The sequence below is a fragment of the Athene cunicularia genome (genome assembly GCF_003259725.1).
Source record: "Athene cunicularia isolate RWA chromosome 5 unlocalized genomic scaffold, athCun1 chr5_part3, whole genome shotgun sequence".
Taxonomy (NCBI): Eukaryota; Metazoa; Chordata; class Aves; order Strigiformes; family Strigidae; genus Athene; species Athene cunicularia.
In genome coordinates, this window is record NW_020799103.1 from 9,717,819 (window position 1) to 9,788,765 (window position 70,947).

The 70,947-nt window shown below is 43.4% G+C and overlaps 7 protein-coding genes across 7 annotated transcripts; 1 reads left to right on the forward strand and 6 right to left on the reverse strand.

The window, feature by feature from the left end:
• Positions 1-3,738: 3,738 nt before the first annotated feature.
• LOC113481292 (olfactory receptor 5AS1-like) lies at positions 3,739-4,677 on the reverse strand. The gene has a single exon (XM_026850812.1). The coding sequence runs from the start codon at positions 4,675-4,677 to the stop codon at positions 3,739-3,741; it is 939 nt and encodes a 312-aa protein (XP_026706613.1).
• Positions 4,678-11,706: 7,029 nt separating this feature from the next.
• Positions 11,707-21,663, forward strand: LOC113481288 (olfactory receptor 2D2-like). The gene is made up of 3 exons (XM_026850807.1): positions 11,707-11,757; positions 12,877-13,483; positions 20,718-21,663. Exons 2-3 carry the CDS (start codon positions 12,897-12,899, stop codon positions 21,661-21,663), a joined length of 1,533 nt encoding a protein of 510 aa, XP_026706608.1. The 5' UTR covers positions 11,707-11,757; positions 12,877-12,896.
• A 4,158-nt stretch (positions 21,664-25,821) lies between these two features.
• LOC113481254 (olfactory receptor 1052-like) lies at positions 25,822-26,769 on the reverse strand. The gene has a single exon (XM_026850703.1). It carries the CDS (start codon positions 26,755-26,757, stop codon positions 25,822-25,824), a length of 936 nt encoding a protein of 311 aa, XP_026706504.1. The 5' UTR covers positions 26,758-26,769.
• Positions 26,770-39,215: 12,446 nt separating this feature from the next.
• Positions 39,216-40,581, reverse strand: LOC113481255 (olfactory receptor 5V1-like). Its single transcript, XM_026850704.1, has 2 exons — positions 39,649-40,581; positions 39,216-39,224 (listed from the first exon to the last, which is right to left on the reverse strand). Exons 1-2 carry the CDS (start codon positions 40,579-40,581, stop codon positions 39,216-39,218), a joined length of 942 nt encoding a protein of 313 aa, XP_026706505.1.
• Positions 40,582-53,035: 12,454 nt separating this feature from the next.
• Positions 53,036-53,983, reverse strand: LOC113481310 (olfactory receptor 1509-like). Its single transcript, XM_026850835.1, has one exon. It carries the CDS (start codon positions 53,981-53,983, stop codon positions 53,036-53,038), a length of 948 nt encoding a protein of 315 aa, XP_026706636.1.
• A 5,150-nt stretch (positions 53,984-59,133) lies between these two features.
• LOC113481256 (olfactory receptor 4S2-like) lies at positions 59,134-60,108 on the reverse strand. Its single transcript, XM_026850705.1, has one exon. The coding sequence runs from the start codon at positions 60,103-60,105 to the stop codon at positions 59,134-59,136; it is 972 nt and encodes a 323-aa protein (XP_026706506.1). The 5' UTR covers positions 60,106-60,108.
• Positions 60,109-63,928: 3,820 nt separating this feature from the next.
• On the reverse strand, positions 63,929-64,879 carry LOC113481257 (olfactory receptor 4S2-like). Its single transcript, XM_026850706.1, has one exon. The coding sequence runs from the start codon at positions 64,862-64,864 to the stop codon at positions 63,929-63,931; it is 936 nt and encodes a 311-aa protein (XP_026706507.1). The 5' UTR covers positions 64,865-64,879.
• Between the last annotated feature and the right edge of the window lie 6,068 nt (positions 64,880-70,947).

Sequence of the window (70,947 nt, forward strand, 5' to 3'; positions counted from 1 at the left end):
TCAAACCTCATGATTATTTAACCCCCACCCTTATCACACACCTCTTTGATCAATCAGTTCAGATCTGTAGACAAAGAAAAGGCTGTCTCACTGCCCTGTTAAAAAACAATTTTGGATTTAAGATACCCAACAAGCCAGAATATACTTTGCCAGCAGTTATGACTGGTCTAAACAGTAGACAAGTGGTATTTGCTGATCCTGCTGTTGAGCCATAGGATCATCAGGCCAGCACATGAGTCCCTATAAAACATCTCCACCATTCCTCTAGCTTCTTTATTTGCCTAGAAGCTCACTTGCTAAGAAAAAGCCTGTGTTTACTCTCTGCTTTCTTCATCTTTTCATATACTTTGGAATCGCTAGGGTCTACCTCCCTCCCCATAAATGTGAACGTTTCAAGTTGAACGGGGGAGGACCATGTTTGTCAGCGTAGTATAGGAAAGAACATCCACTTCCAGTGTTTTCTACTGAAAACCCTTCTCCTTTGCATTGTCAGCTTAGACCTGCTTGGAAGGCCTTATGTCATCACAGACCTCTTCAGGTGGGAAGCATTCAACACCTTCTTGCTCTACTGCAGAGGCTAGAAAAGCAGCTTGCTCCAGAAGTGGCTCGGTACAGGAGTACTTCCTGAACTACTTCAACCTAATCTGGCCCACAGTCACATCACAGTAACACAACCACACAGAGGCCTATGATAACAAAGCAGAAAAGCTAGGAACACGGCTGGAAATTGAAGAGACTGGAAAGGAAGAGGGAAAGCGACTGAGAATCTGCCTGTTTCTACAGCCACATCCAGCATAAGAAACACCAGTGCATAGTGAGACTGAGAAACGGGAAGAGAAACAGACACCACCATTATGTTAGATCAACTGGAAACTTTCTCTTCTTGTACTACACCCTTCAGAAGTCCCTTCTTCCAGAAACAGTTGGTAGGAGACAGTTCTATTCCTTTCGCCATGTCACCGCCAACCATAATCTGACAGACCTCTTTTTCAGTTTCTGCTTTCCTCTTAGGTAGGAGTATCAGGATTGAGCATCAGCACCTATGAAAACAACCAAACCCTAAGGACTAGGAGTCGGACAGAATCTCTTCTTGACCAGCACATGAGTTTTATTCATTTTCTTTCTTGAGAACGAGATAGGATTTCATTTTCAGGTACCATGTTTTATCTGATGTCTGCAGTAGCCCAACTAAGAAAGGCACTATTCATTGTCCAGGAGAAAATTTTATTTTCACCTCCAAAAACTAGTGGATTGTCCTTGTGTTATATCACAAGTCAGAGGATGTGCGAAAGGTTACAGCACTTTAATTTCAGAGTTCAGCTGTCCTGCGAAGAATGCTGCCTTTCACAACACTTTCTAGGAAGATTTCAGAAACTTTGTAAACACGCCTGTCTCACAGCACCAGGATTACAGTCTAAAACTAACACACTAATAAAGCTGGTCACAACTCCCAACATGCCTCCTCCTCTCATTTCAACCCCTTCGTCCCAGAACACAGAAGATGAATAGAATTTGGGGAAGTACAATAGAAACCGCAGGGCCGGCCCGCTGCTGCCGCGGAGATCGGGCCGTGGTGTCGCGGTGTGGTTACGTCACCACAGCGACGGCCAGCACGGCATGCTGGGAAATGTAGGCCGTGGCGGCGGCGGCCGTGGCGGGGGGAGCCCTCCGAGGGGAATGAGGTTTGCGGCTGTGCTGGTGTCCGACAAACCTCTGCCCGAGGGGAGGAAGGAGAGGCCGGGGGACCCCAGGCAGCCGCCAGCTGTGCTGGTGGTGTTTGTCCTTTTCACTGTGTGAGCTACTAAAAACTCCAGACTCAACAGTCCAGTTCTGCCTCTGGTTGTACTCTGGCTCCCTACAGACCATCTCGCAGCTCTTCCCACAGCTTTGTTTTTTCAGCGGCCTGAGCCACGGTTACACAGTTGAACCATCTTACACTTGGACCTTGGACTCCTGGCGTGGAGCTGAAAGCTGGACAAAAGATGAAAGGAGGAAGGTTACAGAGAGACAATTACAATCTATAGGAGGAAGGTAGAGGAGCACACTTGGCATATCTTCTTCATGGAAACTGCACCAAATACAGCATCTTGCAACTTCACAGAAGTTGTTAAATTACATCATCAGTTTTAGAAGTAAACAGCTGTTGCTGACATTTATACCTAACAGGCGCACACACATAATTTTCTTCCTCTAGTTCACTAATCTGAGAAATTACCATTTTCACTGTTTACAAAAAGCCATGGTTATGTATTTTTCAGTGGGGACATGTGAAAGATGAAGAAAACCAGGGCCAAGTCAAGCTGGTCTTCAGGACCACACTGTATTGGGAACCACGGAAACATTTGGATTGGGAGGGGTCTCAGGGAGTCATCCAGCATCCCAACCCTTTTCAGTTGAGCTGCTCCAACCATGGTCCAGAACCTATCTAGTTATTCTGGCTTGGGGACAGGAGGTCATGGTGTTTGTCTTTGCTGAACTTCAGGAGGTTCCGCATTTTGTTCCCTGAGCGATGCCACCCATACTTGGCTGCCACTTGGACTTCAAGCCATTGACAACGGCACTTTTACCTTGAAGGTCCTATCCCTCATCATTACCTTGCCTGCCTGGCAGGGGGGCAGCTGCCATTCTGCGTCTCCTTCACCATCCTCTGCAGGAACAGGTTCCCAAGGGCCAAGGGGGAACACAGGAGCATTTCTCGGGCTCACAAAGGATGGGGTTAGGAAACCTGTAGTTTAGCTGCAGATTAGAGTGACAAGGAATGGGCAAGGGCAAATAGAAAGGCTTCTACAGACACCAGCAAGTGGAAAACCTACAATAAAAGAGTCCCAAGCTAAAATGACAGGAGCCAAAGCAGAAGCCCACTCCTGTACCACTATATTAAGCAGCATATAATTAATATTTGTTTATATTGAATCCAAACAGCAGTGTACTACAAAAGTGTATCTCAGCATTGGTGTATGTGTTTTGTAACACTGTGACACTGCTGATACCGTAACCATCAGCAAGCATTTCGTAATACAATCAAGCAGAAATAAAAAAACCTAATTATGCCATGAGAAGGGAAACAAGGGCTTGTGGTATAGAGGCAGAAACAGATACTGGAAAAACTTACACAAGTAGTAAAATCTTCAAGGTAAGAACTCAGGATAAGAACAAGCATGAAGGATGTCTGGTGGGAGCAGAACAGGCAGGAAGGATATTTGGTGAAACCTGAACAAGTTCAGTCCTGAAAATATGATAAACTATATCATGAGCAGATGAGACTCCTTTCTCCATAGAGTGTATGGCAGAGCTGGCTGCCGAATAAGGGAAATCTTTTCCACTGTACAAAAGGTTTCAGTTTTCCAAATTTAATACGTACAATCACACCCATATGTAGAAGTTGTCTAAATTGGTCTTTTCATTAAAACATCTCAGTTGAGAGTTGTCTCAGTAATTGTAAGCTGCAAAAATATAACTTTCTTCTGCATTTGGGATAGACTCCCTCTATAAACAGTGAGGAGAAAGAGATCCTTTTGGGATTGGATCCATCTGATCTGGGCTTCTGTTTTATGAAAAGGTGAATCACCTTCTAAGTTGACTATTTTTATCCCGTGATTACCAGATGAAGCCAGGAAGTTAGTTCAGATGCAGACATTACTAACAAGTCACCTACATTTAGTCAGTTGGTTCCCATCTCTTGTATTTTTATTGTGTATTGCACCAGAAGCACACTATACCTTCTCACTTCTAAGAAAATCACTGAGAAAATACTCTTCTCTCTACTGTTTTCCTTAGGGCATCCTTCACTTCTTTGTTCCTCAGGCTATAGATCAGGGGGTTCAGCATGGGAAAGACAACAGTATAAAATGCAGAGATCACTTTGTCTGTGTCCAGTGAGTAGCTGGAGCTGGGCCGTAAATATGTGAAGAGGAGAGAGCCATAGAATAACCCGACAGCCATCAGATGGGAGGTGCAGGTGTAGAAGGCTTTGTGCCTGCTGTCTGCAGCGTGGATCTGGAGGATGGTGCTGAGGATGTGGGCGTAGGAGGCAGTGATGACCAGGAAGGTGCTGGTTTGTATAAAGCCACACAGGGTGAAGAGAAGGACCTCGCTGGTGTGTGTGTTGGAGCAGGAGAGCTCCAGCAGCGGGGGGATATCACAGAAGAAATGGTTGATCACATTGGAGCTGCAGAATGACAATGTGAATGTGAAGGACGTGTGCACCAGTGAGGTCAGAGCCCCGCTGAGATAAGCCCCAGCTACCATGGAGGTGCAGACCCTGTGGGACATGGCGACGGTGTAGAGAAGAGGGTGACATATGGCCACATAGCGGTCATAGGCCATCGCAGCCAAAATGAGGCACTCGGCATCAGCGAAGGCGGCGAAGAGAAACATCTGTGTTGCACAGCCTACTGAAGAAATGGTCTTCCGTTGTGCTAACAGATTCACCAGCATCTTGGGAGCAATGGCAGATGAACAGCTAAGGTCTAAGAAAGATAAACTGCTTATGAAATAGTACATGGGGGTACGAAGGCAGGCGTTGAGCTGGATGAGGACAATAAGGCCAGCATTCCCCACCAAAGTGGTGGCGTAGATGAGTAGGAAGAGCCCAAACAACGGTTTCTCCACCTCTGGACGGTCGGTAAAACCCAAGAGAATGAACTCGGTCAGTGTGGTGCAGTTTTCTTCAGGCATTTCATTACCTTGTGTTTGGCTTCATACACAGAAGTTTTGTCAGGGGATCAGTCAGTCCTAGTGCGTAAGCAATGCAGAAACATGTTACATCCTTCCCAACTGGAACTGTAAGCATCTCACCCAATCTCAGAGGGGGAAACCAGTGCCTTAGAAGATGCCTATTGGAAGGAAAGCTTAGGAGGACATTCGAAGAGAGCTTTACAAGCCCCCTTTATATGTGGAATTCCTTCCTCTATATTCCTTTCTTATATATGAAATTGAACTTCAGGTGGGATTTTATTTAAGAGCTAGACCATAGTGCAGGTATAAAATAAACTTGGTATATCTCTTGAAGAAAAACATATTATTTGAGTATAACAGCTGCTGCACATTTACCTGTGTGACCAGCAGAGTAAGGAATTCAGGCACAGTTAATAATGACCTTTCTGAGGCAGCAGTTGAGTTGAACACTGAAAAAAATGGATTGAAATGCTGGAACATAAGCAGATATTTAATTTCTTTTTTTAGCCAAAAAAAGATAAAATTAGTTTGGAACTAACAAAAATCACCGAGTCCAAAATGAAATGTTGCATCTCATTCTGGGATTTCTTACGAATATTTTGTGGGTTTATTTTCCTGTGGCTGATTAATTCTTAAGCAACTGATGAAAAGGAAGACAGGAATATTGTTTTTAAATATTCAAAGACAATTTTTTTACATTTTCCAAGCAATTTTCCCCACTTTTTTTTTTTCCAAAACTATTAATGGAATTTGAATTAGACTCGGTTCTCTAGAAAATTAATTCTGGGTATTTTACCTTTCCAGAAAAAGTGCTTAATGTAACTTAACTTTGCAAAAGTTAAGATACCTTTCTGCTGATGCCAGTATAAAGCCTAGGCAGGGCAGGTACATCTTGCTCACCTTTACCTTTACAGGAAATATAAGGATTACAAAAGGACATATAATAAAAGAACTGCAGACACAGGTCAGTTAAATAATCCTGTAGATATCAATGTTATGTGGACAAAGACATGGACAAACCAGAAATGCCTATGTTCCTGAAAAAAAAAAAAAAAAAAAAAAAAAAAAGGCTTATTCATTCAGGATAGGATACTAGATGGTTACAGTAGAGTCGGGGGGTTCAGAAAGGAGGTTTTAGTTCCCAACTCTAGTTACAACGAATCTCACCTGAATTTGGCTTTCTAAAGGTTGGTCTGGGTGCATCACCTTCAGCTCCATCTATAATCGTTACAGAGCGTAGGTGGGACGCATCCTATCCGGCTATGTTTGTGTCTTTTGATGAGAAATGAAGCCTGGATGACCCATATAAATACACTGCCAAAATTTGAGATGGTTACACTCAAGTGAGATGAAACCCATTTTAGGCAGCTGTGCTTGATCTTATTTTTCAAGATCCTTCATTCCTGGTGAAGGCTTGGTGCATCCTAAAATCTGGATCGTTTTCTGGATGCAACTGTTTACTCCAGAAAATATCTGGGGTGAGTCAGGTCATGACATAGGTCGCCCAGTTAGATTCCTAGCATAAGGTGACAAGTACCACAAAAATTCAATAGTGTTTTATTTTTAGCTGAGTCCAGTTAAACAGAGACCATGTAAAATCACCATTTATTTTGACATTATCACAGGTAATTTGAGATATTTCTGGTGAAACTAAAAAAGAACCTTTTTGCCCTGAAAAATATTCCTTGGTTACGCACATGTGGCTGTTTCTTCCTATTTTCAGCTGTTGATCATGCTCAGAAATTAAGGCATGGAAATTCTAGCAGCTGCTAACAATTCAGTGGTCTCTGATGAAGACCTACAGAGAGATTTCAGTTTCCAAAATTAAAATTAGGTGCAAAAATTTAAAAAAGAAAACAACAAAAACCCCAAACCAAAACCACCTCCCTTTTAAAATATTTTTTCATAATTATTTTTTCTTTTGTGGTATCATGATGCAGCAGTTCTTTTCCTTTAGCGCATCTGATATTCAGTCAGTCAACAGGGCAGCTGACTTCGAACAATTTCTACACAGCTCCCCGAATGGAAGGAAATTTTATGCATTAGAAGACTTACCTGCTAGGGAAATATTTCCTTTTTTTCCTGGATGCAGGAAATGCTTCTTTTGGGGAATGTCATAGATTTTGTATCTTCCTTTTGGACACATGAGACCATGGTGTTCTCAAGGGAAGAGCAGAACAAACAATTAAAATGCTACTGGTGTTGTCCCAGTGTAGAAATGTTTCAATGACATAATGTGCTCTAAAGATACTGTAAGCACTCTTGGAAGTGTCTGGGTAGCCAGGGATCAAGTTAGGAAAGCCAGAGCCCTGACAGAGTTAAATCTGACCAGGGACATCAAGGGCAACAAAAAAAAAAAACAGGTATGTCAGTGATAAAAGGAAGACTAGGGAAAATGTGGGCCCTCTCCAGAAGAAAAGGGGAGACTTGGTTACCCAGGACATGGAGAAAATGAGGTACTCAGTGACCTTTTTGCTTCAGTCTTCATCGACAAGGGCTCCAGCCACACCATCCAAGACACAGAATGGAAAGGCAGGGACTGGGAGAATGAAGAACCACCCACTGTAGAAGATCAGGTTTAAGACAATCAAAGGAACCTGAAGGGGCACAAGTCCATGAGACCTGATGAGATGTCATCCATGGGTCCTAAGGGAACTGGCAAATGAAGTGGCTAAGCCATTATCCATCATATGGGAGAAGTCATGGCAGTCTGGTGAAGTTCCCACTGGCTGGAAAAGGGAAAACATAACTCCCATTTTTAAAAAGGGAAAAAAGGAAGACCCAGGGAACCACAGGCCAGTCAGTCTCACCTCTGTGCCCGGTAAGATCATGGAGCAGATTCTCCTGGAAACTCCACTAGGGCACATGGAAAATATGGTGGTGATTGGTGACAGCCAACATGGCTTCACTAAGGGCAAATCCTGCCTGATGAGTTTGGTGGCCTTCTACGACAGGGTTACAGCACTGATGGATAAGGGAAGAGCAGCTGATATCATCTGCCTGGACTTGTGAAAAACAGTTGACACTGTCCTGCGTGACATCCTTGTTTCTAAATTGGAGAGACATGGATTTGATGGATGGACCACTCGGTGGATAAGGAGGACATGGATCTGCTTGAGTGGGTCCAGAGGGGGCCACAAAGATGATCAGGGGTCTGGAGCCTCTCCCCTGTGAGGACAGGCTGAGAGAGTTGGGGGGGTTCAGCTGGAGAAGAGAAGGCTCTGGGGAGACCTTAGAGCGGCCTCCCAGGACTGAAAGGGGCTACAGGAAAGGGGGGAGGGACTCTTGATCAGGGGTGTAGGGGTAGGTCAAGGGATAGTGATTTTAAACTGAAAGAGGGGATTTAGACTAGGTCTAAGGAAGAAATTCTTCCCTGTGAGGGTGGTGAGGCCCTGGCACAGGTTGCCCAGAGAAGCTGTGGCTGCCCCCTCCCTGGGAGGGTTCAAGGCCAGGTTGGACGGGGCTTTGGGCAACCTGGGCTGGTGGAAGGTGTCCCTGCCCATGGCAGGGGGTTGGAACTAGATCTTTAAAGTCCCTTCCAACCCAAACCATTCTGTGATTATATGATATGCTTAGACTGGAAACCCATAAATGAGCAAAAAAGTGCTGAAATGAGAATGAACATTTTGGCAAAATGGAGTCCCAACCTGTGATCTGGAGTCATGGATACAAGGCCACTGTGACCTTGAAGCAATCACTTTTAGAAAAAATATCAAATGCACCTTGCAATAATTTAGAAGGTGGAATTCTGCCAGTCATCAGAACTTTTGGTAACAAGATTATATCAAATTAAAAAGTGCTGGTTCTCATTAGCTAAAGTCCCTATATCATACAGAAATAATACACCCAGATGAAGATTTAGAGCAGTTTAACTTCTTAATAAAAGTAGTGAAGTAACAAGTAGTTAATATTTTTCATTAATATCAATTTAGTTGGAAAAAAAAATAGCTAATCCTTATTCTTTCATGAGAGAGTTGTGATATTAATTAACCATGAATAAAGTAAGAATATCAAGCAGCTATCTAGGTGGACAGATACAATTAAAAAAAAATCTTTCAATTCAACTGCTCTTCACTAGCAGATACTTAACTTGTTTGACAAATGCACAGCTGATGCATTTTTCTGTTGGGAAACGTGTAACTTTCAACATTTTATTCTCCAACTAAAAAGCTTTATTTGCATTGCTTGTCTTTTTCCTTCCTTATATCTAGTTCATGTGTGTAATGGAGGGCATATGTATGTTCATAGGCTTAAGGTCTTAGTTTCATTTAATCTGAACCTGAGACACTTCTCCCAGTAGTGTCCAATAACATCTAAATGGGATGAAGACAACTCTGTATGGCATGCAGTTTGTGTTGGTCATACCACCAGACCTCAGGGGCTCCAGAGGTCAGAAGAACCCTAAAACCACATGAAAACTCACCTTAACTAGTGTTAGGCACCTAAAAGTTATTAATCTAAGTAAGTTAGTTGGGTTCTTTTAGCTATCGCTGGCAAGAAATAGGCACTTCCAAAGGATGACTCATCCCATCGTAAAATAAGTTTCTAAGGAAAATGGCTTATATTGCTTTCTGCAGGTCTCTCTCCCCCTTCCTACACTGACTATAAAATAAGCCCAGACAGCTAGGTTAGGCTTGCATAGCTCAGTTTTATGCCTCTGAAATGATACAAAATGGATCCTACCCTTCCTACCCCATACACTGTCCCTCTGCACTTAGGCAGAACACAGTTTGAGGCTCTGGGGTGTGACTTCACAGATGACACCCCTGAGGCAAGACCCTAGATATTGACCAAAACAGTCACAGGGGAGGGAAGCAGAACACCATGGCAGAACTGATTTTTATTTCTCCCATTTCAACAAAATGTCTGTGAAGAGATGGGAAAGCTCCCCAGAGGTTTCCAGTAGCTGGTGATGGATGTATTTGGACCTTCCAAAACTCTGAGCAAGGGCTAAATCATGACATGTGGCAGGGATGCAATGGATGCTCTGGTCTGGGGGGGAGTGATGTGGGTGGGGAAATCCCCTCCAGAGGAATATGGGAAAATTAGCATGTTTGGGTTGTTACTCATCTCCACTATTTAATTTGATATTCTTACTATGGGGTTCATCTCTCAATTATAAGTTACTTGTCTAAGCCTAACTTCTAGACTACTAGGGAAATAATCACTCAAATCCTAAAGTGTCCAGAGCTCAAACATCTATATATAGGCTGAATTCAGGAGAGGATTGTGTATCTCTCTTCTGATCCAATTGTGCTTTCAGAGACCAGTCATGTGTCTAGTATTAATCAACTATCTCAGATGATTACAGACTGTAAATCAGAAAAAAATACATCTTAATGGTCCAATAAGGAAGACTGACAGTGATATAAACTATCTTTAGATTGAATAAGGAGAATGTGGACAGATTTAATCTTGCACATGTTGGTATTGTTTTATGAGGGCAGGCAAAAACTTGAAGTAACAATTACCCTCCCTTCAAGTCGGGTACCTCTAGTTCTCGTATAAAGGCTGATCATTGCACAAGACCAACAATCCTCCGCAGCCTGTTGCTCCATATGTCCCCATGACTTAGAGGATCTGTAGCCAGAGAGAAAAATGTTGTCTATGTGAAAACAACACAAAAAGAAAGCTCCAGCTTCTTGTCAAAATAAGCATTAACATTACCTAGAGAAGAATATAAACCCTCTGCTTATGTTCTGGAGGGTTTTTTTCACTGTTGGGTTTGTGTGTTTTTTTTGTTTTGGTTTGGGGTTTTTTGTTTTGTTTTGGTTTTTGGGGTTTGTTGGTTTTTTTTTTTCCTAATGAGCTCTGTATTCATGAATCAAAGACCTCAGCAGGCTGCAACCATTGCATCACTCAGTGGGATCCCTCCGGGACACAGCACTTAAGAGAAGTAGGTTGTGAAAACTGCTTGTGAAGACCTCACCATTCCCCTGCTGACTGTGAGTTCCACCTCATCTGCAGTCGATGCCAGGCAGAGGGGCAGAATGTGCCAACAGCTTGATCCATAGTTAGAGCTTCTCTAAATGCCATTGTGTCCAGCTTTCTAGTAGCATTTGCTCCTGAAGAAAAGAAAGCAACCTTTTTAACATTAGTTTCCAAGGTAGGAAAAAAAATCCATAGCCTGAAATATTATAAAATTTGACAGACTGTTATTTGTGTCACTGTTTTATTCTCTATCCTTGCTCTGTACTTTAAATTTTGCACACAGAATGCACATAATTGCAGTCTATGCTCATATACACAACAGAAAAATATTAATGAATTTTGATATAAGGAACGCTAAAAATAATGTCTAAAAATAATGTGGTCATAGAGAGGAAAATTGTTTTGACCTGATCTGGGTTCTTTTTCTTATTTTGGAAAACAGGAGAATAATGTGAATGTCCATGTGGCTTCTTTTCCTAATATGTGGAGGCTTTTGGACTCCTGCTCCTGAAGTTTGTACTTAGAGTGAGAAATGACATTCAGGTCAGTACTTCACAAGAGAGGTCTCTGCCCTCATCCGGGGCAGATCTGTGATAGCTGCAGTTCAGTCATTCTCTGCGGTTACAGCAGATGCAGGGTTGGTTTAAGACTTAAACATGTCCGAGTCTTAATCTCAAACCACCAAAATCCTCAGAACTTCTAATATTGGCTTGATGAGTGGTGAAATGTGGGGTAACTTCAAAAGAAGAATCATTTAACATTAAGCATCAACTTGTCATACAGCCTGTAGTGTTGGTCACTGCAGATAGCACAGCTGGCTTGTCTAGAATTTCCTACAGCACAGAGGATTAGCAACCAAGCTGTTGGGCTCTGCAAGTTGCTGCTAAACAACTGAACCACTGTAACTGTCTGAAAGTGCACTCTTAATTACTCTCGATGCAATGCAAATAGCAACAGCTTAAAAGGTATTTCAGTCATTCAATTGTTTCAGTAAGAAGCTCCACCTTGCAAGCTCAGACATTCATTTAATGCACCTGCAATTAACAGTTCTCATTTTCTACAGGACCCTAAAGAGAAACGTCAAAACAGCACCACAGTCTGAAAACGAGAGCATTTTCTTGAAGTCAAGATTTTAAGAGAAGTGAAAAGGTAATTATGAGGTCACAGTGTTCTTTGCTTTGTTTCACCCACAGACATGCTGTTATTTAACATGCCTATAAAGTACGGTGGTCTGATTTGTCTGACTAAATATTATCCTCTACAGAGATAGACTTCTACAGCTTATCTGATCACTGTGTGCTCTTTATAAGCAGTGATGAGAAACCAGTACCTCTAAGAGGCAATTCATTTCACCCCAAAGTAAGTAAAAATTTTAAATAGCTTACATGAATTTTGCCTTAAAGTCCCTACTTCTTTTCTGTGATGGTAAATAGAGCCTCAGACAGCTACCTCAGATGTAGCTCTCCACCTTAGTAGATAAAGTTGGGCAAATGGATTCTGTCTTCAGTGTTAGCTACTATGTTTCCTTCAATTTATATGCAACTCCTTTCTTAAAGTTGGACAAAACAGGTGTGATTTTGTCAGGACTCACAGACTTTCCTTCTGCCATTAGCACAAACGGGTTCAGGGACGCAGGGCAGGGTCCATGACTACAACACTCCTGTCTTCTCCTTTGATTGGTTATGTTTGGAATTAGCAAATAAACTCTAACAAAATCATCATCTGCTTCTTAACAAACTGCTTTTCTACATGGGTGATTTTAATTGTTTTGTTTTTTTTTTTAAATTTGGGGGTATCTTCCTATGAGGACTTCTCAGAATTGTACTGGCCAACGTAAATGTTATCCTTAGAAGCTGAGAGCAATTTATTACTCCATTATTTAAGAACAACAGAACAGATAACCAGAATCATCCTGTTGTTCCTCCACCATAGACACTAATAAGCATTTGAGAAAATTTAACAATAGAACTGAGCCGGAAATATGAAAAAGGATCAGAATGAATAACGAGTTTCTCCTCTTTCCTGGAACAATCTCAGTAATAGAACAAAAGACTGTAGTTACAGAAGTGTTAAATGGATAACAGTAAGCTTCTCAAGAGAGCTGAGTGAAGCATCCTGTTCTTGCATACTGACAACTGGGTGTCCATTAAAATAAAGCAGCATCCAATTTTCTCCTATTACATGCCTGCCTGACGTTCGCAGTGTCATTATGACTTATTCTTCTAACCAGAGTTGTAACTTAATGTTCTTTGATTTCTCTCCTTAAAGATTCAGGTTCATTTAAGGGAATGTTCAGAAGAAACGAGACAACTGTTGATGAGTTCATTCTCTTGGGAATCACAGATATTTGGGAACTGCAGGTCATTCTCTTTGTGCTGTTCCTTCTGATCTGCATCACCTCATTGGTGGGGAATCTTGGCATGATTGCATTAATCAGGCTTGACTCCCGACTCCACACCCCCATGTACTTCTTCCTCTGCCACCTCTCTCTGGTAGACCTAGGTAACTCCTCAGCAGTTGCTCCCAAAATGCTAGTGAGCTTCTTTGAAGAAAGGAAAGCCATCTCTCTGCCAGGGTGTGCAGCCCAGATGTACTTCTGTGGAGTCTGCATAATCACCGAGTGTTACCTGCTGGCTGCAATGGCCTACGACCGGTACGTGGCCATCTGTAACCCTCTGTTCTACATGGCCACCATGTCTCAAAAGTTTTGTGTCCAACTGGCCGTGGGATCCTATGTAGTAGCTACTGTGAATGAAACAGTGCTTGTCAGCTCCGTGTTCAGTTTACACTTCTGTGGCCCTAATGTCATCAATCACTTCTTCTGTGACATTCCTCCACTCCTGAAACTTTCCTGCTCCAGTACTACTGTCAACGAACATGTGCTTTTTACCATTGCTACTTTTATTACACTCAGCACTTTAGTATTCATTGTTGTCTCTTATGGTTATATCCTTACCACTGTCCTGAGGATCTGCTCCTCAGAAAGCAGGCATAAAGCTTTCTCCACCTGTGCTTCACATTTGACATCAGTATCACTTTTTTATGGGACTATGATCTTCATGTATCTCCGCCCCAGTTCTAGCTACACCCTGGACCAGGACAAAGTGGTGTCTGTTGTCTACACCCTGGTGATCCCCATGCTGAACCCCCTGATCTACAGCCTGAGGAACACAGAGGTGAAGGATAGTCTCAAGAGAATCCTAGAAAAAGTACTTGTTTCCTTTAGAAATCAAACGGGTAAAGAGGTGTCATAAACTAAACAAAATAAACTTGGACATTCTTGAGCTCCAGTCTCCATTTGGCTGCTGACCATTTAAACTAAAAGCCAGAAGAAGACAGTAATCATGAGGACCCAAGAGCTTGTGCATGTCATTGCTACAAGATACAGTGAGCCACTGCCTTCTTTCTCCTCTGTCAGGGTGTAGCTATACTGTCTGATTTTATCCTTAAACCCACTAATTATACTCAAAGCCTCACGTGCACTCCTTTCCCACATACCATACCCTACTTTGAAGACTTGCTATTCTTTGTGTCACTCCATAAGGAGCTGTGTTCTCCTCTCACATTATTTAGTTCTTCTGGCAGATCTCCAAGAGGGAGTGATGGGGCAAAGAGGAGATCCAGGTCCTCATGGATGTTTGCTAAAAATAAATCTGGGCTAATGTGTTTGAAACCAGGAGCATTTCCAATTGGCAGTGTAGTCTGAGTTTGCAGAAGCCAGGTTTAACATTACTAACGAGCAGTGCTGTTTTAAGATCAAATAAATGCATGCTACATATGCACATTCCTCAGCAATCACACAGCTCAATGCAATCAATTCTATGTGACACCTTTATAGGACCCTATGCTGATACAGCAAACCCATCTATTTTTAAAAGACAAACAAGAAAAAGTCCAGCTGGGGATTTAAATAGAAAATGTAATCTAAGATGATGGATCACCACTCACAATTACTTATTCATTAGCAGAACCAATGCTAGAGCACACCACATCAACTGAACCCCTTATAAGGGTCAGAGAAAAGGAGAGCTTTTGCCTCAAAATACTTGTGGGGAAGCTCCTCCTATGTGCCACACAGGAAAAATTACTTTGGGAGATGCAAATTTCACCTCTTTGATAGTGAAGTGCTCAGAGCCAAGTAAATATGAATTTCTGTTAGATACACAAAATTAGGGACATGATTCTTAGCCCTGCAGAAACAGAGTGGTTCAGACACACCTGTGACACAACATTCATCACAAGAGAGATGGAGGATGACTAGTTTCTAGCTTGACATCAAATTCACTGAACGGACCATGAAAAACTACTGGGTATGACATGAGAAACCACTGGACATAAGAAATAACAGTGAGGAACTGTCAAATTAACAGCACCATGAGAGATAGACAAATTTCATCAGTGGTCAGAAGGGCACCAGAGGTGCTAGAGGTGGGCAGACCTCAGAGGTGGTTGAAGAGCAAGCATTGGGCACCCTTTGTGCTGCCAACCCTCACAAGGCCAGCAGTACCTAGGAACCATACCAGAAACACCACGGATCTAGTTTACCTGGGTATCAGGAACAGCAAAATCAGATGTGAATGTAGCAAAACCAGAAACAACGTGGAGAAGTGATCAGGGTGGTTTTTTTTATTTGAGAGGAGACGGTGGGGGAGAAACTGAGGTATCATGGCTGATGAGGGAAGAGCAAGAAGGGGACAACAAGAGAAGGGAGGTGGTAAAAGGAGTTGGTGGTCTCTAAGCAGGCTGCTGGTCAGTTTGTCTGGCTTGACCACTGCAGCTGGGCCCAACCTCTTATTAAATTGTATTCACGATGATGAGCTATGTATTTATGACTAATTCTGCCAACAACTGGGTTTTAAAACTCGGAAATTCTTTTGGGGAAGAGATGCAGAGATGCCAGGTATAGGCGATGCAATTATTTCACCATAGTCAGCTGGGACATCAAACATAAAAAAATCTTTCAATATGGCCACGCAGACAGTAGGAAATACACACACCTAGTAGAACGAGAGTTCCTGGTCACTGCCACTGTATGTGGTAGTTAGGGAACAGAAGGAAAACGGCTTTAAGAAGAGATGGAGCAGAACATCAGAGCGTAGCCCTAAATATAAAGGAAAGGGATTTAATATTGAAGATACTCAGGAGTATTTTATACCTGGGTTAGACAGGCTGAGCTGTGTTCTCTTTCAGAGTCCAAGGAAGTTTAGAAGCAGAGGCGTGTTCCTGCAACATATCCACGTGGCTACTGTCAGGGAACTGCACGGGCCAGCTGGTCCCCAAGGGATGCGATGCAAGGAGCCAAGGGGGATGCTGGGGCAGGCAGTGCCTCGATCCTGGGGCATAGACCTGCAGGGGCTGAACACAGTGGGCAGAGCCAAGGGCTGGCAATGGGCGCTGTTAACAGGCCCAGCAAGTAATGACCTAGATACAGGGTCTACTCACAGCATACCATCAGGATTGACGGGAGATGGGCCAGGAACAGAGTTGGAGACAAAGCTTCACTCTTGACCCAGCATCCATCCAGGAGGCAGAGACACAGCACACTCAAGGAAAGTCTGATAGCCCTAAACTGAGCTTAAAATGGGGCTCCTGGGTCATGGGCAAGGAGGGGCATGTGTGTGGAGTGGTCCAGATGAGACTCGTCAGGGCCATTAAGTCCTGTTAGTGCCCTCAAGGCCCTGGCAGTTTCTAAGGTGGAGTCAGGAAGTAGTAGCAAGAAGGTTCAGTTTTGGTCATGAATTAGCAGAATAATACCAGTGAGAGAGTGAATCTCTGTAAGAGGAGTGATTCTTTACGAGAAGTTGAGGAACTCATTAAGACTCCACTGCTAAGGGCAGTCCTATGCCATTTAACCCCTCCCCTTGCTGTCCAAACTGAAAGGACTAAACATAAACCTCACTTTCTGAATCAGCTCAAATGCCTGCTTTACATGATAGTAAGTTTTCAGGGAATCACAGCTTCCCAGGTAGAGGAAATATAGTTTCTAATATATGAAAATACAAAGTGCTTAAAGGGTGGCTACAAAGAGGACAGAGGCCATATGGAGCATATGGAGAAGACAAGGGGTGACAATTTGCACTAGGAGAGATTTTATCTTGACATGAGAAATCAACTTTTTACAGAATAATTGTTCACTGGAACAGCCTCTCCAGGGATGTGGTAGAGTCCCCGTCACTGGAGGATTTCAAGGTGCAATTGGACGGGGTGCTAGATAATCTCATCTAGGTTCCCTTTCCCACTAAATGTTGGACCAGATGATCTTTCAAGGCCCCTTGCAACCTGGGCTGTTCTATGATGATTCTGTGAATTGCCACCGAAGTAATAAACACTATTCCACGTGTGTGTGCGTATGTGTGCGTGTACAGTCCAAGGTGAATGATAGTTCCGTGTTAGTCTTTAATCTTCTTGTTCTCAGTGTTTATGTTGGCTCTGTGAATTGCACAGCGTCTAAACAGCTCATCTTGTGTATTGTGTGTGCGTAAGTATTTAAGAGAGGAAAAAAAGATTTTCAGTGGAAAACAGCCCGCTTAGAGGAAACATGAAACAAACCTAGTCACTGAGTCCAGATTTTTGCAGTTCAGACGGTTGAAGTTAAAAAAAACAAACAAGTGTCTGCTGAATCCTGTGCAGTTCCCCCAGAATCTCTTCTGACTTGTGGAGGTGTCTGTCCTGGGCCCAGGCAGATGGGGAAGAGATGACTACCTGGTGCTCAGGGAAGCCATCCAGACTGTCCATTCCACCACTGCCTTCCCACCCCGCTGGCCCTTGGCAAGTCACTTGACCCAACACAGGTATTTATCCTCCTCTTCCCAAACAGATATCAGTCACTCTCTAGAAATGCTGATTCCTCTGAGCTGAAGTGGAGGAAGCATTGTTTCCCTTGTGCTCTGAAACCAGCTATTTTCCCTGTTATCTGTACAGAAAGTTAGTAGCTTAGACCTAGACAACTAACTTTTGGACATCTGAGGAGGATTTCACCTTATGAGATGTATCAGATTCTGCATCTCCTGATGTCTTCAGAATGAAATTGGAGTATTGGTGTGTTTCACCCTCATAGAAGTGATTTGACTCGAAATAGGAATAACTGGATAAAATTCCATGCATAGACAATCCTTTAAAAACTCCACAAATCTATTAAAATATTTGGTTTCTTAAGATTTGAAGTGTAACATACAGTTCAACAAGTCTTGAACAGAGAACAGGCAATTTAAGAACTTTTACTACAACTATAATTGTTTATGATTAAATACTTTATACTTGGGCTTGTGCTTACAAGAAGTAATTACAATGTTACCTCTGGGACCACTTCCCTTTGGCATTTAAAATTAGTTATGGTGTCTCAAAAGTGAAATTTTAAAATGGGATTTCAATTCTTCCACTACTTTGCTATCACTTTGAATGAGTTAAATCTTTGTGAAGTACCAAGGCACTCCACATTTATTTCTTACCTACAGATATCTAACATTTCCTGGGACTGGGGAGAGTGTCTGTAATTTTCTTTTGTGTATTCTGCTATCAGTATTCCTGTTATTGGATGAGTTTCAACCTTCTTGCAGCTTCAACATTTTCAGGTACAGAAAGAACATTCTTTAATTTTACAAATCTTGAACAGAGATGTGTCAGGATTATTTCAAGGTATTTTGGTCTGTATGAGAATTCATGTATGTCCAAGGCATGTTTGTCCGTGCTGATAGTTATGTCATGATAAAATGATGGTTTCTCTAAGAAACCTCTTTAAACCTTGAGCAAAGTACTTACTTTATTTTTGTCTACTTTTTTTCTCACCTATAAAACCTAAACGACTCTCATCCTTCAAACTGCTTTGCAATTAGAAGATATAAAGTTCAGAGCTTGTGCTATCTACTAACATCAATAATATGAGGAGAGGATTTTCAGAGATAGGTAAGTGATCTAGAAGCACAGCTCTCAAGTCCATGGAATTTCTCATGAGCCATTTGGTCTCAGATACTCCAAAGTATTTAGAAAACTAAGTCCTATAGAAAATCCCACTCGAATTTTTTATACTATTGCTAGAGTAAATTTCCCTTCTCGCTCCCAGAGGCTTACAGTTTTCAGATCCTGAAGGATGTTTTTTGATGTGGTATGATACTCATTAAAAACATTGCCACAACTGGTTTATTGAAGGCAAAATTTAATTTATCTGTGCCTACACAGTGTAGTTATGTAAATTATAAATGCCTGAACAGAATCAGAAGTTGAATGTGGCTGCTTATGTTGGCACAGGCTTTAAAAGGGTTGTGCATATATGTGCTTAATGAGAGAAAGATGTCTTTCAATTTCTACATCCATCTTAAGAAAGATGCTGAATTTGATGTTATTCAAGTTCTTATAGGTGACATCAAAACGGATAGAGTCCACTTAGTCTAGAGAATTCATTTATTGAATAAGAATTGGATTAATCTCATTAAACGTCAGGGATCGAACCCATCTCACTGAAATTTAGGTGTTTAGATATGAGCCCATTGCCACATTTGCACAGGTGCCAGTGAAAAGCTCTTGATACAGTTCATACAAATCCTCTGCAGCTTTTTTATCACATGTTCTTGTCCCGTGCAGATGTCTTGGACACTGTGGCGTACAGTAAGAAGCACCGATGCTTCGGCACCTTAAATCCTTCCTTTCAAGTCAGGGGGGATGCACCTGCCTTGGCTGACTAGGAGATAGGTGCTGAGCAGGCTGGGCCCCCTGGGCTGCAGTGCTGTTGTACGGACTGGTGTGGTAGCTCTGCCATCGCACCTACCTGAGACACTAATCTTGGGCTGAGGCAAACCACCTCCTTGAATTGAGCTTTTTAAGATTATTTGTCAAACCCCCTTCCAGAACAGTTTTGGAAAGGTCCTTCATTTTGCAATGCTTTCCCTTGACAGCATAATTGCTAATTCAGGCTGTGAGAGTCTGCTTGGTCTTAAAAACAGAGGATAGGATTCAGTTTCAGGTTAAGGCATCAGATTTAGGCACCTACATATAAACATTTATATGTAAGTTATACATCTACATTTCTGTCATTACTAAGGAATAAATCAGATGTCAATGTTAAGTCCAGAAGTCTACTCAGGATCTCAGGAACAGCTGAGAAGTTGAGATAGATAAAGTTATCACCTACTAGCTGGTGATCTGAATTGCCCTTTAGAGTCCATTGGCTGTATCAACTAGGCATCCAAATCATTTCTTCAGGCACAGCAGTCTGGTACCACTTGAGACATCCTGGTGTGACCTGTCATTTGTCCAGTTTTCATTCCAGAGGAGCACAAGCCCTCCAACATCCCCGCATCACATGTGACAGCTGCCTTCAGAAGTCTCAGATACCCTACAGCGTATCAAGTGACATTTATTAGTGTCCTCCACAGCGTTATTAATGTAGGCATTCTGCTACCCTCCTTCTACTGCATGAAGACTCAGGATCCAGCAACTGTCACCATATACTGCTTGCAAACTTTCTTGTCATGGTAAAGCCTTAAAACATCATAGACAATGCTGCGTAAAGACAGAACATGAACAGTAGGAGCTATAGTAATGAAAGTGCCACGAGGTCCTAGATATACATTAAGGTAGTTGGACATATTTAATGTTAGATGTGGTCTGTGTGCTGAATTTTGCTTTATTGCAGGATTGCATATTTGTCCAGAAGAGTAGATCTGTGTCATAATGAGAGTGTCTGAAGGACTCCAGAAGTCTGTTTCATGTTTCTTGCTATGTTAAGAAAGGATATTGATAACTGGGATTTTAATACATAAACTTTTGATCTACATAATCTTTTTGAATTTTCTAAAGAGGATTGTAACTCCGTTGGGCATTAAAATGTGTATAAATTAGGCATTCTTCTGTTAAATCTGTGTGATTAGACTGCAACCAACATGAGCAGGAATTCAGCTAAATGTACCATGAGAAAGCTTTCTCATCATATTCTCATTTCTCTGGTCACTGTAATAGATAATATAAAATGGATGGTATGTTGTGTCTCGTATATTATTTTCCACAGCAGATTCTCCCCCCTTCAAAGAGAAATATACGCTCATTACACTTATTTTGCAACGGATTTGAGTTGACTTTGTTACTGTTTTATATCTTGACAGTTAAACCACTGGAATAATAATGGCCAAGGAAAACCAAAGTGTTGTGATAGAGTTCATCTTTCAAGGCCTTTCCTCCCAGCCAAGGACACAGACTGTTCTTATCATAGTGTTCCTGGTTTTTTATCTGTTCACAGTCATTGGGAACATCATGATCATTACAGTGATCAGAGCTGATAGCCAGCTGCAGTCACCCATGTACTTTTTCCTTGCCAACTTGTCCTTCTTAGACATCTGCTACATCTCCAGCAACATCTCCCAGATGCTGGTGAACCTCTTGACCAAGAAGAGGACCATCTCCTTCTCTGGATGTGCTGCTCAGATGTATTTCTCTCTGGCTTTTGGCATGACAGAGTGTGTCCTGCTTGGGGTCATGGCCTATGATCGATACATGGCAATATGTCACCCCTTGCGCTACACCGCTGTCATGAACAGGAAGGTTTGCATTCACATGGTGGTGGCTTCCTGGACCAGCAGCCTGCTGAGCTCCATGGTCATCAACAGCCTCACCTTGCGGCTGCCCTTCTGCGGGCCTGACGTCTTGAACCATTACTTCTGCGAAGTACTAACAGTGCTGGCCTTGGCCTGCGCTGACACTGCTCTTGTGGTGTTGGTCATCTTCGTCTTCAGCATCCTCATAGCCTTCATCCCCTTTCTTCTGATCGTCACCTCCTACATTTACATCCTTTCTGCCGTCTTGAAGATTCAATCTGCACATGTGCAATCCAAGGCCTTCTCCACCTGTGGATCTCACCTGATGGTGGTAACCATATTCTACGGGACAGCTCTCTGCAAATACATGAATCCTAAGTCAAAGCCTCCACAGGACAGGGACAAAGTGGTTGCAGTGTTTTACACCATCATAGTCCCAATGCTGAACCCCCTCATCTACAGCCTCAGGAACAAGGACATGAAGTGTGCCCTGAGCAGGGCAATGAATAGACCCAAACTCCTGTTTATTTAAAGGCTTTATTCAAAGGTGCTATTGCATTTAGTTCTGTGAATTGAAACAATACTCAAACATGATTATCTCTCCACCTGCAATTGTCCTAGACTTATTTTTAAAAAAGCTGAGATGAAATCATAGATGTTCTAAATTCAGCAGCACCTAAACAAAAAGACCTTCCATACAAATAACGTTCTAAATAAAGTTTGGGATTTGGCCTAAAACCCAGAGGCTAATTAAAGACATTGTGACTTCAGCCTGCCTCACTCTGGCAATTCATTTAAAATAGAAGTGGTCAAACTCCTTGCTTGGGTTTTTGGGCAGATTGCTGTCCCCTGGGGGAAGGTCCCATGCCAGATTTCTACCCCTACTGCTATATGCCACCTTTGAGTGTGCCTAGAGGAAAGGTTTGGGTCAGCTGGCCCAGGTCCTTGCTGGGGTAGGAGGTGTTGCCACTTTGGTGAACAACTCATTTTTCACAGCCCAGCAGAGACTGGCAGATATGAAGACAGATATTCCTGCTGCTCAGCACCATCCCAGAGGAAGACCCTCCAGGAGCATTAGTTATCCTTGAATAATGTCAGCTGAGCAATCCCAGAATTGAGTTTGCACCTGGTGGGCTATGTGCTGGAGAAGCCTGCATCTTCTGCAGTCTCTTGGGACAGTGTAAGTGAGCCCTTGGATAGATGAAGCCTTTAGCGGGTAAATAAAAAGATAAATGCAAAGATATTCAGTGCAGAGTAAGTCAGAAAAGGGGTAGTGTAGCCAGAACCAGACACCAGCCTTTTCCTAGACAAGCCCAGGCTCCCACCACACCTAAAGGACTCCTTAGCTTTTTTTAAAATATTCTTCCCATGAGTGAAAGATAGGGAAGATAAGGCAAAGCTAAAGTACCTGATTAGTGAAGGCAAACAAATGCATATGAACTGTACGTGTAGGGAGAACAGGAGATTTCTGAACCCTTAACAAGGCTAAATAAGAGGCCTTGTCTAGCAGTAGATGGAGGCAATAGTCGTAGCGTGACCCACTGGAAGCCTCTCAGTGGGCATGAACTCCAACATCAGCTAAGTCATTAAATCTGTTTCCATCACAAATTACACTTCTCCCCTTCCCAAAACAAGGAATGCCCCTGAGTGGCAGCCACCCAAGAGTTATCAGTTTAACAAGCCCTTCTGGGCATCTTGAAGAAGCCTCTAATGATCTTGAAACCTTCTTAGAAAGCTCATAGTAAACTTACCTCATTCTTCCTAACAAGCCCCTGGGGACAACTTCACAGACACTGAGGAGAAGAAAACTTTTCTCTTTATTAAAGGCAACGAGCACTTCTAAAACAGTTTAGTTTGTCACAACTATTCTACATCCTGCAGTTGGTGGTTGGAGAGTTTATGGGTTGGCATGTGATTTTCCAGTTCTCCACTCAGTTGGTCCAGAAGTTACTGCTGGAGTTTGAAGGACAATGGCTCTGTGCATCACACCACCAGTAACCGAGAGAGCAGCTGCCCCTGGCCAACAACTTCTGGGTGGCAGAAGTCACTCAACACCATGCAAAAAGTGCCTGGGACATCACAAGGGGTACATCAACAGCCACAGCCATGGCAGATGATGAACCAGATTCAGGGTTCATCCAGGGGGTCCAGTCAGAAGCAAAAGGTGATGTGGCTGGAGACAAAATACAGTGTACATACATTTGTCCATCCAGGATTAAAACTATCTACAGCACAGGTCCAAGGTCTGCCCAGGAGCCAGATGTAGGCAGGCACATCTACAATGAGGTGTAGGGAAGGCCTGAAGGGCCCCTAAAGCAGGCGGTCCTAGTCCATAGAGGGGTGAGAGCATGGATGTGCCAGGGGAGGTGGAAACCCTGGTCAAGGCTGATCAGTACCCCTATGACCTACAGCTGCCGCAGGGTCCTGACCCACATGAACCACCTCAGTTCACAGATGCCAGCTGTGCTGGTGGTTCTCAGTTGCTTTCTGCTTCTTGAGGGGCTGCAGGCTGTGAGGCGGTCTGCTCCATCGCCAGCTCTCTCAGTAAAAGCATGGCTTGACCTGCAGCTATCCACGGCTCATCCCGACACTTGCCCTCCATCTCCCTCCCTTGCACATGTCAAAACAGTCCTTTCCCCTACTGTGTCGCAGCCTTCCATCTCCCTGACACATGCTGCTGCTTAAAACCAGTTCACTTTGATAGGGTATTGAATAGCATTAATGTGTTAAAAATGCTGAATGTTGTGAAAAACGCCATCAGTCCTAGTGAGTTCACTCTTCACACAGGCCAACGTCTTGGCAGGCTTAGGGGATTTCATAACCTCTCACTTCAGGCTGGGGAAGGGGACACTAACATCTTATTTCGCCTTAAGAACTTCTTGGCATGGAGCACCTGCCTGAATCATCGGAGAAGTGGTGCATGGCGTGAGCTCCTCGATGCAACCCGGAGCCAGCCTGTGTGAGCATGGGGAGAATCGAGAAAGGCCCAGCACAGGGCAGGGGTCTGCACCCTGAGGTGTTCTCAGGGATGTCATGCACGAGGAGAGGCTGAGCAATAAGATGGCTAATGAAATTCAGCGTATCTATATATAAATCAATGCACAGGGGGAAATAAAAAGCATTAACTTCAGCTCTGAGCTCCAGATTTTGTACTTGATCACAGTTTCATATTCTGCGCTAAACTAAGTAGATGGCAAAGGTGCCTCTGGTTCTTAATATAAACTAGAGAAGAAAACTTATTTTAAGAAAAGACACAAAATGAATTTGAATAAATCTTTTAATGTGTTCTTCATATATACAGAAAACTGTATTCAGTTCAAAGATAAGAAGTTACACATTTACTATCCTGGAGGCTAGTGGTGGCCAACAAATAAGGTAGTGCAGCATTTTATGATACAGCCTAAAATTATTCAGATATATATACATAAGCTTGTTCAGAATCAATAAAATTATCATGGCTTTTAAAATATTCTTCATTTATTTCTACACATTAAAACTCATGCTCACTCAGCATATGCATTAAGCGTTCTGGAAATATGGATTGCAGTCAGACTGCTTAACAAAAATGGAAAACAGAAACAAATACTTCTGGTTAACCATAAAAGAGTGATAGAGGTTCTAAGTAGCTGCACATGTTCTGATGGGAATTCCAACCACTGCACCCTGGTTGTTCTGTCATTCAGAGACCTGGAAAGGCTGGAGAAATGGGTCAAGAGGGACCTCGTGGAGTTCAGCAGAGTCCAGCACCCAGGGAGGAATAACCCCAGGCACCGGTAAAGGCTGGAGGCTTTAACCTTTAGCTGGACCAGCTGGAAAGCAGGTTGGCAGAGAAGAACCTGGGTGTCTGGTGGGACACCAGGATGACCATGAGCCAGTCCTTGTTGCAAAGTAGGTTAAAATCCTCCTGGACTGTGTTAGGAAAAGCATCGGAAACAGGTCAAGTCAGTGAGACCACACCTGGGGTGCTGTGTCCAGGTCTTGGCTTCTCAGCACCAGAGAGACAAGGACACACTGAAACAGGATGGGTGAGGGGGATTAAGGGACTAGAACATCTCATACCAGGAGCAAGCTCAGGCAGTTCAGCCTGGAGAAGACTCGGGGGGCTCTTGTCAGTGTAAAATGCCTGTTGGGAGCAGAATAAAGAGAACAAAACTGAACTCTTCTCAGTGGTGCCCAGTGAGAAGACAAATTGAAATACAGGGAACTCCATTGAAACATAACAAAAATCTTTATTCCTCTAAGGGTGATCAAGCACTGAAAACCCAGAAAGGTTGTGGGGTCTCCATCCTTAAAGCTATTCGGAGTGGACATGTGATTGACCTGGCTTTGAGCAGGTGGTTGGATGAGGTCACCTCCAGAGGTCCTGTCAAACTTCCACGCTCCCGTGATTCTGTGTGAAGATCCAGACCATCAACATCTCTGGCTCCTAGATTTACCTTTTACCTTGTTTTGCAAAGTGGCATCATGGCTATTACACGTGAGGTAGCGTAACTAACTTGGCAAGAAGTCTGTACATGAGACAAGACCGATGAAGCTATGTCAGTGGGCTCAGTTTGAGAGCAGACTAATTAATTTTTCAGCGCTAAAATATGAGGTGCCAAATGGTTTAGGAGGCAAAGTCTCAGAGACCGATATGAAACACTCCTTAGAGAGAGAGAAAAAGGAAAATAATATAACATGAGATTGTCCTTCAGAAGTACACTTTCCTCCTGATAAAACTGCTAAAGGCGTGCTTCACCTCCTTGTTTCTCAGGCTGTAAATCATGGGGTTCAGCATGGGGACTATGACGGTGTAAAAGATGCATGCGATTTTCTTGCTGTCCTGTGAGTCTGATGAACTGGGTTGCATGTAATTAATAGTAGCAGACACATAGAAGATGGTGACGGCTGCCAGGTGGGAAGTGCAGGTGGAGCAGGCTTTGCGCCTGCCTGCAGCAGAGCTCATCCTGCCCACGGCCACCGCGACATGGGCGTAGGAGGTGAGGATGAGCAGGTTGGTGGTCATCATGTTGAAACTCACAAACACAAACAGTAAGACCTCGTTGAGGTGTGTGTCAGTGGAGGTGACAACAAACAGCGGCGGCCCGTCACAGTAGAAGCTGTTGATGACCAGGTGACCGCAGAAGGACAGCCGGAACAGGGCGCTTGTGTGCACAGTGGCATTCAACAACCCTGCAAGGTAGGACCCAGTGACCAGGCTCATGCAGACACCAGGAGACATGACAGCCTCGTAGAGCAGAGGCTTGGAGATGGCCACATACCGGTCATAGGCCATGGCAGCCAGCAGGTAAATCTCAGCTGTGGCAAAAACAGCATAGAAATAAAGCTGCGTGAGGCAGCCAGCAAAAGAAATGACTTTGTTTTCTGATGGAAGGTCCAGCAGCATTTTGGGGCTGATGGTGGAGGAGTAGCAAATGTCTAAGAAGGACAAGTTACCGAGGAAAAAGTACATGGGGGTGTGAAGCTGGGGGCTGACCCTGATCAGGGCAATCAGGCCGAGGTTTCCCACTAACATCAGCAGATAGGTGCCCAGGAAGAGCACGAAGAGGACGGGCTTCAGTTGTGGGTGCTCTGTGAGTCCCAAGAAGGTGAACTGGGTCACCTTGGTGCAGTTCTCATCAGCCATTTTTACATCACTGCAGAGAGACATGAAGGAAGAAGTTGAAAAAATTTCCACTTCATAAATACCAATGTAAAAAGTTGACACTGTCATTGAGTTTAGATGGAAAGGGAAAAAAGTGAATAACAGTAAGAATGACTGTTTTTTTTCTTGCAATGACAGTACCATCTCTGGGAGAAACATCAGCACTTCTAAGAATTGCTGGGTTTTTTAAGTCCTTAATAAAAAGCAGTTTGTCACAACCTCTCCTTTGACCTATGATTCCCTTCCAGTTTCAAGTCCTATATCTGTACGAGGATTTTTTTTTTTGCCAGAGTGTTTCATAAATATCCTGTCCACAGTTGCACTCATGTAATCTTGTTCACGCCAACACTTTTTCCTGCATTTCAAACATCTAGTTAATTTCAAACATCTTAAGACTACAGTTAATACAAGGTCCCATCACAAAGTGAAAGCATAACTTGGAATTTAACATCCTGGGGGAGAGTGGTTCTGCTCTTTAGGAACTGGTATCTTTTTGTCTACCCACAGGCTAGGTGTAGTCCTTCTTCTGGCATTGACTCCTTGGCTGTTAGAAGTAAGATCTGTCTTGCTTTGGATGACCACGTTATACACAGCTATAGATGAGCTGACTATCTGGCTTCCCAGGGAAAACACAAAACTGGCCCTTCTGACCTATTGTGAACTATTTTGCTTGGGATGACTTACCCTCTGAAGGTACCCTCAGAGGGTCGATGACCTGTTCAGACATTGAACAGGTGAGAATAATCTCAGCATTTTTACACCACGATGTATTACTTCTCTATAAACAAGTTTTCATCGTTCAACTTCCTGAAAGATACCTACAATTTTATACCTTCCAAACGCCCTTTCAATATACTGACATACCTTAAGCTCTAACTTTCATAGGCTTTAGAAAGGGTTTTCCAATGTGTAATAGAGTGCCAACATGCTCCTCCAATGCAGTGCATGATACCATCCTTGTCTCTTACTCCCACTAATATCTTTATTGACAAGCTCTCAACATCATTATCAGAAAATATCCTTGCTAAGATTGGAGGCAGACACTTCCACAGATCGTTTCTATCCATCTGGAAAAACTCTCAGATATTTGAGGTCAGTTATCACTTGTAGCCATTTACTTCTTGCATTTAATGAGAGAGTAGACAGACAGTGAGTGTAGAGCTACACTTAAGAAGTTTGAGCATCTAAACTTACTCCTAAGAGGAAAAAGGTCTGCACATATGGCAAAAGAATTAATGATCTAAGGTATAACCAAGTGCATAATAACCACTGAAAAGAGAATACTGATGAAGAATGCTTAGTGAGAGCAGGTGGCCTTTGTATATTGTGTGTTCCTCAAGTAAAGGTCCAGAGGAAGTAAGAAGAGCTTAACTAGGGGAGAATGAGACAAGAGGATGGAGTAGCCATGCCAACAAGAGAAAGTTACACTCTTTTGCAATTTTATGTTGTGTTCAATATTGCCTGCATCATCTACAGGAGCAATGGTCATGTCCTGCTACCTACAGGTACCTGCTAAGCTCCATTGCTCCATACATCCTCTGATCAAAACTAAGTCATGAATCCAGGGATGGTTTTGTCTTTGGATGAGTCAAGGGCGGCAAACTAGGTTTAGGCTATTCAATCTCACCAGACACTAAAACTTCTTCTTACAGTTTACAGTAGTCATGTTTATTCTCTCATTCATTCATGTCTCTTCTCCTGCAGCTCCTGGGGGTAAAGCAGTGAAATACGCTTGAGGAGTATGTCTTCAGGCTGCCTTTTGTCAGTACATATCCTCTTTTTGAGATCTCCACTATTTTGAGAACAGTGATCAGTGCCAGATATTGACACCAACAATTATGATTAAAACTTCCCTCAGTTCCTCATCCTGTTACTATGCATCAGAGCTCTCTGCGGTCTTCAGCCAGACTTGAAACTTCACACTTACACCATTTACCCGGATACCAGCGATACAGACAAACTTTCAAAACTGAATAATAATGGTTTTCCATCCTTCATTCTGAAGATAGGCAATGGCAAGAATGAAGAATGGCAATGGGCAAGACAAAATGACAAACTTAGGAAAAGGTAATTTTAGCCATGTGATTTAAACACAGTGCTAAACTAAGATCCTTATTTGTTGTTTCTTATCTACTGTGATACTCAAATTTCTTGTGAATTCATGTGTAAAAGCGTTATTCCATGTGTATCGTCATTTTCCTCCTCTTTTCCATCTTTGTTGCATTCTTTATCACTAGGTTCTTAGTAAGATCCTTAATTTTCCTACCTTACATCAGAGTTCCTTCAGTTTTTCATATTTCTCCTCCATCCCAGTGAAACTAGAGGCAGGTAGGATCATCAAGCAGGTGTTGATGGAAGATTTTGTCTATGCACAGAATTATTTAATTGTTGACAGAGGCTCATGAGGACAGTCAGCACCTTATCATACAGCATAACTGCGTATCAGAAATTCACCCACCCTCTCTCGTTTCAAGGGCCTCCCATGTTATTTGCAGACCCACACTCTGCAGTTATTATACTAAAGTCAAAAAAACAGGCTCCATCGGTCTTTATGAAACCAGCATGCTGTCCCATTGATCCCATGCTCACGGGATAAATCATCAGAGCCTCTCTAGGGCACCTGGAAAAGCAAGCGAGATTTCCCCAAGGACATCCTGAAGGGATTTATCTCTGAAATTTACATTTGGGGAATTTGTCAGAACATCAGAAATAGTATGTGCAAAGGATAAGTAATTCTAGTTATAAACTTTGCAAGAAAAAAATTAGCACACAATAATACATTTTGTAGAAAGATTTGAATTGGAAGAACATTTTCTTCCTGTGTTTCTGGAGAATAAACTGCAGTAACTGTTTATTAGTTGGGCAATTTAGGGAAATCAGTGTTTATCTTTTCAGTGGCCAGTTAGGTTAAATGTACTTTCGTTTGTACTGCATTTTCTGGTTAAAGTGGGTGTGTATATATATATATATATATTAAAGAAAAAGCCAATTCAAATACAGAAATTGATTTGCTATTATATACTCACCTTTCTGGTTTTGTGATTATTAGAGGGAAATATATCAACAGCGTGATCCAACAGCCCAAGAGAGGTGAGGTTGGTGCCACTGCCCATCCCCAGGTCCCACCTGTAGTGAGGCTGAAGATGTATTCCCAGTAGACACATTCACACATAGGCACATGTGTACGTGTGTACAGGTCCGTGTGTGAGTACATACATACACGGCTGGCCACACAGATCACAGACAGGCACTCAGAGCTCCCACATGAACACAGACAGCACCGAAAGCCTCATCCTGCTCCCGTCTCTGACAGAGCAGGTTGGAAGTCCACTCGTGAGAATGTATTTATACACACATAAGCAAAAGGTGGGTTCTCCAGCAGCTTGGCTCAAACACGCAGTCTGTCCAGTAGCTGCCCCTGAATCCCAGTCTCCCCAGTTGCTGACACCTGGACATCTGAGCTCCCGAGGCTGCAGCCCTGCTCCAGTTGCTGGTACAAACATCACACGGGCCAGGACTTCCCAGGTCCAGAAGCTGACCCACCTCATCTGGAGAGCTGCTCCCAGTGCCTCATGGGTTTCACAACTGGGCATGAGCTGATGGCTCTGCTGGGACACGTCTGGGGGTGGCCTGGACAGGATGGTCTTTCCAAGTCCTTGATTTGAGTTTCCCCCTGCCACTTTGCATCCCTGTGTTTCTCTGGCTTGTGATGGGTTTACTTGACACTCTCTGCTCACAGCTGTGCTCATTGGTATGAGGATCAAGCTCTGCTTTCACCACAGCACCCTGGTCTCCACATTTTATCCTGTTCTGTGATGGTAACTCAAGTATGAAGGGCATGGAGAGCAAATTAAAGATAGTTGTTTTCTCCAGAAACGTAACACCCAAGACCAGCTCAGTTTGGGGATTTCTTTAACCCACCAGTTCCAGCCAGGGAAACCCACCGTCTTCCTAGCTGGCTCCAGTGGGAGGCCACTTCTTAAAAGTGATGGGAACTAAAGGTGAATGTACACTCAGAAAATAAGCTCTTGTAGCCACGCAGATGATGCATTGTATCTTCCTTAGCACTTGCTTATAAAATCAATACATCCTCTTTAGTGCTTCTAAGGGCCTCCTCCAGTGGTGGAAGACACTTTCTGAAGGTGATCCATCCCATCATAACAGAGCTGGGTGAAACATTTGGGATCTTAGAGTTCGATGTCCAAACCCAAGTGGGATGAGCCAGTATCTGCCTATGAGGATGCACTTGGCCATAGACTGGCCTGAGCTTGCTGGAGAGCTCAGAGCCAGCCCTGCCCCTGAAGTCTCTTGTGGTGACTGAAAGGGCCGTCAGTTAGCTCTGGTGTCCACACAACTCACAGCCTTATGTCCCCAGGGAAAGCGTTGGTGACTTCAGCTCCTGCCAGGCCCCTGCAGAATAAGCAGCAGCTTTGGGGGCTTTGGGTTTGCCTCTACAAGATTGAAGTGAGCACCCTGGATGCACCCAGGGACAGCCCCACACCAGAGCTCCCTGGCCCCACACCAGCTGGGGAAAAACCACTTTTAAGTAGCTCCTTACAAATAGCTGTAGAGATTTTCTTTTATCATCCAAGTGGGGAGCCTTTAGGTGACCCCACAACCAGTGACATCAAAGAGCAGTGAAAATGGCTACTGCTTTTTATCCAAATAATTGAAGGAAAGAGAACACCGTCTGTAAGTTATATCGATTCCCAAGTAATTCAGCTGTTAATTTGAATATATCTGTCGCTATTTCACTTTGATGAATGATGACCATGGTGTTCAGGAGACTAGTAATGGATTAAAGACAAAGATGACAAAATAACAACGCATTTGGAAGCTAAATGTTACAGCTTTCAGGAGGTACTTAAACTAAGCCTGAAAATGGACTTAAACCTTTTCAGATGACGTATACAAATGGCATTACTGAACAAGAGATGTGAACTGGTGTTTCCTTGCCTCCTTGGCACTGGCAATGCCTCCCCTGAAGTGTGGTGTCTGGCACTGCACACAATGATTCCAAAAAGATGAGCACCATAGAGAGCAACAGCAGCGATCAAAGTCTAGAAAATCTTGCCCACAGGCAAAGGAATAAAGACTTGAGGCTGCAAACTCCTGTGGAAGAGAAGTTGAAGGGGGAAATAAGTAACAGTACTTGAGTACATAAAGGGACCTGAAGAGAGAATAAATATGTCTTTGCTGTTTGTGAAGAGTAGAAATAACTACTGAATTACCCAAAAAGAATTCTACTTGATAGAAATGACTATTTTTTTTAGGATAGGATAATCTCTCGTGTAGATTGCAGGAGAGGGACAGTGCCCATCACTGGTAGACATGCTCCTGCAGAGGATTGGAGGGACAGGCTGAGTGACCTTTTGCCCATCCATTCTGATTTCACAGAATCATAAAATCATAGAATACCTCAAGTTGGAATGGAGCCATAAGGATCATCAAGTTCAACTCGTGCTCCTCACAGGACTATCGAAAACCATATGACTAAAGGCATCATCCAGATCCTCCTTGAACTCTGACGGACTTGGCGCCATGACCACTTCCCTGGGGAGCCTGTTCCAGTGACTGACCACCCTCTCGGTGAAGAATCTTCCTAGGAAATGTCCAGTCTGAACTTCCCCTGATGCAGCTTCACACCATTTCCTCGTGTGCTGTCACTGGTCACCAGGAGAGATCAGCACCTTCTCCAGCACCCGCCTCGAGGAAGCTGTAGGCTGTGATGAGGTCACCCCTCAGCCTACTCTCTGTATATTCAGCCTCTCCTCATAAGTCTTGCCTTCAGAACTTTTCACCATCATGCTCACCCTCCTCCGGACACACTCTAATAGTTTGGTGTCCTTATATTGAGGCATCCAAAACTGCACACAGTGCTCGAGGTGCAGAGTGGGACAATCATGCCACTTGACAGGCTCACTGTGCCACACTTGATGCACCCCAGGACACTGTTGGCCCTTTTGGCTGCCAGGGCACACTGTTGACTCATATTCAACTTGCCATCAATCCAAACCCCCAGATCTCTTTCCACGGGGCTGCTCTCCAGCCTCTCATCACTCAAACTGTACATATAACCAGGATTACCCCACCCCAGGTGCAGAATCCGTCACTTGGTTTTGCTAAAATTCATACCGTTGGTTCTTCTAGCTTGTGCTCTTCCATGTTTGGCTGCCCTTATGTGCAGCCTCCCTCCAAGCCTGGAAAGGTTGATTACCCTCTTCCAGTGCGCGCTCAGTCCCTGCTGGTACATTCAATTAAGCTGTCAAGTATTGGAAATGGGCCCAAGTTGCAATAATTCAAATTATGGTGTAAAAGGTGGGTTGGGAGGTTGGTACAAACCTGTGGTGGAGAACGTGTGCAGAAGCCACACTAAGCTGGGTTTACAGATGGGAATGTTGGGTAAAAGCAGACGTTGGAAAGTCAGCTCCCAGTTTATGTTAGTGTGAGGTGGTGTTCCAACACGAGCCATCCTGCAGGTGTAAGAGAGCAATGGGATTTATTCAGATCCTATGATAACAGGGCACACTCCAGTTTGTTCAGCTTTTGTCATCTTGAAAATCTATAATGGACAATTTTTGCCTTTGAAATCTGTCCCTGGTGTTCCATGAGTCTCCAGAGATGTCTCATGCCCAGAAGAAGCAATTACCAACTACTCTGCGGTTTTGTTTTTCTTCCTTTTTTTCTTTCTTTTTCTCCAGAGTAAAGTTAACTACACACCAGCGTACTGTCATATAAAATTACCCAAATTAAGTGCAACAACTACTGGGAAAAAAATAATCCAACCATAATGTAAAAGTAGGAAACTCTGCTCTTAAGCAAAACAAGAGGGATTTGTCTCCCATACATGTTGATAGCTAAAGTGTCCCCAGAAGGCACCTCATCCTAAAGGAGAGAGTACTAGCTAAGGAGTGAACATATGAATTTAAGAGAGATTATCTCCACCTAGGTTATCAAAACCAGAGTAATTTCCAATGTTTTCTGGCTGCATGCTCTGGGGTTGAAGCACTCTTGGACAACCAAGAGGAAGACTTACACATGAGCCCTTCAAGAAGCCATATTCCTGTGAGACCTTATCCTGCACCAAGTCAGATCCAAATAGTCTGCTAGGTTTTACTGTTAAGAGAACACAAAAATACATGCACATATGTGTGCATGTACAGCATGATGCACAGAATTATGTCCCAAAGATGCCAAGCTAATAATTATGGCATCGTAAAGGAATTTGAAGAGTCACTGCTGTTTGGCCATAAAGTTAGAGGGATGATTTCACCTGAAGTATTAGTTCATAATTCTAAAGAAAAGAGTTGCATAAAGTTCATATCTCCTCCGTGAAGTGCCATAGAAATATCAGCTTCATCCTGGTGTAGCAGAGTGAGCACCTTCCTACAAAACAAGCAAGCTCAGTAAGGTCACAAAATAAGTCCTATTGGGGGTCTCAGCACTGATTTTTATTTTTTTTCATTTACGTGCAATTGCAAGTGAAGAACCACCAGTAAAACAAGCAGCTTTGGAAACATATGTGGGTTTTCATATAGGGCACCATGGACCTGCTATGAGGTAAGGACTGCTCCCATGGGACATGATGGAGAGGGTCACAAGAACATGTGCAACCAAAGCTGTTCAGGGCTTTGCTCAGGAACCACACGGGGCTCGGCAATTTGAGAAGACTTGTCTGCGAGTGGTTTGTCTCTGCAGAAGAAAGTGCTTTACCCAAGTACTTCCAGCTACCTTGGGAGAAGCTGTGTAGTGAGCAATGTGGGGATGCTGCCATCGCTACATGCAGGTAATGGAGGCCTTCATAAGTATAAATGAGACACATGCAAGGCTGTTTCTGTAATTTGCACTGTACTCACCACCGTGCTTCATTTGTGCATCTCTGCTCCTTGACCTTCTGCCCTGATGGATTTGATGAAAAGGTGCCGTTTCCTACAGTAACTGCCTATGTGAGCACAACCTGCTTCTCTCATTGCTATCACTTCTGCTACTAATTTCTATCATAATGAGTCTTCCCAACACTGACCATTGGCTCACACCCTAGGAGAAAGAATACACAGTGCTATGACTTACAGTGCTCCATTAGAGAGGCTGTAATACTATTTTAAGTGAAAGACAACATTAATTTTTCTGCAAAGAGAATGTAAAGGCAGAGTAAAATTACAACTCATGCAGCTGTGAGGAGCTGGCCTTCAGTCAAGCTCTTTGTGTCAAGGTTTTGCTGTGCCCCAGTGTTACCTCTCTGTGCATGAGCCTCCCAAGTTCAGCCTTCACCTCTTCATTTCCATCTCAGGCTGTAGATCGGAGGGTTCAGCATGAGGATCACCAGGATATAGAGCACAACGGCTGCCTTGCCTTTGTCCATTGAAAAATGAGAGCTGGGATGCACATAAATAAAGAAGATGGTCCTAAAGAACAGGGTGACCACAGTCAGGTGGGAAGCACACAGACTGAAGGCTTTTGGCCAGCCCTCAGCAGAGTTGAGCCTCAGGATGGCAGCGGGGATGTAGGTTTAGTAGATGAGGACAATGGTGCTGCTCAGGGTGCTGAGCACAAAGGACGGGGTGAAGAGCACCAGCTCGCTGCTGCGTGTGCCTAAGCAGATGCAAAGATCACTGCAGGGACACTGCAGAAGGGGTGGATCACACTGGCAGCATGTCCTCCAGCACTGCTCCTTCCCCGGCACCCAGAGGTCCCCCAGGAGCACAGAATATGGGACCCCACGCCCTGGGCCAGGCCAGCACAGTGGGCCACCCCAGGGAGGGACAGCAGGAGCCACACAGGCAGCCCCTCTCCTTCCCTCCCATCTTCACACCCTCGTCCCTCACAGAGCCACTTCCATGTCTCCTCATCATTGCAGATGTGGTGGGCACCCACGGGCCCTTCACCCTCTTGCCACTCTGCTTCCCCAGAGCAACAGAGGGGAAGGAGGCGGCGTGGGACTTGGGGTCTGCAGCAGGTCCTGCTGTCAAAAGCTTCCTGGCTACAGGCTACAGTGGCCCTGCTTGAGCAGAGGGGGTTGGACCATGTTGGTCCTTGCCCATCTCAGCCAGTCTGTGATTCCCTTTGATGCCCAAAGCCCCTGCTCTGGGTGGGCTGCACTGCCGGGTGGTACCTGCAGTGGGAGTGAGAGCTGACAGAACTGAATATTTCAGTTGGAAGAGACATACAACGATCATCTCGCCCAACTGTCTGACCATGTTTTTGAAAGGAAAACCTAAATATCTATATTATGTTTTAGAGATCAGGTCTGAAATCTTTCTCCTCCCTCTGCTTGTTGCGAGTACATTGTTTGAGATGTTGCTGGAATCCTCCATTCCCTTCAGAGCGACCCTTCTCTGATATTAGGGGAAACACTAAAGGCTTCTTTGACAGCAGAAGCAAGTTTGACACGTGTGGTATGGTCAGAAATACAATTTCACCTCAGACAAGGTGGAGACCTCTTCGTTTCTGCCATTTGCTATATAGAAGCACATCACTGTCTCTGTAGGATCTAGCAGGATAAACACATCTTGTTAACATTATGGGGTAGGACATGGTGTCACCTGGAGATCATGAAGCCTTTAAACACTAGAAGAGCTCGGCTATGGGTGAATTTCAGGAAGTGTTGAAATTAAACCACCAACTAACTCCCTAAGCTAGGTGGAGGGATGGGTGTGTTGAAAAGGAATTATTCATACTACTTAGCTTAAGGATACCAACATACAAGCTCAGGATACCAACATAGAAGGCAGCCTCCAGCAAAAAGGATGATGTTAGAGATGCCATTTTACAATGTCAAAGGAACAAATAAAACGTACTACCTTGAATCTTCTATGATTCTTCACTAAGGAGGCACCTTGTGGTTGGAAACGCTATATAAGAACACTGGGATATTTATTTCCCTCGACAACTCTGATATAGGGGAACTAAGATTGAATTCAGAGCAGGAATGCAGGTCACAGCAGGTCTTTCCTCAAATCCAAAGGAATAGACCCCAGGAGGATGCCCTGACTCCCACATCTACAACTAGTGCTCTGTTCCAGGAGGGAAGAGGTCTGACAAAACATCCAAGCCTGGGTTAGATGGGCAGTGTAGGAAAGTCGAGCCTCACATTTCTCCTGCTCTGCCTATCTAGTTAGGATGCACTGAATTGAATGAAGAAATCTGTGTGTGCGGGTAGCAAAACAGAAACAATGCTGGGACAGGGGGTCATCATCATCTTCTTCCCACATGAATCCACCTCTCCCCTCCTTGGCTTTCCCATCATTCCTGCTGTCCGAGAAGTGACTCCAGACCCTCAGACAGCTCACCCCAACCTGGTGCTCTCAGAAAGCCTCATGGATATCTATTTCATCAACGTTCTCCCCCCTCCCGAAGCTGCCATAGAGCTCTTGGCATTTCACTGCCTACCCCTGCATGCTGGAACCATCCATCTGTGCCTCCAGCCACCACTGCCGAGAGGCTGAGGCAGGGACAAAACCCCCTGGGCTGTGGGTGTCTGCTAGAAGTCAGGTAGCTGCCAGGCAGAGGACCCCCTCCACAAGATGGGCTTCTGAACAGTGGAGCTGTGGCATGAAAAACATGTCCATGACAACCCCCTCTACCCCACTGCTGCTCATGGCCAAGCTCACACAGGCTGGGGTCTTCCTCAGCTATGAAACTGGGAAAGTTTCCTTTTATAATACACCTTGTTGCTCTCACATCTACACATCTGAAGGTCATTCTGCTGAACTGGTCCTTTCCCTGTTCCATCCATCACATTAATGCTGACCCACTTGGCACACAGCAGCCCTCAGACTGGTACTCACAGCTGATCCCTACTCTCCTGTCCAACAGACAATACCAAAGGTTCATAAAGTTATAGGTGTAAAAGGGAAATGCTTCCTGAGCAAATCTGATCTCATAGTCCTAGGTTTAACCACCAGAATTTCTCTATTTACAAGGAAACTGATCATGGCGGCTCCTTCCCCATCCCCACATAACATCTGCAGTAATTTCTGAGACCCTGCAGTTATCTGGCCCCAGAAGCAGAATGGTGCTGCAGCCTATACCAAGTTTCCTGTGCACATTTTTTGCCCTTTGTCCACGTTGATGTGTGGCTTGTGGTTTGTCAGATGGCTTTGGAAGAAATGGTGCTTTTTTTGAAAGTGGTGTCCACTGTCATAGTTCAAGAATCACAGGAAACCCTGCGTAAACATCTGCTGCTCTGCTTATAATAGGCAAACAACCCTACCTGGCAGTAGAGGACTTCTGATCTTTTCACTTGCTCTAAGTAGTTTGTAATTTTTATGGAGCAGGAACTGTGCAGCAGGAAAGATGCCTTGGGTCATCCTACATGCCATTAAAACTTGTGTTTAGGGAGCTGAATCTCAGCCTTACCGTAGGTCAGGATGTTGACCTCTCTGGGAAGCTCTAACATTACAGCTACACAGGTGGCCTTACCAACTTCTTAATGCTCCACTTAAATTTCCAAGTCCTCTTGGATGGACTGATATGCATTTTAAGTTGGTGAAATATACTTTAAAATAAAATAAAAGAAATCCCCAGAAAATCCAGAATGTATTACCCTAGAGAAAAGCTCTTCAGCTATTACACATGACTTTTGAACCCATGATCAACATGACTGACAGCTGAGAGTGGATGAATTAAATTATTTCCACTGGTTTAATATTAAGAATGTGCACTTGTTACCAGTAAGATACGAGCTCCTACAGGGAAGTCATTACCTTATCCTTTACAGCAAAACAGCAACCACAAAAAGGCCACTAAGACAGATATCCTTGACATTTGGTTTTAGTAAGGATTAGTGTGCGAACAAAGCCACATCAGTTATTTAGCACCAGGCACAACAGCTGGAATGACACACGACAGCACTTCAACACATCCAGACGTCCATCTCAAGCTGTAAGAGTTTGTCATCCCAGCATTAGAGCCTCAAAGCTCAGATATACACAGATTTATAGCTGCAACACAGAGGAGACTGCATGGCACTCCTCCTCTCCGCACATCCATTTCCACCTTTGTCAGCCATGCCCTCACTTTTTGCCTGGAATGCAGCACTGTTCCTGGTTATGGGCTCACACAGACCTGAAGCACACTCTGTAAACCTTCCCTCAGTCTGCCAACACTGGCAAAAGCCAGGGCATGCCTGTGCAGTGGTGGCAAAGCCCACAGTGGCCAGGCCTCCCTTCCCCACCATTGGCCATAAAATGAGTCTTAGAAAGCTCCTCTAGCGTACAGACATTAGCATAGTTGACATCTCTAGTTTATGGGAGTTGGTTTGCACCCAAGCAGACTGATTTTGAGATACATGGTCCAAACTATGGCCAGATTGTGCCTGGTGGCACCACAGGTGTTGCAGCTGGATTCTTGACGTGCTTGTTGAAAACACGCCCAGGCTGATGACCTTGAATGATGGCGAAGGAGCCTTCCTTCCAGAGAATCTCCCACAAAGGACATGCTCATGTTTTCTGCAGGAGCAATGTGGTCAATAAGAGGCACCAGCCCCATAAGCTACTTTAGTACAGGAGAATGTATACCTAAGTGTGCCTACAGTACCAGTTCCCAGCATTCACGCTCTAGACTGTGCATCCAACACCTGTGTCTGAGGCTCTTGTCTAAGCTTTGTCTGTGGAGAAAAACATTACCAGCTGAAGTCATCTCCTCCCATGATAATGACCTAAAGCAGTGCCAACCAGTTGGCCTTCTGGAGGTGCACACCTCTCCCTTTTGACAGTGAAAGGAGCCCAGAGGAGGAGTTTTGATTCCAGCATCTGACTTTTAGGGCTAGAGTTAGCGATCGGTCACAAACTGCAGTGCCTATCCAATTACTGGGGCTCTAGAGGACGCCAGAGAGCGAGTGCGATGTTCTTGTCTTGTTAAAGCAGTTCTTACCTGGCTGATCACTCTTTTTAGGGCACTTTTAACTTCTTTGTTCCTGAGGCTGTAGATAATGGGGTTTAGCAGGGGAGTGAGGATTCCATAGAGCATGGAAACTATCCTGTCCTGATTAGGTGAGTAGGTGGAGGAAGGCCGTACGTATGTGCAAATGGTAGTCCCATAGAAGATGCATACTACTGTCAAGTGAGAACCACAAGTGGAGAAAGCTTTGTACCTGCTCTCAGAAGAGTTCATGCACAGGATAGCCAAGAGGATATAGATATATGAGATCAGAGTGACCACAAAGGCACTGCTTCCAAGGAGCCCAGCAACTGTGAGAATTACCAGCTCCCTACTGTAAGTAGGAGAGCAGGAGATGGCCAGCATAGGAGGGATGTCACAGTAATATTGGTCAACTTCATTAGAATCACAAAAAAAGAGTGTAAAAATCAAAGATGTGTGCAACAGAGAATTAAAAAATCCCACCACCCAGGTGCCAATGGCCAGGTGAGCACACAGTTTCATACTCATGATATTCATGTACTGCAGTGGATGACATATTGCAACGTAACGGTCATACGCCATCACAGCCAAGAGAAAAATCTCTGTGCCCACAACATCAATGAAGAAGAACAGCTGTAACATGCAGCCAGTGAATGAAATCACCTTATTCTCAAGCAACAAGGCCTCCAGCATCTTCAGCACAGTGATAGTGGGACATAAAATATCCAGTAAGGATAAGTTGCCAAGGAAGAAGTACATGGGGTTGTGCAGATGGGTGTCTGTGATAATGGCAACAAGGATTGTGATGTTGCCTGCCATGGTGGCCAAATAAGTGATCAAGAACAGCACAAATAGTAGAAAACGGACTTCTGGAGCATCAGAAAGGCCTACGAGAACAAATTCAGATACTGTTGACAGGTTGACCGTCTGCAATTTATCTTTCATTGTAGAAGTTACTGAGGAGGTTTACCTGGAAGAAAAGAAGTTGTAACAGTGAAAATTGCATCTCCCTTCTAAAGAATGTGAGGGGTTTGGTCTGTTTTGCAGTTCAAAAACATTTGCAAGTTTGCATTGCCACATTCAAAAACCTAAATTTTACTTGCATATACTTAATGTAAAAGGGAAAATACAGGTATTAAGCTTAACAGTGATTAATCAAAAAGTTTAATTCTTGCAAGCCGTCTTCTCAGACTGAAGACCTGGAAGCTGAAGATGAAGACACCTCCTCTGTGGTGGCTGGCTTGGTTGGATGCAGCCCCGAGCAACCTGACTGGCATTTGAAGGCAGCTGTACTTTGAGCAGGGTGGGTGAAGTACAGATCTATAGAAATCCTTTCAGCATAAATTATTTAATTATAATAATCACCGAAGGGTGATAGTACTAGCTAAAGACTTTTTTTATGCAAGTAATGCTATCACAGAAGAATTAAATCCCTGGTAATCAACAGACAGGTGGTATATCCCAGATGCATTTTGGTTTTTTCAGCTTTATCCAATGGGTTATAAGAGAGATATAATCTAGTATCCCATTGAAGACCTCCCTCCTTTCTATAAATGTTACCCTATAGACTTCCATAACAGTATTAGTAATTCTAGGATCTAGCGGAACATTTTTCCCCCCTTTTTCCAATTCAAAGGAAGAAGGAAGAAAGACTTTGCACCAACAGATCTTCCCATCTACCCTGCATTACTACATTGACTGCAACTTGGTACTTACAGTAATGATTTAAATAGTAGCCCTATAGAGAAATAAAGCAAAATTCAGCACAAGCCCCTCCTTGTTTGCACATCAGAGCATGATTACGAGACAGTGCAAATACCATAACACTCATTTGTAAAAGATACAATTTAATAGATGACTGTGACATCCCAGCTGAGACAGGCTCCTCCGCTGTCTCATGTTCTCACAGAACCTTGTTTCCAGCTTGAAAGGGACCAAAAGTCAGAGCTTAAACTGCCATAAGAAATATTTTAGTCAGCAGAAACAAAAGGCACATGGTGCTTTAAATCACAGCATTGCTTGTTCTTAAAATGGGGAACTTACTCAGGTGAAGTACAACAGAAATTTAACACAGAAATACTCACTGCTATAAAGAATTAATTACTGGTAGTATATAGTCATCTGTACCTCCAGGAAGTGTGACTATCCTTTTTCTTCTTTCTAGATCTGTTCAGAATATCTACATGTGACAGAAAAATTATTTCACTGTAGACTCTGGAACATCAATCTATTAAGGTAGTGATGGATCCAGATTTAGCAGCACAGGAATAGTCACACAGGCATCTGCAAGCACTGTCAAAAATGCTGGCTTGACAGCAAGGGTAAGCGCTGCTTTTCTTTAATGAGGTTTTATAAACATGTGAGGACGTATCTGGGGAGGAGTGTCTCTGAAGCTTTTTGGATGCTACCTTTATTGCATATATGAGACTTCTTCAGCATGTTGTCAAAGGGTCAGGGAGAACTAGAAGTGTGACAAACTGTTTCTTCACCCTTGGTCCTTTGATTCCTATGACTTCCATGTTGTAGGACCTTTCTAAAGGGCTGTGGTTTGATACGTGAGTCTACTCCTAGGGAAAAAAAAAAATAGATTGTGTCATTCTCCCTAGGTCCTGCCAGCCCACCTCAGGTGCCATTCCAGGCTACTGAAGTTTTACCTCTCAAGAGCCCAATTCCTTTACACTACAGCCTTAAAGTTACTTAATTGCAAATTGTTTTCAAACTAATTTGTCTTGCTGTGGAGGCTGACATCTATCACACATACTGGGTCAAAATAAATTTGGCGACAGCTGCTCTGCAGAGAGCGTACCTTAGACAGGGGCAGTGGCAACAGCCAGTACAGCATCATGTGCCAGTGTAAATGCCTTCCGTGTTGAATTTATGGGCAATCCTGTACAATTCTTGTACAGGAGAAACCTTTTTGTGTAGTCCCTACAGAAATAACAGAAGAGAAGCCGCTTGTGAAATTCATCTATTAGTGGAAACAGATGTGTACCCTGGCATAAGGAGGAACATAAATTACCAGCAGTACTTTGAAGAGCAAATACAAATTCCCTTCTAGTTCCAGAAAGCATCCGTGTATGATGCACTCATTCACGGGAGCACCACTTTCCATCTGGTGTGCAGCACAGCAGACCTGCTCCTGTTCCAGTATTACCTGCCCATAACTTCTGCCCGGTTAACGTGATCCATCCTGTTTGCCGATCATTCTTAGTGCCTGTTTGAGTTTGCAGTATGTGACTCTTACAAAATTAAGACTGCTGAGTGTATGCCAGAAGATAAATTGGGGTTCTCCAAGGGTTAGAAAGCACAGGCCTATCCTGCTGTGGCTGTGTAGACCTGTGGCTGGAATAAACCCCCAGAGATCAGATCTGTCTGTGAACCACAGCCTTAGAACGAGCAGACATCACACTTCCCGTGACATTTTGCATCAAAGAACCGAGCTAATCATTTTGTAATAAAAACCAGATGCCAGAAGGAGATACAATAAAGAGATCAATCACATCCATAGCTGTGAGAAGAACTAGGACTGTGACCTTCCACCTTCCTAAACTGCCTTCGTGCCACTTCCACCCACCTTTCCGTTGAGCTGCCACGAGAGGGCAATACCTCCTGCAAAATCTCTGGTGCAAGGCTTCAAAGTATTCGCTGTACTAATACTCAAGAGACGATTTGTTAATACTGGCCATGAAAAGGGGCCTCCTACCATTTTTCTGTGGTATTTTTAACCTGAGATTTTTATACCTAAAGCCCAGTGCTGATAACCCAACCCCAACACAACGTAACGCCTGACATCCCGCTGAACTCCTCATTGCTCGCCACCAGCGTGATGTGCATGTGGTACCTACTTACCTCACCAAAGCGCAAGCTTCTGAAAAAGTGATGGTGTGGTAACACATGCAAGTATAAACACCCTCAAGGGGAGGTTAGTGTTATGAATCTTAAAGGCTTCGTTTGGGGCGGGATGCGTTGACCCCACCTGGCTGTCACCCGGAGCGCGCTGCGGGCTGCTGGCTCTCAGCTCTGCATCTAGTGCTCAGCTGTGTATTTGCAGGGCTATTCTTAGCTGGGTTTCTAGAAGTAGAAACGCACGACAGTATTTGAGATATGCTTTTAGCCTAACCTAATCAGGCTTTCCATTTAGTGAGGTTATTTGTGACATTGTTACAATGCTACAAAGACCCAACCCCCAAGATTATAGAGCCTGTGAACTATACGTGTCCCCAGTACATGCCACATGCCAACACAGCCTTCAAGCTCTCAGGAAAGTCATCAACAAAATGGAAAATTCTCAGAAAAATCAATAGTTACCAAAAACTTCCTCAGATGTGCCTGTCATGCTGTTATTTTAATTGATTTATCAAATACTTGCTGAATTTTACATAAATATTGTATAGGAATAGCCTTATTAGCCCCTGCATACACTAGATACTGAAATACTCCGTCCACATGCAGTAATTGTGGCAGCTCTGAAGCATTGCTCAGAAAAAAAAGAGGCCTTAAGCCCAGATTCTTGCAGACATGACATATTGCTTGTAGAAAGGGTATTCTGGCTCAAAGTAAAAAAAAAAAAAAAATCCCAGGTAGTATTCCTCATCTTGCAATACCTCAAAGCAAGGAGCTACTTGGATGGTGTAAATCCCTTAAATGTTGCTATCCCATACCCCTAAATTGCTGGTATATGTAGTACAGGGTAAACTCATTATATATGTTATTCACCCAAATAGCTCAAAGTCACTTCAAATAGCTCAAAGTCACTTGTTACAACTCAATTTGCTCATTTTGCTGTGGCCTCCACAAGAACCCCCGAATTGACAGTTCTTACATTATATTTTATAATAGAAGTTGTTTCCCCCTCCCCTAAAAAAAACCAAACAACAAAACCCCAAATAAAACAAAAAAACAATCTGTTTGCAAAATACACCTGTGCACCAGGTGGTGATACACTGGGTTAGAGCTCCCCTAACTGCCAGTCCCTGCCAGTTTAAACCAAACTTGTCAGCCACATCTCTGAATGCAGAGACAGCACAGGGGCAGCTGTCGGAGAGGGGCTTTGCTCCCACCCCTCCTGCCAGGTCAGGACCATCCCCAGCAAAACACAACCAAAGTGATTTGATTTTGACTCTGTGGGATTACCAATATTTGTTAAATCTAGAGCTCTCCAGCTAGGAATGTTTATTATGAGACCAAACTGATTACAGACTTGGCTGCTGAAAATTCTTTTTTTTTCCTCTAATGACCATTTGTGTTTCAGACACAGGGATAAACCTGTTTGAGGTAATTCCGCTGTCTCCATGCTTAACAAGTGAATAATCCCACATTGCAACTCACATTGCAGATGGGCTCTGTACTTACTATCAGGGTCTCTGCCAATGTCCTCTCTTCTAAAATTAAATTTGGGATTTTAGTCAGAACTTTGTCCCCCATTTGCCAGGTTCTGGCAAGAAGGAGCAGCCAGAAAATACCTGCAGATCAGGAGCCCTGGGACAGCTCTGCATTAGCCTTATCTTTGCCAAGAACCATTTCAGAGTTTAGTTTTTGCTGTGAAAACAAGATTGATCAGTCAACAGCGTGTCACCCCACAATAAAAGATATTGGAAACCAGCCAAATCCAAGTGGTTTCAAAGCTGGGCACCCCAACAGACTTGATCCATAGCCTTTAAATAAAATTGATTAGACCAGCATCTCTTCAGTTTTCTTGGGGTTTAACAAAAGCATTGTAGAGACCATCCCAGATTTCAAAGGACTTCGGCTCCCTTTGAGGCCAGTCTTTCACTGTCCTCTAGATTACGTCAATAATCAAACCTGAGCATAAACTCGGAGAGCAGCTAATTTCCAGAAGAGAAAGAACTTGAGATTTTAATGATGCACAGTGGAGCCAATTTATACACATTTATAAACTCACCTGCCAAGTTGTACCACTGCAATTTGTCAGGCACCAACTTTTTAACAGCATCTACTGAGGCCTTATTAAAATCATCCCAAGCTGTTTCCTGGAGGAAAATAAGTTATATTAAATTGCTTGTCTTGAGACGTAGGCTCCCAAAAACCGTATGGGATTTGCATTTGGCTTCCTTGTCAAAATCAGAGTGATTATTTCAAATCAATACATGCAATGATCTGCAGAGTGTTTTCTCATAGAAAAGCAAAGGAAATAGCAGGCCCTTCCCCTAGAAGACATGTGTAACTTTATAAAAAAAAAGAAAGTAGGAAATTACAGTTTTGTGATTACAGATAGAACAAGTAAAGAAGCAGCTGAAATGCAACACTGGTTCTGATGGGGGCTTTATCATCAGATAAGAATTGTTAGTCATCTGCTAAGTAGTTACAAGCCTAGTGCAGCCATTTTGCATAGTCTTTCTCTTCTGACTCCCCGGCACAAATATTTCTTCTTCATGGGACCTACCATAATGCTGAGAGGAAAAAATGGCAATTGAGAAATCCTGTGTGGAACACAAGTGTCCATCATTGACACAGACTATGAAACAGATTGGCTCACATAAAGAAGTTTTTCACAGAACAATAATCGAAGTGTGACAGTATACATCCCCAGGAGGTCCAGGTCCCGCAGCTTCCACAGAGTTTTACTCCACAGCCTCGTGCCACAGTGGTTTTACTCCACAGCCTCGTGCCACGGAGAGCGACTGAGACTAGACTCCGAGTCTTGAATTGTCTCAGTGGTCTCAGCAATCCAAATCAAGAGCAAGCAGTGCAGTTGAGGGCAGGGTGTAGGGAAGGAGCTGGAAGACTGGACTGGCCAAAGGCAGCAGAAAGCACTACCCCAACCTGGGGCAAGAGCATGAGCATAGCTCATTTCAGGCAGTAACAGACAGTGAGGTGGTCAGAAAACTGCCAAGATAAACCCATGTCCTCAGCAGACGTGGCCTTGGCTTGCAGAGGGATGATTCTGCTCCTAGACTCGCCACATTCGCAGTCCTCAGACTTGTCTCCAAAGTCCAGCTGAGCCACTTCAGTTTTACAACGCAGCTGCCTCTGCTATTTCAGCCTGCCCTGACCCCCATGCAGACATGGGGACATCTTTCCCAGAAGCTGTTCCTGGGAGATAATGACATTCCAAATTATTTTCAGTTGATAAATCTTGCGTGCTTAGTTTGGTATGGCAGACATAAATGCAGATCAACCACCTAAATGCCACTTCCCTCCCCCCCCCCTTTCGCATTTGCCATGGTTCTTCCTTTCTTTATTAATAAAAAAATTCCCGGATTTACTGCTTCTACTGTAGCATCCAGTGGCAAGTTCAACACAAAGCAATACCAGCACTCCAAAATGACTCAGAGTGAATGTGTCAAGTCTCTAAATTTGGGGAGGTCAATGAATAGTTTACAGGCCAATTTCACTGAGGATACAGGTAATAGGGGCTGAAAATATATGCTGGAAGAGCTTAAAGCTAATTAAATATCCCATAAATATCTATACCTGGATTTGTGCCTAGGTTCATGAATAATAGCAAGAAACAGGGAAGATAGCTGGTTACATCCCTTCTGCATCTCCAAGCAGGACAACACCGTCTCCCATCCCAGTCTCCTCTGATGCTGCTGTCCAGTCTTATTTTCCTTACATTCGCCTATAAAAACACACAGAACCATACAGTGCAATTGAAAAAACTATACTTTTAGCTTAACACAAGCTGCTAAAACCCACAGGCTTCTCAAGAGTCTGGCTGACGATAGGAGCGATCTGTTTTTTTAGCTACATAGACTTATTGCAAATGAGAAAACAGGTCCCTCAACAGACAAGAGAGCCACTGCCAGTTTTCACTAGCTGTGCTCAAGCAGACTGCATTCCTGGGGTACAGAGGGGGGCCCCCCCCAGCTTTAAGATACTTGGCCAAAGGTCATCACCAGAACATCACTCACTCACCCTCTGACCTTTCTCTGGAGAAGCTCCTGGTTATCTCAGACATGAGCTCACTCCAGCAGCTTCTCTAAGCTCTTGGTGCCCCTGATTTATACCTGCTGAACAAACTAAGCAAAACAAATTAACATCAGCTGAATAACTGGACCACAGGCTCTGATTAGACGTGTATTGATTTACAACAGCTGAAAGCTTTTCCACCTGCTGCTGTGCTGATACAGCTTTGAGGATTTGATTTAGAGGCTTCAGTGGTACAAAAGTAGTTTCTACCATAAATGTTTTTCCTCAGTATCTTCAGTGGAGATGTTAATACTCTACAACACAAGAAGTTCTGGAATATTCGCTGTAATAAAGTCCTATTTAGCCCTGGGATTTTATTAGAGGAGGTGGTGATGCACCAGGGCTGGGAGATGCCAGTGGGATAGAGCACATTTACCCCAGCACTGGGTGACCAGCCCCTGTGTGTTATGGGGCGATTTTCTTTAACCTACACCTTGACTACAGTTTTTGCAGGAGCTATGCTCACTCTTACCAGCTGGAGATCTGGTTGGTTTTTTTCAGTTTAGATACAACATTTTGCACCAAATGAGACATTTTCCCCAGTAACTTAAGTCATCCCGATCTATGAATATTTTAAACTATTTTATTTCTTTTAGGCCAGCTGCATAGGTAGTCAACTGGCATAGTTTGACTTTAATCCATTATTACATTATTACATTTGAAACAAGAAGTTTCAGAATGCCAGAGAAGTTTGGGGTGTTGGTATCTCATAACACTGAATCATTTGCCTCAGTAAAATAAAACAGGGCTAATGACTATTTTCCTAGTTTTATCTAATTTAAAATAGAGTGTTATTAAATATTATATGATTTCTATACTATACATTCTGAAATGTCCGATAAAAATTTTACTGAAATGATTCAAAATTACCAAAATGATACATTTTTCTTTTTCTCAATTGAAATTTACCCTAAATGACCCAGAATATATTTTAAGATTTCAACATCTCTCTCTGATACAAAGGAAGATTACAGAAGTAGGAATTCACCGTTAAAAAAAGAATATCTTTTGCACAAAAGATGGGAGATATTTGGAAATCTGTCTTGACCAGGAGGATCAGTGACTCATCAGTGCTTCTGATCTTCCTTCTCTTTCTACTGCTGTGGGAGTGAGGGTTAATTTAAGACAAAATTCTACCAGAGGAGAGATAATGAAAGCAGAAAGCCTCCCACTTCCTTGCAGTAATTTACCTGCTTGACATACAAGGTCGGGATCAAGGCACAAGTTTATTCTCGATCTAGTCTCTCCTTGGGACGCAACAAGAGGACGGGGATCTGAGTGCTCCTGAGCAACAAGGCTGAAAGTCTGGTCAACCTGCAAAGGAAAACTGTTATAGTCTTCGGTGTTGTCATTGTCTGAATCTTAAACTGGAATTTAATACTGCAGTGATAGCTACAAAAAAAAAAAACAAACCAAAAACCCAAACCCACACCACGTAGCTGGTGCTGTGGCCACTCAGCTCTTTCCTACAGTGTTTCCAGAGCTTTCCATGTGCTCTGGGCAGATCGAATAGATCACCACTGCAACATGAGCAAAAAATTTTGATGTAACTAAGGTGGAGAAGATGTGGGATGCAAAAATCTCACCTAACAGTAACTAGGTTATCAACTCTCTCCCAGGGGACAATTTATGACCCCCAAGGTGAGTTTGTAAGAGGGATATGATGATTTGTCTTCTGAGAGAGCCTGTTTCTTTGCTATGAAGGCAGCCTAGACAACTAGGTTAGATCAAGTCACCTAACATTTAAATAGCTTAACGTGAGAGAGACGAGTCCTACTTGTTGTGTAGACATGTTGTATGCACGCAATAGCCTGATGTTTGTGGATCCACTGCACAGCTGTGCCAGGAGATGGGCTGCAGCTCCGAAACACCAAACCAAGCAGCACCGAATGTTGCTCTGGCAATCCTCACACACAGAGCAAAGCAGCTGTATTTGGGGTGCACTGCGCTTCACGGACGTGGACAGGGCACGTTTGAAATGGCTAATATGCGTGTAAAAATGCCTGCCCTGGAAATCCACCTGCCTTATCCTCTTGTGCCGTGCCATAATGCCATTTTCCACACCACACCGCCAATACGTGAGGTAAGTCTCCGTGATGAACTGTTTCAAATACTTGGGGTAAACATACAAAGAGATTTCCTCACTGGGCTTTAACTGTATATAAGTGACCTGTGTAATCAGGCTTCCTCCATATCCATCAGAGAGAAAAAAGTCTTCAAGGAGCGAAATACCATCCCTCCTTCCTGAGGGTGGGATGAATTGCTTCCAGGAACTGCCTCTATCCACTGAGTACGGACACAGCTGCAATGACTAGATCAGGCTCAGACAACACTTGTACATGCTCTGTGAGAGGTGGCACCAACTTTTTCACACTCATCCCTCCCTGTGTTTTCCCTTTGCAGGTATCTTTTTCTCTACTGAGAGACCTTGGATCACCTAGGCTCCAGGATGAGATGCTGCAGTGGGGTGCCCTAATTTAGGTGGGATGAATCCCATCATAAATCATCTCAGCACAAAGAAATTCATGGTGCTCTCCTGTTGGCAGACACTGAACTTCTGATGGATTTGGTGCTGTAATTCCTACCCTCATAAAGGATATAGTTTGCAGAAGGAGTACAGAAACTTATTTATTGCAATGTGGAAATTTCAATTATTAAAAACACCTTGCAGAAGAAAATTCTACTGTCTTTTCTTTGGTCTTCTTCCCCAAACACTGCTGCTATCTCCCCAGATACAACCCTGGATTCCATCGCTTCTTCCTTTACGTATTGTCCCTTGTATGATTTTAATAATTCCCTTGTGTGAGAGAATGATGACTATTTTCTGAAAAGTTAAAAAAATCGCATCCTTATATGTCTAAAGAAAATCCTACAAACAAAATCTCCAGTCTCTAACTTACCTGTAAGCACCAGTGTCAGGGTGTGCATTTAGACACACTCAGCATGTGGGCCTCTGCCATCTGGTGACAAAGCACAGTAATAGCACGTCAGAGGGGGAGAAAATTCTTGTCCTGGATTTATTTATTTGAAAATTATGATCCCGCGCAAGTGAATCTTTTTAGAAAGCTTCAGGTTTTTCAACGTTTATTTTTAATATTATCAGTTATGTATATATCCATGTTGAAGAGCTTATATTTTGTAGATGCTTGACTTGGTGATATTTATTGATTACTGCTGCTAGTTGTTGACAATGTATTGTGTTATACGGTACTGGACACCCTTCCATTGCACTATACATTGATGTGGTGACAGCAAGACATAAGACGTACTCTGATCAAACAGCTGAGTCTGATTCTAGCTATAGGCTTCAGCAACAGGCTGTCCCAAGTTATTCCAGATATGGGTAAGCACGTTGATCTATCTCACCCAAACCTGCATCAGGAGTCCATCAGATCTCATCAGTCTATGCTTCCTTCATGGTAAAAAAAAAAAAAAAAAAAAAAAATTCTTGGGCAGCCTTCATCTTCTCTTAGAGTAGTCACGTTCATAGCCTAGGATCCGCTGATCTTTGTTGTTAACTATCAAGTTCAGATAAACAGCACAAATGAAGCTGATTACTTCTGAGAGCATACACCTTACACCACAGACAGCTAAAGTGTCGAAAGAAAAACTCACACTTTGTCCTTCAAATTGGGGGATATATACGTAATACAAACTTAACCCCTTTACCCTCTCGTGTATCCTGACATGCTGTGTCAGGCATAGCCCCACCACCCTGCCGGACTACAGTGAGAAAGGTCTTTGATTTATAATACATACTAAGGTCAAAAAAAAACCCAACCCAAACCAATGAATTCTTGCTTCTTGTGGGAGGGAATTCAGCAGTTACGCAGGTTAGTGTGAAACTTGTGTTCTTCAAGTCTTAGAAATTGGTGGTGAAAGACCCGTTTCCCATTTCCAGTTTCTCCCTTCTGACGGAAGGCAAATCATTCTGTCAGAGCTACTGTTCAGTTCTGCTAGAACAGAGGATTTCGACACAGGCAGAGTTGCTGGCTTTCCGAATTGGGAAATCACCTCGGTGCACATTTCAGCAGCGCTTGTATGACCCGAGCAGAAGCAGCTGTGTAACTGCTTGTGAGTCTCTCTGCTAAAGGCTGGGTTACTCGACAGATTTCCCTACAGACCGTTGATCTCCTGATGTCTACTCACACACATAAAAGTTCCTCTGTTAACCTGATGCAGGCCTTTCTGGAGCTGCTTTTTATTTTCAAAGTGCTGGGAGTTACCAAAACTGGAATAAGACTCTTCTGCCATTCCTAGACTGTAATATTCTAGTTCCACATTGTCCTGAAATGATGTTTTGCTAAATTTATGCTCAGTTTTAAATATAAACTGGCTTGGTCTCTCTTATTTCAGATAGTTCAGAAGATGCCTGTGAGAAGCAGTCTGAAAAGCAAGAAGCAGTCTAAAAACTAAGAGGCCTAAAGCCAGTCGCTGTGGACAGTCTTTTTTTCCACATACCTAATGTTTTCAGAGCTGAAGTAGAGGAAATTTTCTTTCACCAACTATGTGGAAAGAGGAGGCACTCAGGCTCCAGAGCTCCTTTCTAACCGTATTTTTGTGGTAACAGTAGGTAATATCTTAAGAAAGGATCTGAAATGTTTTTGAACAGGTTGTAATCACTTGCCATGGCAGAGAAATGGCTGTGGCGATGGGAAGACTCCATCCATTTTTATGAGAAACAGAGGAACCTCATGGAAACCAGCACAGAAATGCAAAGACAAGACAACAGGAGGAAAAAAGACAATGACGAAAGACCACAGCTGTTCAGATCTTTCTGATTTGTAGTTCAGGGAAAAGAATTATTCATGCCTTAAAAATTTCTGCATGTTTCTTAACAAACAGTAACAACATTCGTGCAAGTTCTGTTGTGTAATGGTGGTTTACTCTTTCCAAGCAATGTTTGGAGGCTGCTCAACTTTTCGCACACATGTAGGTCCAGTGTTCAATGGCCGTGACTTAGACTCTGCTATATTCTGCAGCACAATTCCTTTTCCCTTAGAAGTCCATCTCAAACATCTGAGCTCTGCCCAAGCAAAACTTGTCATTCACTGACTGCATCACAAAGCTCGCTGCATAATGCTGTCACTCCGTACTCAAGAGTTTGGTCCTTCTGACTTCTCTTTGAGGGTGCAGAGAAGGATGTTTTAATTGTCATCAGAAACTGCAATTATAATTGCAAAGCTACATGAATAGTAAAAATCTTTAAAATGTCTGATCTGTCCTGTAGCAGTGAAAAATCCATAGGTGGACCAAGGCAACTTAAAGCGCATGGAACAGATAAGAATACCAGTGAAAACTATGGCTCTGCAGAAGTCAAGGTTAGGTAAGTTCCTTAACTGGAACTAAACATCCTTTGGATTTCAGATATTGCCCTACATGTTGGATTCCAACCCGATTCCCATGCCCTAATCTGCCGTTAGTCTGTAGGAAAGTAACTCCAGGTTTGCTGCAAACCCAAGTTGTCTCAGAAGACTCTGCAGCGCTTCCACAATTTCCACATGGACGCCTTCACCTCATTATTCCTCAGGGTATAGATGAGGGGGTTCATCACCGGGGAGAAGACAGTGTAGATCACACAGATGTGCTTGTCGGAGGGGAAGGTAGAAAAGGGACGGAGGTAGATGAAGATGCAGGGTACGAAGAAGAGGGTGACGACCACCCCGTGTGAGACACAGGTAGAGAGAACCTTCCAGTGCCCCTCAGTGAAGCGGACCCTGACTGTGAGCAGGATGAAGGTGTAAGATGTGGCCAGCACCAGGAAGCAAACCAGGGATATGAAGCCGCTGTTGGAAGCTATGAGCCACGCCGTGACGTAGATGTCCGTGCAGGCAAGCCGGATGACAGGAGGCACGTCACAGAAGTAGTTGTCGATTGTGTTAGGGCCACAGAAGGGGTGCTGGATTGTGAGCAGCGTCTGGACAATGGAGTGGAGGAAGCCCCCCGCCCAGCAAGCGGAGACCCAGAGCCAGCACGCTTGCTGGCTCATGATGGCTGTGTAGTGCAGGGGCTTGCAGATGGCAGTGTAGCGGTCATATGCCATCACAGTCAGGAGGAACATCTCCGATGCCCCAACAAAGTGCAGAAAAAACAGCTGGGCTATACAGTCTTCAAACGTAATGGCCTTCCTCTGGGAGAACAGGTCCACCAGCATCCTGGGAGAGGTGACAGAGGTGTAGCAGATATCTATGAAGGACAAATTGCAGAGGAGAAAGTACATGGGTGAGGACAGCTTGGGGTCAGTCCTGACTGCCACAATGATGAGAAGGTTCCCCAGCAGAACCATGGCATAGGCCAGGAAGAAGAAGATGAAGAAGAGGACTTGCAGCTCCTTTGTCTCAGAAAGCCCCAGGAGGATGAATTCAGTCACCTGGGAGAAGTTTCCCAGTGCCATCCCTTCAGCCCAGGCTGTCATGGCACAGCTCGGGAGTGAAGTCATGGGCTGGCCAGGAAGAGAAGGGGATGGGATACAGCTCCAGAGTTCATGGATGATGAGAGCAGGATGCATTTACTGCTGTTCTGCCTGCTACAGAAAACACAGTGTCACATCATAAATTATGGTGAGCAGTGTTTGCAAAGGGCACTGTCCACCTCTCTCCTCCTGCCTTCCCACTCCCTTTTCAGGTTTCTGGTCCCTCACCCCTGAACTCCCTCTGGCCACTATTTTTCTGCATTGTAGTCGGTGTGACAAAGTGTGTGCTCTCATTTTGTCAGGGAGGAATCACATCCTACTCCTACAAAACAAGAGCCGCAAATGCTGGAAAAATGCTACACTGTCCTTTTACCTGGTGGAAGCTTAAAGTGCTGTGATGGAAGCAAATGCTGAAGCATCGTGTCTACAATATATGGTTCAACCATAGGCAGTTCCATGTTCTACTCCTGATTGCATTCCTCTGAATTGGCAAAAGGGCTCTTCAGTTAGCTTGTCCACTCTGAAACTAGAAATACATGCAAAGAACCAGGTCTGGGAGGTTCTTCAGTATTCCTCTCCACTGAGCTAGCAGCTGTTTAGTAGCTTGAGTGCTCTCTTAGGCCTGCTGTTAACAGAACAAGCTCTCCTGAAGAAACTGTGTTTTCTAACACAGCAGAAGCTGCAAAACTCTGCACAGTTTCTCTACCTCTTTGTTGTTCCAAGGAATTTTTAAAGTTCTTCAGTGGACAAATACATTTACTGTCTTGTGGAGGTTAAAACGGGACTGGCACAGGAATGTTCTTCTCATTTACAATCATACCAGGAAATTCTTTAGCTGCTCATTTCTGCCTGAAAGTTTTTAAGGCAGCAAACTGGAGATTACTACTAAGAAAGCAGTGCCTGTTTTTCATATATGCCTCTTGCCTCTTGCTCATACCTGAACACTTTTCTCAGGTCCTGCTCTATTCTCTACCACTTTCTGGTAGTTCACAAAGGCTGTTTTTCTTTCATATCAGTCAAGTTTGTTTCATGCATAATTTGGAATCTATGTCTGCAAATCACAGCACTAGCTTAGAAATGATGCCACTTTTTCCCCTCTGCCTCTCCCAAGGGCTTGGTACTCTTCCAGAGCTAACCCAGCTGCAGAGAGGGTGAACTGTCTGTAACCATCCCTGACGTTGTCCTAGACAGAGACCTGCAGAACAGGCATCACGGTTTGAGCACAACAGCTCTGGCTCCCTGTATAGTCAACGAAGAAGAATAAACACCTTAAAGACAAGTTCACGTTGTTTAGATCATTACACCACAGTGAGATGACTTATACCACAGAAGACAGTACATCTGTCCTTGAGTATAAATGGAGAGCAGATACCTGCCCCATGCTAGATGTCTACAATGCAATCAACATTAAATGAAGCTGCCTTGTAGGATCCAAATGACCAAAATGTCACAGGAGTAGTTAAATTTTTCTGTATATTTTTCAACAGATTACCAAGCATTTCTCTCTGCCTTTCACATAAACAAACACAACACCACACATATGCTTTAATATGCCATGACTGTTACGAAGAATGTAAGCAAAGGAGAGGAAAAAATTATTACTACTGTACCCAGTTACTAAATGTTGATATAACATGAACTTTCAAGTCAGAACTCCACAGCATTTGTTGTCTGAAAATATTTTAAATCATTCACTCCAAATCTGTTTCAAGTTATTAATCCAACAGGTCATGCCATTGTTCCACTCTTCTTCCTCCTGCTTGTAATTGCCATATCCTTGCTCGTGTTTAAGTTTCTTGTGGCATAGAAATTTGTTTCAGGAGGTTTTCAAGTGATTTTTCTTTTTCTGGCATGTTACGGGCAAATTTTACTGTGATGGTATCAATGTCCTATTTTCCATCCTATCACTTAGACAGGAAGATCCAATGAGGCAACACCTCCAAGGCTTTCGGAACTGACCTCTGTGTTTCCCGTATCTTCCTTCTCCCATAAGTCTTCCCATCCCAGCACAACATATAAATACTCCTGTAGCATACCGGGTATTAAACATAAGCAAAAGATAGTTTTCCACTAGTGGAGCTGGACCTGTGAGAGCTGTGTCATTACCAAACCCCGAGCAGCTACCCGAGGGCCTTATTAAATAGTTTTGGTGGCTGGGTCCCTTGGCGTGCAGCAGCACACCAATTTACTCAATAACCTTCTGTGCGTGGCGTCCTGAAGGTTGAGAAAGTCACCATGCACTTCTCAGCGCTCAGAAGCCCTTTGTAGGAAAAAACAAGTCTCTAGTAATAAAAACCATAAATGTAGAGTTGTACTACCAATCCCCACATTGAGACAGTGTTGGGCACCGGGAAATGTTGAGATCAGAGCAGATGCAGAGCTAGGACAGGTAGTGTTATGGGGAGCTGCAGTCACTCAGGGATCAGTCAGGATGAGATACAAACTGATATGAATGCTCCTTCCCCAAGCCAAAGGAACGTCTGGGCAGAGCAAAGATATCAGTGGTGATATGCTACTGAGAACTATGGCTCAAGTTCAAATCAGCTTGAACTGACTGTTCTGCCCATGATGTTAATTGATAAGAGATCCCTCTGTCCTTATCTCAGCCCACAAGCTTATATATTTAGTTTTCTCCCTCTGCCCCATTGAGGAGCATGAGTGAGAGAGGGGCTGGGTGGGTGTCCAGCAGCTAGCCAAGGTAAACCAAACACACGGCATGAACTTTAAAGACTGGAAACTAGTCTTTATGCAATGTAGAAAAAGAAGAAATGTGATTACTGAATTTTATGGCCATTTCTGCTGTATCTTCAGGAGGTGAAAGGAGTAGCCTCTTACAGTTAAGAAGGACCTGGAAATCTAGAAAGGAAATCTTGTGACTACACCCCTGTTTTTACACCCTAACAGCAGGGAAGATAAACCCTTCCTCTTCTGTTATTCATTGCTACCTCTTTCTCTTCTTATTCTATCTGTAAATATAGAGAAATTATAAAAATTATTTGTCTGAGCAGTGATGTTTTACTTCTCATTTTACTATCATTATAAAGTAACAAGGACTTATTGCTGTATTTCATCTCCATGTGTCACCAATTGACTTGAGGCAAATGAGTGAGTTGTCAGCTATTTTAAGGACAGCCTGTTCCTCTGCTTCTCTTTCCAAAATATTAGTGCCAATAGAAGATTTTAGAAAATGTGTGCCTTGACCACAGTCAGTCATTTTGCAGTAGAAGAGCATTGCCCAGATTCATGAGATTCTAGAGACATTTCTACATCTCCACACTGGAAATGGCTGAGGAAAATGTCAACCAAACAGTAACGTTCTTATTAAGAAGATGAGGAGTGTTTTCCATGTTCAACTAGGAACTTTGTTGTATTTCAGGATGGAGAAATATTTAATTCTCATATTGCCACTGAGATACCTATCCCTGTACTGGCCAAACCATGAAATTTAATCCAGTGTCTAAATAAAACTATTAAAAATATCCTGATGATCCACTGGACTGTGGATCAGTCAGTGTCTATGGTCTTAAACCATGCTTGGATTGCTGCCCTGATAGATTATAAAGGTCACCTATGACATAAACTCAAGGTCTTGGAATGGTGTTAGACAGCAGGGCTCCTTTAAATTATATTGATCCAAGCACGAATAGCCATAACTTTAGGTTTATAGTACAGGAAGGTTTTTCAGACCTGGGCATTAATTTGCATGTCTTACATTTGTTGTCACTGGACAGCTTAGATCATGAGTGTTTGAGGAACCAGGGGCAGGAGGGAGAACAAAACTGAAGTAGATAGCACATTCACCAGAAAGTACCAAAATATAAAAATGGGAACATTCAGACTTGAAAGAAAGGAAAGCTTTTAGCTATTATCCTGGTGAGCTTTTGAATCACAGTGATGACATTAAGATGTAACAATAGTAATTATCATTACTGGAAGTTGCACTGGAAGGGGAAGGAGAGAAGATGCCCCTCCTGTTATCAGCATCAGCAAATGATCAAACCTGCTTCTAGTACCAGTTTTTTAAAAGCTAACTCATGGATTCAGCATATGGCAATGCAATACCCACAGCAGGGCATTTACTCCAAGCAGAACAGGAGCACCAGTGGATTGTTTCCAGCAGCAGGAAACAATCAATTTTGCAAACACTTTTGGCCACCATCTCCCACCTGAATGGACTACAGAGTAGCTGCAGCTTGTTTGATTGAAAGGTCACACTAACTGATAGGATGCTCTACCTGGAAAACATTTTTAATATTGACATAATTTGCTGGTATTTCAGTACAGCCTGCCATCTTTCCCTGTCATGCAGACACCTAATAAGACCTCCGACTTCTCTCATGGTCCTGTTGTACCATTAAATGAGTCTCACCTGCTCAAAGGCTGTTGACTTCCTCAGCAGCTTGCTCAGCTGAGGACACCCCACATTAACACATCAAAATATGTGAGATAAAAGCTGCCAGTGCTGTGCTGTACTGAAAGGTTTGTGTACTCTTGGAAGCTTGCTACCGCCATCACTCCTTTGTGTAAAAATTTAAGGAGATTCTACTCTCCAGAGCTTCTAGGAGCTAGTAGGAAAGAACAACCTCTCAAAATACTTGTTATTTCTCCTATTGCCAGGAGAAGCCTGGAAAAATACCCAAGATACAGCTGTGAGGTGCCTGAAGGTAAATACCGCAAAACTACCCCCAATGCTCAGGTTTGGTAGCTGACAATAACTTCACATTCTTTTGACTGACAGTTTCCAAAGTAGGGCACAAACCCCGGGGCTGAAACAAGGGAAAATTTAATACAACAGTGTAATAAACAATCTGAACAACAACAATAGCAATAATAACAACAATAAACAGTAATAACAGTAAACAAGACAAAAGATATACAGAGAAATACCGCAGTGAACACAGCCAGCCCGCCACGCGTGCTTCCCGTGACAAAAGCCACAAAGGAAGAAGCTTCCATGGTATGAATAATGCAGCTGGAGATCCCTTCCCCCTGCTTGGGAGAAACTTAACCCTATCCTAGCTGAACCAGGACAGTTACATAAAACCTTTAATATAGTATCAGCCCTATTCTGAACAGCTGTGCTGAAAACAGAGCAACTTTACTGGACAGTCTTTCCTGAACACTTCTCTTTCACCCCCCATGGTTTCTTAAGCTCACATCACCTTGCAAACATGTACTATGTTGTTTCGTTTATCACACCTCTTCACTTTTCTGATCCACAACTTTTTCATGGCATTTTTCACTTCTTCGTTTCGGAGGGTGTAGATTAAGGGATTGAGCATAGGCGTGATGATGGTGTAGAACACAGAGACCATCTTGTCTGCTGAGAAGGTGGTGGAAGGGCGTATATAGATGAAAATGCATGGCCCAAAGAACAGAATTACAACAGTGATGTGGGAACTACATGTATAGAGTGCTTTGAGACGCACCTTGGAAGAGCATGTCCTCAAAGAAACCAAGATAACAGCATAGGACGCAACAAGAACAACAAAGCAGCTCAGGGAAATGCCACCACTATTGACAGCCACAATGACACCGATGATGTAGACGTCAGTGCAGGCCAGCTTCAGTAAAGGGTGAACATCGCAGAAGTAATGGTCAATCTCACTGGGCCCACAAAAGGGTAGCCAAATGGCCAGCAAGGTCTGCACCACTGAGTGTATAAAGCCTCCCACCCAGGAAGCTGCCACCAGCCAGCCACAGACATGCTTGTTCACAATATTTGTGTAATGAAGTGGCTTACATATAGCAATGCAGCGATCATAGGCCATCACCGTGAGAAGGAAGATCTCAGTGCATCCGAAGAAATGGACGGCAAAGAGTTGAGCTATGCAGCCCACAAAAGAGATGGTCTTCTTCTCAACAAGAAGGTCATAAATGAGTTTGGGAGCTGTGACAGTAGAGTAACTGATGTCTACAAAAGACAAGTAGCTCAGGAAGAAGTACATGGGAGAGTTCAGCTGTTCGCTTGTCTTTATAGTAGTGATGATTAGCAGGTTTCCAAGAACGATGGTGGCATAGAAGATTAAGAATAATGAGAAGCACATTTTTGCTACTGTCTTGTCTTGTGTCAGTCCGTGGAGGATGAACTCAGTCACATTGTTTTTGTTCTCCATAGGCACCATGTAGACAGGACCTGAAGCACAGAAAAACACCAGCTATGGCATTAGACATGGAACGTTACCGCACACACACATACGGACCACCGGTATGTTAAATATGAAACATATTTCCTTTGCTGTCTTTTTGGGACAGTTTCCATTTAAAGTCAATGTTTCCCTCAAGGAGTAACAGATGATATCCAAATCAGAATGTATTATTGAGGTATATAATAACAAGATCAAATTATTTATTTGAGGAGGTTGGTAGAAATAATATCCTTAAGAATCCTAGTTCTAAGCTTTGCCTCTTTTAAAAAAGAAGAGTAATTACCAGGTCCCCTCAAGACCCACTTTTACCCTTTGATTTGGAAATAAAAGTTGACCAAAAGAGAGAGTGCATCTTTAATTCAAGTCTCAACACTTTGATCATGGCTCAAGGAAGATCATTGCCTAAGTAGTGACTGTACTTTCCTTTTCAGTTCTCTAAAGGATTGCAGCAGAGATACTTCTTCTTGCTCTGACTGCGATAGACCTGAATAAGTTCAGTCACAGAAAGAGTTGGCCAGTGTTTTCTTGGACTGCCTTTCTTACAGTACATGAGTGAACTGATCTGGAGGTAATTTGTATTAATGGTGCGTTGGCAGGGGTCTGGATATCTCATACAGCTCCCAGAACACAGCTCATAAATACACATGTAGTGCCACTGGGGTCATGAGTGCACTGCTGGTGACCCTCCTTTACTCACAGACCCCCATGAATTCACCTTTGCGGAATTCCCATGCAGTTCACAAGTATCACTAGTGCTCAATGTATGCTTGAAGATAGAGGTGGCAAATGTGTAATAACCTTGACTTTGATATCAGCAAACCCTTTGGGGTTTGAATTCTACTTGACAATCACAGAACACTCAGTTCTTTCTCCTGAGCTCTCTACCTCACCTCCTGGCTACTTCCCGACTAGGGCAGCAGAGGAAAGGTCCCTTAATGTCTCCATCCCTATCTCCATTGCCCCTCCACGAGCAGAATGAAGGCACTGTGAGGAAGACCAAAGTGTGTGTCGTGACCGCTGTTGCCTGACATGTCCCGCTCAGACAATGTAAGACTGGTCACGTAGGAAGCGCTGTCATCAGCTCCCAAGTCCTCTCTGTAACACTGACAACATCCTTTTGACAGATCCTTCTGGAAACAGCATATAACTGGGAAAAAGAATACACCAACTAAAGCAAAGGATGAAAAATCTGCAATTGAGTTCTTTCTAATTCATTAAACGGACCTCACAAAAGTCGCTCACCAGAAATGCCTATTTTCAAAGGTAGAATTTCAGTCATGCTAGAACAAAACAAAGGAACGATATCCGAAAACTTACACAATTCATATTTGCCAGTATCCAAGAGTTCACATGCTATTCCTCCTCTGATGACCTCCTCTAACTGCTTTAGGTGGTTTCATCAGAATGTCTCAGCTGGAAGTTGCTGCTTGGATGTTGTGAGAGCATCTCTCTGCCACTTCTGAAACGTACAGCAGCTGAAAAGAACAGCCTGACTCTCCACCTGCAATTCTCATTCTGCAAAGAACAACTTCCAAGAACATCTACAAGAACAATTATCTTTCAGAAGATGGGGAAATTGTAGCAGAAATATTTAAACTGAATCACGCAGCAGAAGCACAAGACTATCAGGAGTAATGAGATCCCAGAGGCATACAGAGGTTTGTCAGAAATCATCAGTGGACAAGGAGCTAAGAACTGTACATTGAATAGTTATTAGGGCAATCTCTGGAGGTCGGAGTGTGGTCACCTAGACTGTTACGTTGCACATGAGTTTGCTTGCTTGTTTGTTTCTTTGCTGTCTGGTTTTTTAATGCTGCCCAGACAAATATTTACTATTGGACATGTATATCTCCTGGAAGCATTCTGGTTCAAATAAACATCACACCTGACTATTTGCAAGACTTGTATTCACCTTACCTTTTCAATCAAATATTCTTGGAGTAAAGAGGTCTCTTACACAGGACATTTGTATAAATTCTGCCTCGAGTCCTAAGCTAATATTTCTCATATGCATTCTTATTTCTTATTAACTTGTTCTTATGACTGCATGTGCTATAGACTGTTATCCCTTAGACATCTGCTGTACAAATTTGAAACAAGAAGTAAAACAGGAAATTACTTCAAAAAATTTAGAAAGGTTTGTGGTTAGTCCTCACTGCTTAACAGGTATTTTTACTGTGATAATGCAAAACACAGAAACACCTCTTTAGCCCAAGTATTAAGTTCTTATAAGAATTCTTACCGAAATGTAAAGGAGCATAATGTGACACCTATAAGCTGCTGGTCAAATATTTGCCCAGCAGCACCCAGAAATGAGACATCCAGAACAAATACTTGCTGTTGACGTCCAAAGCATTAAAAAAAATATATCTATTTTTAAGATATATGTATACATATAATTTTGTGCATATATATATATATATATATATATATATATATATATAAAGTTATAAGCCCTAGCTTGGGCTGGGAACACCTTGTAACCTTGAATCCTACTTAAGGCACATTGATGTGTAACACAGCTGCAGGTGTTTATAGGGAATGTGAGTGAAGAAATAAAAGAGCTTCAGTTACTTTTGAATGCAACCAAGCAGGGATTTTTCCTTCCTCACTCAGCTGACTTGGTGGTTTTCTGCTGGCAATGTAGGGGCTAGGGTTTCTTGTCTCATTGTGCTCCTCAGATGGAGACCCCAGGCAGCTACAGATTGTACCCAGAGACAGTTTTGACTGGCACTGAACTGGTTTGGGTTTTTTATCCTCAGGTTCTTCTCTTCCCTCCTGCAATAGTAGGGGTACCAGCTGTTCCCATGGCAAACACCTTCTTCCCTTGCGTGGGTATGTAAATGTGCTCTGTTGGGCTAGGAGTTGTCTTGCATACTGGAATAGTTTCTAAACAATTCTTTTTTTTCCACTGATAAATGAAATTGTGCCTCCAAATGCCTTCTTTGGTGACTCCTTCACTTCTTACAGTCAGCAAGGTGTTTTTCATTAGATCTATGATTTCATATTAGTCTCAACACTAAAATAAAAATCTTGAGGCAGAGCTGAAGGATAGAGGGGATGGTTGGAAGGATGGCATCCATGATAGGTGAGGTAGGTAGAATTATGGAACAGTTTGGGTTGGAAGGAACCTTTGAAGATCATCTAGCCCAAACCCCACCACCACAGACAGAGGCATCTTTCACTAGATCGGGTTGCTCAAAGCCCTGTCCAACCTGGCCTTGAGCACTGCAGGAAGGATTTGTTTTACTGTCAGGAGAAGAGGAGAAGTTTCCCTCCTCTTACCTGCATCAGCAAATGACCCAACTAGCACCTAATACCAGATGTGTAACTGCTAACCCATGGATTCAAGATACCACAATGTGGTTCTCATAAAAAGGCATTTACTGCAAGCAGAAATTCCAGTAGGTGAGTATAGTCCTCTGTTTCCCAGCTGAATGGATTACAGAGCAGATGGAGTTCATCTAAAAAGTTTATATCTGAGTAATGGGATGCTCTACTTGGACAAAATTCTCAGTATTTTTGATAGTATTTATTTAAACACTGGTGTTTCAGATAGTGTTCAGGAGCCCCAGGCCTGAGCCAGCACTAGTTGACAAGAGAATAGAAAGAGAATGCCCACTTGTCACAGAGTTCACAATGTCTTTCAGATCAAAAGATGAATCTTTGGTGTGTTCCTAATTACAACGGGAGCTAACAAGCTGTTCTTTGAAAGGCATTTTTGGGGGAATTTTCCCAAAAGAAATTATAGTGAAAGATGCTTGATTTTCTCCGATCCTTTGGAAACGTAACCACAGTTCTACACCTTCCCATTTTCACTTCCCACTTTTCTGCTCCACAGTTTTCTCATGGCACTCTTCACCTCCTTATTTCTTAGCGTGTAGATGAGTGGGTTCAGCATGGGTATGATGACAGTGTAAAACACTGCCACGCTCTTGTCCTCCGACAGATTGCTGGACGGACGTATGTAGATGAACGTGCACGGCCCAAAGCATAGAATCACCACAGTGATATGGGACCCACAGGTGGAGAGGGCCTTGTGCCACCCTTCAGATATTTGACTTTTCAAGGAAACCAGGATGACAACGTAGGACATGACCAGGATGACAAAACAGCTCAGAGTTATCATTCCACTGTTGGCAACAACAATGATGCCCACAGTGTAGGTGTCGGTACAGGCCAGTTGTAGTAGAGGGTGGACGTCACAGAAGTAGTGGTCAATTTTGTTAGGGCCACAGAATGGGAGCTGAGAGGTTAGAAGAGTCTGCACTATGGAGTGCACAAAGCCTCCTACCCACGAGCCGATCACCATGCGGCCACACACGCGCCTGGTCATGAGGGTGGTGTAGTGGAGAGGTCTGCAGATGGCCACGTAGCGATCGTAGGCCATCACTGTGAGGATGAAAAACTCTGTGCAGACAAAGAAATGTACCCCAAACAGCTGTGCTATGCAACCCACAAAGGAGATGGTTTTATTTTCTACAAGGAAGTCAGCAATCATTTTGGGAGCTGTGATAGAAGAATAACAGATATCTAGAAAGGCCAGGTAGCAGAGGAAGAAATACATGGGGGAGTTCAGACACTGACTGCTAATTACAGTGATAACAATGAGCAGATTCCCTGCCACAGTAATCATATAGAAGAACAGAAACATCACAAAACATATTTTCTGCACTCCTTGGTTCTCTGAGAGGCCCAGAAGAATGAATTCCTTCACGCTGCTTGCGTTCTCCATGCTAATCAGTTGAGTGGCGATAATGCAATGCACAGCCTGGGCACGTGGAAAAATAAAGACAAGTGATTCATCAGGTTTTTTCATTCTTAAAAATGAATTCTTTATCAGAAGTGCATGCACACTGAGAAATATACAGGATTAGCATTAAGTTTATGAAGTGGGTTTTTTGTTGGTTTTTACTGTAGAGTTTAACCAAAACCAGACACCTCTTAGGAACAAACTATCGGCTGTATGGAATTCATCCTAGTATCAAAACATTTCCAGTCAATTGCTGTTAAAAATGGCCATGGCAAGTCCTGCCCAATAAAAACACCAGCAGTACTCCCTGTTTGTGCAGGTCGTCTGAGCAGATCTGTGGAATGATTCGGTTAATTCAAATTATCTGGCGCCTATTTACAATTACAGCAAAATCAGAAGCTCTTGTGCATGCAAAAACTGGTCAAGCATCCACAGGAAACACAGAAATGGAGAAAACCCAAAATTGCTCTCAAACCCACAAAGTAAAGCCTAGAGAGGAAGTTGGGAAAGTTAGGGACTTTTCCTGTGCTTGCAGTTGTACTAAGAGTAGGTAAAAGGTATTCAAGACGGGGAGTAAAATTTACATGGATAATTCCTTTTCTGATACGTCTCCAAGTAAAAAAGATCAGTAAGAACAACATGACATCGATTTCTACCTAGTCTTACCAAGTTGTGATCCTCTCCACCCCTCCTCTTTTCACTTAGCACTGTGTTTTGCTGATTAAGGATACCCATTAAACCCAGACACCGGAGTGAAAAGAGCAGGCGTATTTTACTGGTGATAACCGATGTAACAGTGCAATACAGAGGACACACAGTAAGAGACAGCAGAATAGTGCACTTAAAGCAACAAACAGGAAAGGGCAGTGTGATGCATTAAATCATTACTACACGAAGAGAGACTGGAGATTAAGAACGGTCCCTCACCACGAGCACGCGTCACCATCCCCCAGCGCCGCAGCGCTGGGCAGCCCCGTCACAGCGAGGGGCTGCAGAGCCTGTCCCGGCAAGGGGGAAATCCTGCGCGGGGCGTCCGCCCGTAGGTGAGGCGTCCAGAGCCGCTGCAAACGGGCCCGGCCTTATAGACCAGAGATCGGCAAGCCAGGCTAGCCGGCACCTTTGTGTGGAGCGGAACATTTCTGGTTTCATTCTCCTGTTGGATTCCACCCAAAGCCTGGCCAGGGCTCGGGGGGGGAAACCAAGGGAGTTTCTAACAAGGGCAAATACGTGGGTTCTCAGCCTTGAACAGGCTGAACACGGGAAGTCGGATACATTCTCTCAGCATTTTGTCCTCGCTACTGATTATATTCTAGGCTGCCTCTTTCCCTAGCGAGTTACACACTTTGTTAATGATTACAGACTAAGTTAGCAGCTTCGGCTTGGGGCCTGGTGTTCAGGCGTCAGTATTTCAGTGCTTTAGCGCTTTTTACATCAACATAAGTGGGTTGTTGTAACTTAGTGCAATACCTACTAGCACAGTGGTTATCAGTTATAAAATATACAAGATTCATCTATAGGTCAGCTCTGGCTCGGGCCTCTTGTCCAAGCCTTAGCACTTCACACTGACACAGTTTTCTACAGAAAACAAAGGACAAAATGTGTGTATTTATGGCTGGGCAGTAGCCAGAGGAAGAGAACAGCTGGGCCCCATCTAGGCCAGGGCAGAACTGGAAGCAGAGCCCTCCAGTCTCAGTGTCATGTTTAGGCAGTTGGTGGTTCAGAAAGGAGTGACCAAGAGATAAATGATAAAGGAAAACTATATTCCTGAATAACGGCGGATGGGAAACTCCTGAGCTAAAACAAGCTGTATATTTTTGAAAGGATTGTGAAGATATGACCCACTCACCACAAGACAGCTCTACTGTGTGTCCTTCTCGCTAAGGCCCCCGTCACCATCACCAAACTGCATTTCACAGTATGTTCCTCTGCCTCATTCCATCTCACTACCTTACGTCACATAGGCACCTATATGTAAGCTAGTCATGTGCATTTTTTTTTCTGCCTTTGCAGGGCAGCTCATGCCAGCCTAAGGTGTCTACTTAAGGTGTCTAAGATGTGAGGAATTCCATTCTGGAGATACCTATTTCTTTTTGTCGACTCCAAAAGAACGACAAGAATGACTAATTCAGAGGAAGATTCCCACATCGGAATACTTCTAAAGGTATCTTTTCAGGGAGAGACTATAGGTATATGATATAATGCAACCAATTGCAAAATAAAATAAACACAAAGTGGATGGTTAACATTTCAAAAAGGGTGAGTAATTGCATCATCTCCTTGGCTGCAAGCATTCTTCCCTAAAATTTCAGGTGGTTAAATGGGAAACAAAATAACAAAATAACCTAATCTGGGACTACATAATTAGTTCTGCATGCTTCCAGCCAAAAATAGCCATAGACAATTGGTAACTTCAGTGAAAATTTCTTTTTGTATTTTCACATTTGTTCAAGAAGGGAAACAAAAGAGGAAAAGAAATCAGGAAAAGAAGAAAGGAAACAAGAAAAGAAAGGAAATGAAACAAGAAAGGATCCCAAGAATGTGGAAAACTTACCTCGTTTGTGTTTGGAGATCTAATTTTTTGTGTATGATTTTATCTCCCCAACACCTGCCTTCTCTGGTAGGAATACGTTAGAGCACAGAATCTTTAAAGAACATAGAAAAGCTTCTGGAAATCTTCCAACACTTGCTTAGGAGGTGCCTTTTACTGCATAATCCTGTCTAATTTCATTTCTTGCATCACAAGTGTATCTTGGTATTCTCTGCCTGTGTGAGAACTGCTTTGGTGGGCTGTCTGGGTAGTGTGGCCTGCTCTGGGTGCGATGAAGGATGCATTCGCAACCCAGCAGCAGAAAGAAGACGGAGAAGAAAACTGCTTAAATAGAACTCTTTAACCCTCTCCAAGGAAATCTCGCACCTCAAGGGCTCTTGGGGCTGGAGGAGGGAGGTGTGGAGGCTTAATGAAGGGAAGGCATGAAAGGAAGAGGCAAAGGAGGAGAAAATAACTCTCCTGACTGAAAAGTTTAAGCAAACATATATTGAAGAAATAGCCATCAGTCAGTGATGATGATATTCTGAAGTCATTTCAGGATTTCTCCAGTAGAAATAACAGCCAATGGATTAGCTGAATATTAAACTGGACAAGCATTTGCAATGACCTAGTCCAGTTTAACCCCTTCCAGAGTCTTCCAGTAAGCCATGCTTTATGGTTTTCCCAAGTGTGGAGGCCCATTAGATTCACTGCTTTGGCTTTATAGTGTTGTGAGTAATAAAATAGTACTTTTAAATCTTTGTGTATCCCAAAAAGAAAACACAAAAACCACAAATCTTTTTTAAAAAGTCAAAGTCAAAAGTCAAAAGACTTTAAAAAGTCTTTTGAAGGGCAAGTCAGGCACACTTCTGTCAGTAGTGGTTATGGTTAAGCTTTCACAGAGAGAGAATGTGTCCTGGTTTACCTCTTGATGTCCATTCAAGTCCTCTTTTGCATGAAATTTCATCACTGGCAACCCAATGAATAAAGCCTCTTGCAAGAACTTGCACGTTTTAGCAAAGGTCAGCCAATTACAGAATAAGTAAAAAAAAATTCCTGCTTTTACAAATAGGAGAACTGAGGGAGGAAGTCAGCTATTTTATGCCTGTGGAAGTCAGCTGAGTTGAGTCTTCATCACTCTAGGCTTTCCTATGGAAAGAAATATATCTCTCCAGAATTTGATTCACCTGATCTACCTCAGACCCGATTTTAGGATGGGATTAGGTCTGAAATAGACATTTAGAGAACCTCATGAAGTTCAGCAAGGCCAAGTACAAGGTCCTGCACATGGGTTGAGGCAATCCCCACTATCAGTGCAGACTGGAGGATGAAGGGAATGAGAGCAGCCCTGCAGACAAGGGCTTGGGGATACTGGTGGATGAAAAATTGAACATGAGCTGGCAATGTGCGCTTGCAGCCTAGAAAGCAAATCATATCATGGGGTTCATCAAAAGAAGTATGGCCAGCAGGTCAAGGCGGGTGATTCTCCCCTTATACTCCACTCTAGTGAGACCCCACCTGGAATACTGCATCCAGCTCTGGTGTCCTCAGTACAAGACAGATATGGACCTTAGAGCAGGTCCAGAGTAGGGCCATGGAAATGATCAGAGCACTGGAACAGCTCTCCTATGAAGAAAGGTTGAGACTTCAGCCTTAAGAAGAGAAGGCCCCTTAAGACCTTCTTGTGTCCTGTCAATATTTCATAAGAAAGACAGAGAAAGGCTTTTCAATAGCCTTTGTGACAGGACAAGTGACAGGACAAAGGGCAACAGTTTTAAACTGGAAGAGAGTAGATTTAGATTGGACACAAGGAAGACATTTTTTATGATGAAGGTGGTGAGACACTGGAACAGGTTGTCCCGAGAAGCTGTGGCTGCCCCCTCCCTAGAAGTGTTCAAGGCCAGGTTGGATGGGGCTGTGAGCAACCTGGTCTAGTGAAAGCTGTCTCTACCTATGGCAGGGAGAGTTGGACTAGATAATCTTTAAAGGTCTCTTCCAACCCAAACCATCCTATGATTCTATGCAATCTTGACGTCAAGAAGAGCCTCATCTTTCTTAACTTAAAGCTTCTGCAGCCAAAGTTGAATCTATGAAATTAAACACAGGAAAGCAAATGGATATGCTATTTCATGCATCAGTTCAACTCATCACTGTTCTGAAGTCTACTGTGTATTTTTAGCTTCTGACTTACACGTATCAATAAATTGTTTCATCCACTGCCCATCACTTGGGTTCATTGACTGACAGTTCTTGAAATTTAGAATGGCCAAATAACAAGCAAGGCAATGTAGCCATCTCCTGACACAGAATGCCAGCAGTCCATGCAGTGAAAATGAAAATGAAAAATTAATGAGGAGGTTAAATACTGCTTTAAGTGAAAATAGTCTTCTAACTTAAATATCATCTTACACTGTAGCCTGGAGTCCTGGGCAGATTGATAAGGGTTAACAGTAGTCACTATAGGAAACAGAGTATTGGGTAAGAAAGTAAAAACAGTCTTACGATCTTTGGAAAAGGAAGAGGAACAACAAATGACAGAAGAAGCTAAGGATGAACCAGCAGGTATCTAGCTTGCTAAGCTATTTGGGCCAGATCTGCCAGTTTCTGTACCCACTGACACACACGGCAGCAATTTGGCTAGCGTCATACTCATCTCCTTTTGTTTCGCTACCCATGCGGACTAGCAGAAGTGACTTAATTCACCAGCCCAAATCAAGAGTTGCCGGTATCTCCTGTTACAAAATAGTTTCCTATAAGGATGTGCTTACTACCAGGAAAGGAGAAAGGTGTTTTCTCCATTTTCCCTCCACTTCCTTTGACAGGTGGATCTGGACACCATGGTGGTGGCAGCTCATGCTCATAGAGGGACTGTACCTGGTGAGAAGATGAGTGAGGTAGTGTGGGTAGGTAGTAAATGCTGGCAAGAGTCTGTCTTGGTAGATACATGAGGTGTGGATTTGATGGTGGGCAGGATGGGGCTGAGCCACTGTTGGGGGGGGGGGAAGTTGTGAAACTGGAAGTGGAAGGCACAAGGCTGGAGGCTGTCTTGAGGGATTTTGTGAAATCGGAAGTGCCTGAGGTGTGGTGAAGTACTGTGCTGAAAGACAGCATGAAGTGGCAGGTAATACTGTGGGGTGTGAAGTTACATCAGAAGAGCTCCTGGCATCAGAATGGGCAGTGTGTATTGCAGGCAGCACAAGCAGAGGGTGTGCAGTCAGAGCTGCTGAGGTGTGCTAACGGCTCTGGGCTTCGGGTGGGCCCTCCTCCGGGGAAGGTGTGTGAAGCAGTAGGGGCTACACGGGGTGGTAACTCATGCTGGGAGAGGCGATGGGTCAGAAGAGGACACTCTGTGGTAATGGGTGTGTTAAGGTCAGCTTGATAGGGACAGTAGGTCCTTGGAGAATGAGAAGTTGTGCTGAGGGAGATGGTGAAATCGTCAGCAGGCATTATGGAAGAGGACTGACAATTTCTCACTCTATGTGACCCCAAGTAGCAGCAAGGCATCCTCTTCAAAGACTCTGGAACTGGAGCATCTCGG

Bases quoted from the DNA above. Each gene is read 5' to 3' on its own strand.
- LOC113481254 (XM_026850703.1), bottom strand. From the start codon at position 26,757: ATGGCTGATGAGAACTGCACCAAGGTGACCCAGTTCACCTTCTTGGGA.
- LOC113481257 (XM_026850706.1), bottom strand. From the start codon at position 64,864: ATGGAGAACGCAAGCAGCGTGAAGGAATTCATTCTTCTGGGCCTCTCA.
- LOC113481292 (XM_026850812.1), bottom strand. From the start codon at position 4,677: ATGCCTGAAGAAAACTGCACCACACTGACCGAGTTCATTCTCTTGGGT.
- LOC113481255 (XM_026850704.1), bottom strand. From the start codon at position 40,581: ATGAAAGATAAATTGCAGACGGTCAACCTGTCAACAGTATCTGAATTT.
- LOC113481256 (XM_026850705.1), bottom strand. From the start codon at position 60,105: ATGGTGCCTATGGAGAACAAAAACAATGTGACTGAGTTCATCCTCCAC.
- LOC113481288 (XM_026850807.1), top strand. From the start codon at position 12,897: ATGTTCAGAAGAAACGAGACAACTGTTGATGAGTTCATTCTCTTGGGA. The intron at 13,484-20,717 runs ACATGTGCTTTT...AACCACTGGAAT, and splicing joins TCCAGTACTACTGTCAACGA to AATAATGGCCAAGGAAAACC.
- LOC113481310 (XM_026850835.1), bottom strand. From the start codon at position 53,983: ATGACAGCCTGGGCTGAAGGGATGGCACTGGGAAACTTCTCCCAGGTG.